Source organism: Podarcis tiliguerta (assembly GCF_965153285.1).
Source record: "Podarcis tiliguerta genome assembly, chromosome: 11".
NCBI lineage: Eukaryota > Metazoa > Chordata > Lepidosauria > Squamata > Lacertidae > Podarcis > Podarcis tiliguerta.
In genome coordinates this window covers 5,699,156-5,771,244 of record NC_139544.1, presented here as the reverse complement: position 1 = coordinate 5,771,244, position 72,089 = coordinate 5,699,156, and the positions used below count along the sequence as shown (strand labels likewise).

General features: G+C 42.6%; 1 long non-coding RNA gene across 3 annotated transcripts; it reads left to right on the top strand.

The window, feature by feature from the left end:
- The first annotated feature begins 35,136 nt into the window (after window positions 1–35,136).
- Window positions 35,137–65,005, top strand: LOC310659779. Of its 3 annotated transcripts, none has more exons than XR_014502995.1 (5): window positions 35,137–35,278; window positions 37,199–37,240; window positions 41,761–41,841; window positions 42,424–42,663; window positions 64,387–65,005. It is a non-coding gene; the product is annotated as an uncharacterized lncRNA (long non-coding RNA). The 3 variants fall into 3 exon arrangements; XR_014502997.1 differs by lacking the exon at window positions 64,387–65,005 and adding an exon at window positions 48,019–48,603; XR_014502996.1 differs by lacking the exon at window positions 35,137–35,278 and adding an exon at window positions 36,776–36,798.
- The last annotated feature ends 7,084 nt before the right edge of the window (window positions 65,006–72,089 follow it).

The following is a 72,089-nucleotide window of genomic DNA, read 5'->3' as shown; positions in this document are numbered from 1 at the left end:
ATCTATCTATCTATCTATCTATCATCTCTCTCTCTCTCTATCTATCATCTATCTCTATCTATCTATCTATCTATCTATCTATCATCTATCTATCTCTATCATCTATCATTTATCATTTATCTATCTATCATCTAATGATTTAGAGTATATAGAGCATATAGATAATGATATCGTTTCCTAGGAAAGGAAGATAAAGATGTTCTCTCTTCAGTTTTTTAACTGTCAGCCTAGTATGCTTCACAGATAAAGGTATGTCGTGCTGTGAAATGGTTAATAACATTTCAAAAATGACCATTACTCATAATAATCCCAAGTGCCATTTGTGGGCATCTGGTAGTCATTAACAGGATTAAATTGATCAGATGAGTCATTTTGCTTAATTAGGTGGCTAACTGGCAAGGCCACCATACAGAACAGTATTAAAATAATGGGCAATAGCATCAGAAATACAATTAGCAGATGCCTTATCAGTCTTTTAGCTTACAATAACTTAAGAGCCAATATATGAGGATGTCATATATTGTTCAAAATCAACTGAACAAACTAAAGATAAAGACAGTTGATGTATAAAATAAATTTCCACATTATTACTCTTTTTTGTGGAAAAAGATTTCAGTATTCTTAATTTTTGATTATGAATTTCTGTTTTTGCTCATATATTTGATGGTCTCATAAATAAATGGAAATGGCTGTAACAATCTTAGTTAACAGATTATAACTTGGAAGGGGCAGCGATTAAAATATTTACCATGAAGTGAGACTTGCCTGCCTAATGGGGTGAAGGGAGGCATATTTGCCTCCAGAGGGACCAGGGAAAGTTTAATCCCAGACCGAGCACATTGCCACATGCAGCAAATGTAGGATTCAGTAGCCATAATAAGGCTGTTTAAACACTAGTTAGGAATCATTTGCAACCAGCAACATGTACAAATGCCCACAATTGGGTGGTGACAGTGTATAGTAGTAAGTATAGTGGCAGTCTATGAACTCTAGGGGCCACGGTTCCACTCTTGAAGATCAACAAATCATGGGACATTGTTATTGTATCTTCTACACCTCAGTATCTTCTTGACTTCCAGCAATCTTCCCTTGCCAATGCCATCCTCTGTCTCTAAAGATCAACTGCTATCTAAGTTAAAAAATTAGTATATACATGCTAATAATAATAGTATTGATAACAACATGATCCTCATCATCATCTAGACCAGGGCTGGGGAACCTGTGGATGCCCAGATGTTGACTAGGACCCAGTCAGCATAGCCAATGATCAGAGATGAGGGGAGCTATAGACCAACAACATCTGGAAGGCTGTGGGTTTGCCATTACTATCTGAGACAATTTTAGTCATAACTGAATTAAAAAGGATAAGTGTCCAGATTAACATGCACAATGGAGATAGCAGAGAAGAGTGTCAGTTCTGCTGTGTGGAAGCCCCAAACTAGTGTATGAAACATTACAAATAACTTTACCTTGGGTGGTTTAATTTTGACTTAATCTTATTTGGGAATAGAAGGTAAAGTACTGGCTGAGTGTGATTTATGAAACTAGAAATGATCTTCTCTTTATTTTCCCTCTGAAGGGCCTGCAAAATTTGTTATTCATACAGTGAGTGACAGAACTATTGACCAGTGTTGAAATATTACAAGATTACAACTCACTTTGCTTTACTTTCATTGCAGTGTTTCTGTATGAACTCAAAATGACACAACAGAGCAGATGAAAGGCTTAAAAAAAATGTGGCGGGAGGTCCAAGTGTAGTTAATGGAATATCTGGGGAGGAGCACAGAGGTGGTACTTTTGGGATGGAGAATGATGGGACTTCAAGAAACTGAGATGGTATCACTGAGTGTCACCTGGGATGTGGCAGAGCAATTGTCACATCTAAAAGTGGTTGTGACCAGGGTGGAACGTGGCTCTCACCCTCTCACTTAATGCTGCTGTGGCTTTTTTTGCTGGCAGAGTTTCAGAGCCTATTGAAGGAACAAAGTGGCTTACTGTTCTGAAGATCCAGGCATCCTCTGAAATGCCCTATTTTGTGCCCCACCTCTGGTGAAATACTGGCAGTGTGACACTGCCAGCAAAGCGGTGATGGCACTAGACATTTGGTGGAAGAAGAAGAAGAAGAAGAAGAAGAAGAAGAAGAAGAAGAAGAAGAAGAAATTATTTATACCCCACCCTTCCCAGTTTAAAAACCATGCTCAGGGCGGCGGCTAACAGCAAATATAAAACATTGATTAAAATGCGACTTTAAAACAACATAAAATACAACATAAAATGCAGCATCAATATCAATAAAATTCAAAACTTCAGGGGTCATTTTTCGGGGGGGGGAGGGGAACCCCAGTCAGTAGACATCAAATGATCACCAGGGCTAACTGGCCAACTTGGTCCTGCTAGGGCCAGCAAGGAGGTGTGTGAATAAGAATTTAAATGTGGCGACCCAGAAAGGGTTTCTTCATAGAAGAGGAAAGGGGAAAAGGAATAGAGGACCAGCCTAATTCTGATTGAATTAGGTGGAATAGTTCTGTCTTAAAGCCCTGCAGAAGGAGATCAAGTCCTGCAGGGCCCTAGTCTCGTGGGACAGAGCATTCCACCAGGTCAGAGCCATCACTGAATAAGCCCTGGCCCTGGTGGAGGATAGTCTGGCTTCCGTAGGGCCCAGGACCTTTAAGCTATTACTAGGCTGCTGGTGGACCTCCCTTTCCACTGGTGGAGGAGCTCTGCTGCTGCATCCTATGACTGCCCTCCAAGAGCATAAGATTATTGTTTAAGTCTTACACTGAAAAACAACAGGCCTTCAAATGTTGGCTATGGGTTCTAGTGCAGTGGCAGAGCACATGCTCCACATAAACCAATCCCTGCCATCTCTTTCAAACCCTCTTTGAAACCCTGTTGAGCCGCTGCAAGTTTTGAATGAGATGGACCAATAGTCTGACTTGGTAGAAGAAAGCCATTCTCCCTGGGGAGAATTTCAATTCAGTCCACCTTTAAATGTTTACCTCCCTAATTTACACTTTCTGAAATGATACATGAACCGGAGTGCAATTATTCATTTAAATTTGAACGTCTCTAAATTTGGAGAAGCAGTTCTCCAGCCAAGTAACATCTACAAAAATGCATAGAGTAGGAGAAAGTGTGTCTAAAAATGCAAATATTAGGGGGAATTGCTTTGCAAAATATGTACATCAGGCAAAACTGCATACATTTGCGTGAACATAAGGAGAAATTTGCACTGCAATGCTGATGAATCTTCATGAGGACTTTTCAAAAATGGAAACGGATGTAGATATGTGGAGAACCAAACCTGAGATTGGGGAAATGAGAGACTGATAGAAACCAAAGCTGACAAATCCCTAGCTGTAGAAATGCGAGTGGCGCTGAGGTCTAAACCACTGAGCCTCTTGGGCTTGCTGATCGGAAGGTCAGTGGTTTGAATCCACATGATGGGGTGAGCTCCCATTGCTCTGTCCCAACTTCTGCCAACCTAGCAGTTTGAAAGCATATGAGTGCAAGTAGATAAATAGGTACTACTGCAGTGGGAAGGTAAACAGCATTTTTGTGCGCTCTGGCACTTGTCACGGTCCTCTGTGCGCCAGTAGTAGTTTAGTCCTGCTGGCCACGTGACCCGGAAAGCTGTCTGTGGACAAACACCAGGGCCCTTGGTCTGAAGTGAGATGAGCGCCGCAACCCCATAGTCACCTATGACTGGACTTACATTGTCCAGGGCTCCTCTTTGCAAGAAAAGGTTGCAGAATTGCTGGCAAATAGATTAAAAGAAGCCCTTGTTCCTCCAGCTATAGTGAAGCTTGAAGCATTTGCTTTGATATACCCTCAAAGTTGTTGTTTCCAAACAGAACAAAACCAAGCCCCACCTGCTCTGAACTAAATGTCAAATCTGAGCTCAGGCTCATTTGGTTTATAAGCCATTAGAAATAGGAAATGACAGTAAAAGCTCTAACTGGCCCTTAAGTACAATGCTATGGTGCTAGCAGACACTGTGGAGATAAACAGCTGACATTTTCATTGGCTTCTGTGCCTGGGTTTCACTCCAGATCATGTTTGCCCTATTTACTTCTTCAGCAACAATGCCTCGGATATCCTACACTGTAATCCTTCTCTCAGCACTTACCAATGAACTATGAAATAGTATTAAATAGAATTAATTAGAAGTTTTAATGAATCATGTCTGTTCTCATTTATTATACAATGTAATTTTCAACAAGTGATTAATTATGAGCTACAGATGAGCGAATGGTTAATGTAGTTTGTTAACCTTAGGAAAGAAACCGTGGTGCGCAGTGCAAGCAAGGTCTCCCCTATTATCAGAACACACTTATTCGCCACCACACCCCTCCGGTTCCGCCCTCCATCAGTTTCATTTTCAGTTCTAAAAGGATTGAGCGATTTTGCCATTAATTGCAGAATCAGCCAATTATTATTTCTGTGTTATTCCCTTCTCTCCTGCCCCCACTCCATGCCTATTATTAGTTTTACTCTTTCTCCAGCCAGAACAACACATTGAAAATCAGATGCCTAACACCCCAGAGGACAGGATCACACTTCAAAACGACCTTGACAGATTAGAGAACTGGGCCAAAACAAACAAGATGAATTTTAACAGGGAGAAATGTAAAGTATTGCACTTGGGCAAAAAAAAAAAAAAAAAAGAGAGGCACAAATACAAGATGGGTGACACCTGGCTTGAGAGCAGTACATGTGAAAAGGATCTAGAAGTCTTGGTTGACCACAAACTTGACATGAGCCAACAGTATGACGTGGCAGCTAAAAAAGCCAATGCAATTCTGGGCTGCATCAATAGGAGTATAGCATCTAGATCAAGGGAAGTAATAGTACCACTGTATTCTGCTCTGGTCAGACCTCACCTGGAGTACTGTGTCCAGTTCTGGGCACGACAGTTCAAGAAGGACACTGACAAACTGGAACGTGTCCAGAGGAGGGCAACCAAAATGGTCAAAGGCCTGGAAACGATGCCTTATGAGGAACGGCTAAGGGAGCTGGGCATGTTTAGCCTGGAGAAGAGGAGGTTAAGGGGTGATATGATAGCCATGTTCAAATATATAAAAGGATGTCACATAGAGGAGGGAGAAAGGTTGTTTTCTGCTGCTCCAGAGAAGTGGACACGGAGCAATGGATCCAAACTACAAGAAAGAAGATTCCACCTAAACATTAGGAAGAACTTCCTGACAGTAAGAGCTGTTCGACAGTGGAATTTGCTGCCAAGGAGTGTGGTGGAGTCTCCTTCTTTGGAGGTCTTTAAGCAGAGGCTTGACAACCATATGTCAGGAGTGCTCTGATGGTGTTTCCTGCTTGGCAGGGGGTTGGACTCGATGGTCCTTGTGGTCTCTTCCAACTCTATGATTCTATGATTTGGTGAAGCATTTGTATGATTGATGATTCCCCTGTACGTTGCCCATGTATGCTGCTGTCTGTCCTACCCATCTAAGCACTCCTCTATGTAACATTCACATGGTAAGGTGCGAAGTTGTGAACTTGCACTATGTGCATAGACACGTCCCATGGCTTAGTTCCCTCTTCAGCGGTGGGTGGGAAGAAAATGCATGTTGGTGTGGGGTTGCTGAGCTGCAATGGTCCTTATAATTGTATGGAGCAGCTTCTGTAAATCTGGGAAGTTCCGCTCAAAATAGGACAGTTGTGTAGCATGGGGGGAAAAGGAGAACATTAGGAAAAGGCAAAATCCCAGGCTCTCCCTGTGGAAACTCCTGGTGGCAAACACATCACTTTCTTATGGATACTATAATATGCTCAGGGCAAGTTCACAGTAAATCTAGTCCATCACCATCCGGTGAGATTTTTTTTTTCTTTCAGACCCTACATTGTTTTTGTTTACTATTTCAAATCCAAGAGTGGAATTTAGTGAGATCGCTGCTCCTTAATCCAGAACAAAATGGTTGAGATCCAAGACTTTTGCAAAGGCCAGCAAATGCTCTCCCTTATCTAGCCCTGAAAGAATCCCGTATAATAAACAATCTCAGTGGCAATGGGCTATTAGTAACTTGATAATCTTCCCTGATTCTATAGGCTAGAGACTAATAGCAATACAAAGCTCAGATCATTTATTTATAACCTCCCCTCCAAATATTTCAGAGGCACTTTAATGATGACGCACATTGGAAACTGAAATTTCATATACAGTACAGATCTGCATTGCTGGGCTAATGTCAGATGAAATCAAAGCCATATTCTCCAACATTCCTCAGATGAAAACAGGGATATTTCTCACTCCCTGCCAAGTGACCCTCCTCAGCTCCGACTCATCCTCCTCCCTGAGCTCAGCAGCAGCAGCAGCACTAGCAGGGATCAAATTCTGGGATCAGATCAGAAGCCTGGATGGCTTTCAAAATTCTGGGACTGCCCCTGGAAAATCAGGACACTTGGAGGGTATGCAAAGCAAGTCTTTGATGATGAAAACACATGTAGAACTTGCAATGAAATGATGCAGTGTGGAACGCAGTCATTCAGGGTTCCAGCCACTCCATTCCATGCCGCCTCCTTCCCTGGTTTTCTGCCTGTCCATGTCTTGTCAGTCAGCACTCTATGCCTGCTAAGCATATGCAACCTTTTGGGGATTTGCTCTCTCCCAAGAGCTCTTCCCTCAAGATGTTTTGTACGCCTCCCAACTTTGGGGTCCCTCCGAGTATGCTGATACTCTTGTGCCATTTTGCCATTCAGGAAACATCTAACTGTTGCCTTGCAGGGATGCTGCTGTTGAGGGTTCAAACTGCTGCATTCCTTTGCCCATCCCTGGTTTTCCTTCTCTCTGCCCCTCACCCCAACAATCCATTATTATTCCATGGCCAATGAACCCTGAGGGCTTTCCCAAATATATTTTGCACTGCCACAAATCCTGGGATCCCCCTTGAATCTGCTGCTACCTCCATTTTGTCTGTGGATGGTGCTGCCTTGGGTACCTAAGGACTGGCAGTCAGAGAATCAAGATTACTACTGTATTAGTATATATGATGAAAGTGAAAACAACTGCTTTATCTAGTCTACATCTCTGTATCCCTCCCTGCCCCAAGTCATATTTCTGGGGGAGGAATTTTTTAAAGGAATTTTACAAGGAAAGGGGCTTTGACGGAGATCCTCAATTTATACTTCACAATCCTTTCTTTTAGTTACTCTGATGCACTAGAAATAAAGCACTTAAAAGTGTTTTATTCATGCTCAGTCCACATTCCCCCCCTCTCCTCTTTGATTTCCTTGATGCTCAAGGAAAAGAAATCACTTAAAAGTCTTCTTTTGATGCTCACTCAACTCGCTCCCTTCCCCCTCGGCTCTTCTCTAAGTCTCTTTGACACTCTGTTCTTGGCTTCAATACAAACGAGAGAGATGTACACACAAATCCTATTCAGAATGAGATTATGATGCATCGATTGCATTCTGAAAGCTACATTGTACTTCCAGCTCACTTTGGCTTGCTCCAGTGCTTCAAGCAGTCGGGAGTTGTGGCCCTCTAAGCAGCATGACTTTCAATGGATTTTTTCCCCTGGGTCTTTATCAACAGTCTTTCAAGTGGACCTTTTACTCCCTCCCCCACCCCCGGTGTTAATGAACAGCAAGCCTGAGAGGTGAACTTCACACACTTGTGAGACTGGGCAGAGGGGGAGTTTTGCTTCCTGCCGTCTCTCCATTGTGCTAGCAGTCTTTCTATTATCACCACCAACCATGGAGAATTTGCTTGCTATTAACCTTCTTTTAAGTAACAGTGAAATGGAGCTTCTATTAATCTCTTTTAGCCTGTCCCCTGCTGTAGGAAGAGAACCTTGGTGGATACAGGCCTCCTGGTGATCTGGAACACAAATTGCTCAGGGTTCTAGATTGCATGGATCCCTGCGCATGAGGAGGATCCTGCCCTCCAAGGCTTTGTACATGCGGTTGCCACAGCAAGGGCACACTTCCTTCCCATATACTTTGTTTAACCAAGATTAGAATGCCTGAGTTGGAGTTGTGTATATGTGTTCATCTTGAATCAATTGGGTGGGTGGATACCTAAATGGTAACATTCTCAGAAATTTCTCTTCTGATAATTTTTAGCTCAAACACATACCCATTAAAACCAGGGGGGGGACCACATTAAAACACCCCACCTGCTCTAAAATGCTCTGGATAGTATTATTATTCACCCCAAGGTGAATGTGGTAAACAGAACTGTGGAAGCCTATATAATGGCAGCCCATCTTTCAGATCTGTAGGTCCCAAGGCATGCAAGGACTTGTAAATCAACTTCAGAACCTTGGCTTATGCCCTGAGGTCCACAAGAAGTCTGCACAGACACTGGAAGAATGCATTTGCAAACCCATCTCTTAGAAAATGTATGTGGCACAGTGCTTGTAGGACTATACTACTTCAGAATCCAAAATGCAGGCTGGGGTCACATTTTTTCCAAGCTCGTTCACATTTAATAACACATGTAAAAAACTATCATTCTAGGGAGATGGCATTGTTGTCACTCTTATCCTTGACAAAGTATTTATGTTTTTATACAGGAGAAGCTTTCATTTGCATTCTTAAGGTGCTGGGGCCCAGGAGTGCTGCATCACATCCTCTCATAGTAGATTAGTCCTAAGATACTTCCAGAAACCTACCTCCATCAGTAAGTGGGTCATCTCTTTCTACAGTAGCTAAAACCTCTAAATGGGATTCAAGGTTAGCTTCATGAAGAGTGCAAGACCTCATCCTCTGCCTTTCAAAAAGCAGCTACTACAGGGTTTAAATTATGGCATATAAATCCATTGTTGGCTTATTTAAAGCTTTTTAAACTTGTTCTTCAGCTGTAATTTTCTAGTGGAATATTAGAGTTGTGTCCCCAATGGAAGACAGCATAGCCTAAAAACAGGTTAATGGATTGTGGAACTGTTGCCCTTGAACTCCTATCAAAGTCAAAATCCTTCCTGTGTTTAAGGGGTGAATCATCAGTTCAAGTGCACAGAAAGAGTCAGCAAAATTCTTGGCAGGATAAAGGGATCTGCACTTTTTCTAAGCAAAGAAATAAATATAGTCTAAAACTACACTATTGCAATGCATTCTACATTTGAAAATGGTTTGGAAGTTGTGGCTGGTGAAGAATGCAGCAGCCAAGTTCTTGCTGGGGGCAGCTGCAAGAAGACATATGTAATACCTGTTTTGAAGCAGCTGTGCTGGTTGTCTGAAGCAGCTGCACTCCTCATGAGCCCCATTTAAGGTGTCAACAATAGTTTTTAAATCCCTAAATGACTTGCATGGCTTGATCCATCCCAAGGTAGATGCATCAGAAGCCTCTATACCAGGGACGTCCAACTCCCAATAGACTGTGATCTACTCACAGGATAAGAAAACTGGCAGTGATCTGCCCATTGTCGTTGGATGGGCCAAAGTTGTTGAGCTTTTCTTTAGGAAGTCAGAGTTGCTGAGCTTCCACAGTTGGTTGGAAGGAGATCACAGAGGGGCCAGAGATCTATCAGGATCTACCAGGAACACCCCGTGATCTACCAGTAGATCGTGATCTACCTGTTGGACACAACTGCTCTATACTAATAGATGCCCAATAAGTGTGATTTCCTTTCACCTCTAAATGAAGAGAGGTGGCACACAATAGGCTTATGAAAGATGGACCTCAATGTGAAATTTCTGCATCACATATTACCTTCCAGTAGCGGATGGCGTTGGACAGGGTGAAGTGGCAGAGAGGTCAACACAGGGCAATACTCCCCACTGCCAACCTCTCCATTGCATTATCTTTTCTCCTTTCCATCCCACTTAGCAGAAGAAATTCAGCTGCTGGGAGGTCTGGTGAGCACCGCCAATCCACCACACTGACCACTGTTGTTACCTTATGTAACTCCACCATGTGATGAGGATCTCCAACCTATTGAGTGATTAATTGTGTCTCTGGAAATAGCCCAAGAGAATTGGCAAAGTGGAATTTCTTGGTTATAGTTCATTGACTGACAGGCTACTCATGAAGAAATAAGCTGAAGTTAACCGTCTTGGACTCTTGATTGTGTAAATAGGCTGTCTGTAAAGACGTAAATCTTTCTCAGCATCGGTGCTAAGAACATAGGTCCATTGACCAAGAAAAGCAGTGGACCCATCAGTATGCCATACCTCTTCCATTCCTTGAATCTTTTACTTAATATATTTTGGGTGATATCAGTTATGCACACAGAAGTCTAGATGATAGCTGAAGAGAGAATTTTGGCCTACTAGCTCCTAGTCTTATATTTCTTCCAGTACAGCAGATCTACGTCTTTCAGTGAACAAAGTATCACTTTAAAAGGGGCATTTATATGCCTAAAGCCTCTCTGAGCACTTGAACACGGGGACTGCACATTATCTATTGGTGCTCATGTCTGAAAATTAGTCTCTCAATCACTTTTTCATTCATTACATGACTCAAGCTTGTTTTCTCCCCACAAAGGAGAGATGGATGAATGCAGGTAGAGTATCTATCGTCTCCCGAGGATGATAATTCTGGGACTGATATTACAGTATCAGCAAGTCAGCTTTAGTTTATTATCATGCAGAGACATCAGTCCCAAAAGCACAGGTTTTGAGGAGCTGCTAAGTCTTCATTGTGACATAATTCAGTTCTGGAGCACATGACCATTCGTAGAAAGAGTAGAGATTTAAAATAGTTATCCTATTCAAGAGCCTCTCCGCTTCACCAGAAATTGAAAAAAAGAAAAGAAAGAGGTAAAGCTTTGTGCTGGGTCTTCACAAAAGCTGACAATGGCAAACACCAATGCTTATGCTGAATTGTGTGTATTGGGATGGGGCTGGTGAGTTTGTGAGTGCAGCCTGCATTGCTGATCAGTACAACCCCCTGGTTCCTGAGAGCCACCATGGGCAGAAAATCAGGCAACTGGCTACAACAGCAGCAGCGGTGGTGCTGGTGATGACAACTGTGGTCTTGCCTCCTTTCCCCAACTAGTCCCAGTGATGTGCAGCTACCACTGCTGCCAAAAAACAACAACAAGCCAGTTCCTCTCTGAAACAAAAGTAGGCAGGCTAAGAGAAACCTCAGCTGCTTGCAGGTGCAGCATGCTAGATAAGGTTGAAGGCCAAATCTGGCCTACAAGCCAAGGGTTCTCCACCCATGCCTTATAGGGTGGCTTATATTGTCCTTGAATTTAAAGTGGCAATCCTACAAGATGTTTAAGGGGGATATTGAAAAAACTGTAAAAACAACAACAACCCACAGAATTTTCAATAAGAGTAAATTACTAGCTATAGGATGGTGTCTCCTGCTTTTGCTGTTGGATACATTCTTGAATTCATGTCAGATGCTATCGTTGAGCATTCCAAGTCACACTTTAAATGTCAACAGGCAACTCAGATCTAGTTTACGCAGGCCTGGAAGTAATCCATCGTAACCATTTTATAACATCAACAGCACTAGCAGGAATCAGTTGCATAAAGAATGACTAATATCAGCCTGGTATTAAAATTCCCTCTCAAATGAATGATTCCTAAATAGAATGACACTGGCTAATATTTCCTTAAAAAGCAGTGTGCATTCTGGCCTTTATGTTGTTCGTAGCCTTCTTGAAAAGCTAACACAAAAGTGTTACCAACCTGCTGTATCGCAGCAACAATGCATCTAGGCCAATATTCTAAAAACTGATGTTAAACCACAGCTTAGCATTACAAGAATAAGATGCATCAGCGCTGAACTTGTGTGCTACCCCTTCAGCATTGCTGAAAGAAATTTAGAAGCGTTCATGTTCTGTTTTTGATTCACTACATCTTGCCAGATCGTAACTAAGATTGGTCAAAGTAAGCAAACTTCAATCCATAGTTTATGGAGCTGGGTTCTTTTTACTAACTAAACTTTAAAGTCAACTGTGATCAGGGGTGGACTTTGGTCTTTCAAATTTCAGCAGTGCCCTGTGTAAGGCCAAAAGGCCTCTGAATTCACTATGTCATAGTTGCAGCGCCCCCCACCCCGAGGCTTGACACCCAGTGTAGTGGAACCAGTCACACTGCCCTAAATCTGCCTCTACTGTGATTGAGGATTTGGACAACATGCTACACTGTGGTTGATCTAAAATGGAAGTGGACACCATCTGTTTCTTGCATCCCTGACAGAGGATGAAAGGAAAGAGGGAGCATGCAAGTCCAGGGAGAGGCTAGGTTTCTTGTAATAATGCTAAACCATACTTCAGTGTTACGTTTTGACTACGGTACATGTGGCAACATACAGTCATTTCCTTTAAGCAGCCAACCAGGTGGAAACTTGCAAGTAGGTTAACACACGACCTGTGGCATCTAAATGCAGGTACCAATACTTATACTGTCTGTCATGTCTATTATGACTCAGATCCGTTGGTAGATCTATCCTTTAGACAACAGTGACAAACTTGTGGCCCTCCAAACTATTAGAAGTCAGTTCCTATCAACCTCAGCTATCCAATATGATAGTCCAACAAGCTCTAGAGGGGCACAAGTTCCTTACCTCTGCTTTAAGCCCTTTTAAAGCCATCTCAGCAGCTGGTTATCACCATAGTTTGTGCTAGCAACTTCCATAAGTTAATGATGCATTGTGTGAAGAGTTTCTTTTTGCTCGCTTGAACTTCCAGTCAATCAGACCTGCGAGGGGACCTCAAGTTCTAGAATTATTGAAGAGAAGAACATCCTACCTCCTCTATACTCCTTGAAACTCTTTGGATTTCAAGAAGGCAGCCTGTTCAATGTCATCTCCTACCTTGTGGATGTATTGATTTAGAATGGACAAAAGCTGAAATGCCATGCTTACCATATTGTTATATCAACTAATGGAACTTCTTATATTTACTGGTAAGAGATCTGGAATGCAAAATAGACAGATAAGCAACGTTATTAAAAGGAAAGGTTACACAACCCTTGTGGACAGTCCTCCCTTTGTTTTGGTTGTTCAAGGAGAGCAAAAAGAGATATTGGCTACGGGATTAAATTGTCTAAGCTTTCGATAGTTTCTTGTTGTGTTTATGAGTTACAGCTCCTTGTATTTGACAGTGGATGGTGCAGCTTAGTATGATGGCTCCACCATTAAATTCTACTTTAAAGGAAACTCTATTGTGAGAGTTTAGCACAAACTGATGACTAAGGTTGTGTACACCCCTGCAAGACAAGCATTCCATAAAAGAACAAGTCTGTCCAGAGATGAATGATGCTGCACTGACAAAAGAAAGGCACTGACCATGACAGAACTGTGATTGTGGTGATCTGCAGTGCAGATCACATAGTTAGGTGGGGGATTGGCTGTGCAACTGGTGAATCACAAACCAAAGATTTTAGGCCTCGGTTGTGCATCTAATGTGAAACTTGCCTCTGAATTTATGCAAGTGCAGTATGTGATTCCCCATACCCTTTGCAGAACAAATCTAAAGATGAGCCACATGTGCTGTATAAGTTAAATAGGGAACTCACAAGCAAGCTTCCAGAAAAATTACTACCTTTACTAAATTGTGTCATATCAATGAAAAATGGTAAATAAAAAAAAAGATGCTATATAACAAGAGTTAGGGATGGGGGAATAGCTATTGTAAATCTTAAGCCACCATTGACAGTGTAGAGATTAAACCAGATACTTTAAATCTTCAACTGCTGTTGTCAACAAAGCAAACAACAGAGTACAATTCTGAACAACATAAAAAACAAAAATTAATGGCATTACATTGGGTAGAAAAGGTATTTTTTCCTGGTAATAAGTGCCATAAGTAATGTTTATGTTACACCATGGTGGAATTGCTCTTGCATAAATAGTTTCAAAATTGGAGCATGGATTCATATATTATAATTCCCAACATACACAAAGCACTCATTAATGTTTAACAGACTCTGGAGACTATGGAGTCTACTGACTGTTTAACAAAGACTTACGCAGTGAATGATCGATGCTGCAACACTATGTAGCATCCGCCGGCCCCACAGATCGCCAGCCTGGCAATGCTCCATGCATAAGGGCCCAATGCAGTACCATTGCTTGTACCTAGTTTATTGACATATTGATTCACTAGCTCGTTTTATGTGATCTGTCATGGAAAGCAGAGTGATAAGCTGTCTACGTCTCCTTCTCTATCTTCACATTGACTGTGAGCTCCCTGCTTCCTGACTGCATTGTGTGAAAGTTAATACCATCTATGAGACATAGGACAATCTTGTCCGGCATCCTGTTTCCCACAGTGGCAAATCATATACTTCTTGGAATCCCACAAGTGGGTCCCTGTTGCAATAGCCTTCTCCTCTTGGGACTCCCCAGCAGAAGATATCCAATAAGCATCCTGTCACTGATCCTGAAGGTTCTAAATGCACCCAGGGCTCTTTTTTTCAGCTGGAACTCACTGGAACTCAGTTCCGGCAGCTCTCAGGTGGGTTCCACGGCCATTCTTAAAGTATGAGGGAGGTGTTCATTGTAAGTTCCAACACCTATTGGTAGCACCCATTGATAGGAAGAGAAGTCTGTTCAGGGAGCAGTGCAGTGATGAATCTACCACTGCTTCCAAAGCCTTGCCAACTGGCTTGGCAACAACCAGGGCAGAAGGTGCAAGGAGAGTTTTTATCTCTGTATTTTCCTCCTCCAGCTCTAGGCATGCCCCCGTCTTGGTGGTGTGGTCCCATCTTCCAGGATACGGCAGGGGCTTCTACCATAGTGAAGTTGTCTCTGCCGACAGAGGACAACAGAGCCTGGTGGAGCTCTACCTAATCCTAATTCTTAGTCTCTCCAGAGACACAGATGAGGAGTTACAATTGCACCCCCTTTAAAGTAACCAATGCACCACCCTTTGTACCACCTTTTAAAGGAACCAATGTCCACTCCTACTATACAGCATCTTAAAAGAGACATTATCTTGCCGACAAAGGTCTGTATAATTAAAGCTATAGTTTTCTCAGTAGTGATGTATGGAAGTGAGAGCTGGGCCATAAAGAAGGCTGATCGCCGAAGAATTGATGCTTTTGACCAGCCAGATGGGCGGGGTATAAATAATATATTATTATTATTATTATTATTATTATTATTATTATTATTATTCTGGAGGAGACTCTTGAGAGTCCCATGGACTGCAAGAAGATCAAACCTCTCCATTCTGAAGGAAATCAGCCCTGAGTGCTCACTGGAATGACAGATCGTGAAGCTGAGGCTCCAAAACTTTGGCCATCTCATGAGAAGAGAAGATTCCCTGGAAAAGACCCTGATGTTAGGAAAGATTGGGGGCATAAGGAGAAGGGGGCGACAGAGGATGAGATGGTTGAACAGTGTTTTTGAAGCTACGGACATGAGTTTGACCAAATTGCGGGAAGCAGTGGAAGACAGGAGTGCCTGGCATGCTCTGGTCCATGGGGTCACGAAGAGTTGGACACAACTAAAAGACTAAAGAACAACAAGAAGTGTCCACTCCTAATCCATTTTCTGTTCTGGCGTGCTTCATTGTTGTTATTATTAAACACACACACACACACACACACACACACACACACACACTTAAAACTGATGTGCAAAAACATCAATTCGTTTCATGTTGTTGTTGATCTTTCCCAACATCAGGGTCTTTTCCAGGGAGTCTTCTCTTCTCATGAGGTGGCCAAAGTACTGGAGCCTCAGCTTCACGATCTGTCCTTCCAGTGAGCACTCAGGGCTGATTTCCTTCAGAATGGAGAGGTTTGATCTTCTTGCAGTCCATGGGACTCTCAAGAGTCTCCTCCAGCACCATAATTCAAAAGTGTCAATTCTTTGGCGATCAGCCTTTTTTATGGTCCAATTTGTTTCATATATCATCTGTATTATCCAAAGCAAACACACATAAGCATTATTGGCATACATATGTACGTATGCAAGCAGCTGCAAATTCAGCTACATTTTTGGAGTGGGTGATCCCAGCTTTACAAATTGCAGAGGAGAAAGCACATAGTTCATGGGAACTCCATAATAGCACAAAGCAGAAGAACATCTATGCTGCAGTCCTAAGCTCACTTACTTGGGAATAAGTCCCATTAAAGTAAATGTTTTGTTCTGAGTAGACATATATAGGATTGCTATGGTAAATGAATTAAAACATGACACAGAGCACTGGTGCATACACAGTATTTGCGGTTAGGGACAGAGGGACAGGTGCAGCCTTCAAGACAGATAAATATGTTTTGGTTGGTTCCCCTGTTGAAAGGTTTGGAAAGGGATGTCCTGTCACACAAAATGTTTGCATCCTCAGATTTCCTTTTCTTACAGTAGCTTTAACTATGCTCAGAGTAGAAATCTAACAAGCCCTGGTTATTTTCATAACTGTGCATGGTTCATTTATTAGGTCAGGACTCTTTGATGGTTCAGTGGTATAGCAAAGGGCACATAGATTTTCAAGGACAGATCTTAAATCAGAGTTATGTTGTTAAAGCTTCAAGATAAAAAAAAAAGGCTCAACAATGCACAGCCTCTAAATTTACACCTTTCTTTGACCCAAGTAATGAATCATGCAGTGTATATCAAGATTTCCTGATGAAGTGATGCACACATGGTCTGTTCGATACTCTGCCTAGCTATTTATTTTGGATGCTGTCACCTAATGCATCCTTGAAAGCCTGACAGAATAAGCCCTTTACAGAAGATACTGAATGCAAGGTGGTATTTTGCTTTCATCAGTTTCAGCAGAATTGGAAGCTTCCTTCTTACTCTAAACTCTGCTGCGTTTTTACATTAGTCTCCTTCCTTGGAGGTTTTTAGGCAGAGGTTGGATGGCCATCTCTCATGTATGATCAAGCTGAGGTTCTTGCATTGCAAGGGGTTGAACTTGAAGATTCTGGGGGTCCTTCCAACAATTCTATTATCCAAGGCCATTAAAAAACAACAGTTATGAAACAAACCATCAGTGCTATTTCATGACTAAGCAGTTATTTCAATAATTAATAAACAGATTCCCCCCTGCAGTGATTTTAGATTATGAAGAATTAGGCTGCAGGCACTTGCTCCAGTATGAAGCCACAGATCCTGATATAAGGTATCAGAGAGGAGGAGTTTGCAAAATCATGATGGATCAGTAGGAATATTTTCTAAGTGCTGTGGGCCCCAGTCACAAAATGGCTGCCATGGAAGGTTGGGGCATGGCATAACACCAGGCCTGGCCCAGAACATTTGAGTACCTGAGGCAGACCCAAAAATGGCTCCTCACACCGTGCCAGGGAAGAAGGGGTGAAAGAGGGTGCACATCAGGAATGGAGGACAGAGGGAGAAACATTGACATTGGGGGTCTGCGGCCGCTGTGGATCCTGCCACCTAAGGCAGTTGCTTCACCTTGCCTCATAGGTGGGCTGTCCCTGCATGACACAACATGGCTGCTGGCAGGGGGAATGGAATTATATAAACAGCAGCCATTGTTGTTTCTCCCCCTCCAGTCCCAGACAATCTCACACTTACCATGTGGAGTCAAGTGTTTCTGCTGTTGGAGGAACGGCTGTTAAAGGCACAGGAGTCTGGGGTCAAATTCCATGTTGAGCTATTCTATACACCCCGAGCCAATTTGGGGGTGCATGGGAGAAGGGGAGAGGATTGAAGCCCCATTGCACAAGACAGTGATGTGCACTATCACTCTTGATACTGGCTTCCAAACTCTCACTTTCAACATCCCCACTGCACTTTATGCACACACTCACACTCGCCCCTCTGCCCCCCAAGGAGTTTATTCAGTAGAGGTTCCTTCTTGCCGCTTCAGGAGGCTTTGAACAGGAAGTATGGAGATTCTTCAGATGTCAACAAGAAAGCATTGAGCTGTGAAATCACTTAGCTGTTGCCACCTGCTGGACATCTGTGGACAATTGGAGTTGAGGGCACCAGGAACTTCAGGAGATGCTGTCATTGGATGGAGAACCTCAAGAATGGCATCTCCATCACTTCAGTGAACTTTTTAAAGGCTTTGCATCTGGCATGGTCTCCCTTGCCCAGTTCCCGAAGTTGATCTCACTGCATTGGATATTGTTGCACAAGCGCTCTTTCTGTTGCTGAGCTCCACAGGCAACACATATCTCCCCATTCCCTATGCATAGTGGACTATTGACTGCCCTCCTGCCCACCCACAGTGACAGAAGAGCAATCTGATACTCTGGGATGCAATTAGTGCCTCTGGGAATCTATCAAGTTAACTAGTCTGCGGTGATGTGGTAAATCTTCATTTGAATTATGTGCATGAAATCTCTTTGGGAAGTTTTCCAAACTCAATTTTTTCTCCTCCCTTATGTTACTGCAAAATAAAGACCAAGATCTAATCTCTGTCACAACAGACTGCAAATGGGGAAGAACCAGAGGCTTTAGAATCCAGACCTTGTTGTGCCACCACAGCAGCTGACGGAAAATGTTATATACTCAGAGGTCAGCAAGATGGTCTAATTGAAGATCTGCTGAACTCTTTACCTCATGGTTATCATTTATTTAGAGAGAGCACCAGAGTAAGTGGCTAAGGAATGAAATGGGAAACAATAAAAAAGCCAGCAGCCATCCCCACAACTATTTCCCAAACCCACTTATAAAAAAATAGAGATGAATGCAGGTGGATCTTTTCTATCTCTGCCTTGGCCCTGGCAATATATGATTACTTCTCAACAATATAAGGCACATAAGTGCCTTTTCATCGTCTGAAGAAAGCATGCCCACTGGCAAATGAATCATATTATAAAAATTGATTGCATCCCAAAAGGGAAAAATGTTATTGAAGATCCAATGGCCTGGGATGATACACCATTGATCATTGTAAGAAATACTTCCAGAAACTGTTTTTAATCTTTCCGCCAGAGCATTAGCAATTATTCTTTAGCCCATGGTGAGTAATGACTCGAGTTTCCCAGTTTCTCAATCGATAAAACATTTACCCTACCGCTACAAATGTGCTCTTCGCTTAGACAAGCAGAATTTTTCTTCCAATTATTCTTTTTTTTAGTGTGACCTCATAAAATATTTTTGAACATATTTCAAGGCTTTTTAAAGAAAGGGAACAATACTTTTTCTTTCGTGCACCTTTCCTCTGCTCTGTCTTGAGAAAGGAGTCATTAAGATTTCACAGGGCTCAGGACAGCTCATCTTGGAAGGCACAGGTTTTGCTAAGTAGGACCTTTTGGGACATGGTGCTCCATGCGCAGGCATTGCGCCGACCAAATCTAGGGGTTCTAAGGGCATATAGGAAGCTGCCTTAGATTCCTCATTGTACGTTAGGGATGGAGAACCTCAGGCCCTAGAATCTGAGGGCCTCATTTCCTCCTCTCTTCTGTGGACCACATGCCAGTGGTGGGAGGAGCCAGAGGCAAAGTGGGTGGAGCAAGAAATGCAAATTTTACTTTTGTACAGTAGGCTGATTTCCACACACACTTAGGCACAACCTTTCTGTCATCAATCCAGACAACTAACAGGTACAATTAGAGTTCAAAGACATGTTCCAGCCAAGCAGAAACACTCTAGGAGGATGTGAAGCAGGGCCAGAGATGGTTGTGGCCAGAGAGGAGGATGTGCGGCTGGGGAGCAGGTGCAATCTCAGGAGAATCCCAAGGGCCAGATAGAGAGGCATGGAGGGTTGCTTTTGTCCCTGTGGCCTGAGGTTCCCCACCCCAAAAGACACTAAGAAATATAAGTGCAGCTTCACCCATGACCATAGAAACCTTAGGCTTGGTATGTGCTGTGTGTTCACATCCAATGTCATGCCTACAAAGTTATTTGGCTCCTGAGGTTCCCCACCCCTGTTGTAAACCATCCAGAGGACTTCAGTGGTTGAGTGATTTGCAAGTGTATTAAATAGTAACAGTAATAATAAACAGGAGATGCTGGGCATTGAACTTGGAATCGTTGATATGGGAAACGTGCAATGGACCACTGAGCTGTCAGCCACCCTCACTTCAGTGCTTGAATTACAGGAGAGCCAGAGTGGCCAAAACCATCTCACTTTTGCTTGTGGCTTCCTTAGCTATTGCTTTTAGAAGTTTAAGGGCAGGGGCATGATTTGGTTAAACTGGAGGGATTTATTCAGTAGAGGAGCTTCACACCTTTTTTGTCCCATAAACTGACGATGGCCCTGCTTTCCATTTTATTTTGGTCAATGACAATAAGTTCATTTCCAGCCATTTGGGGAGTTAATTATATTTGTACAGACTTATTTTTTAAATGCTTGAATACTATACCTTTTTAAAAGAAATCTCAAATCAAAGGACAAAGAAGTGAATCAATAACTGTGCATCGGATTCAAAAATGCTGGGTTATAAAGGTTGCTGCTCAGAAATGCCCTTTGATTATTGGAAAGTTGGTATTCAGTGAATACTTCTGTTCCCTAGAGGGTATATATTATATCTTTCAAGGAAGCACACATGTCTAATATAAAATGTTTGCAACTCTCCTTCAACATTCCTCCTAGAAGGAACAAGGTACATTATAAGATTTTTATTTCACACATGAATGCAGGAGCTTGTGCTTGTGTTTTTTTCTTTTAAAGCAATGGTATTGGTGGGCTTTTGTAGATTAGCTGGGTGGAATAAAAGCGAGAGCAGAAACTTTCATCAGGAAAGCTAAAGAGAATTCAGACTCTTCAATATAAAATCCAAATGGATATTTAATATTGCTGCGCATCAAATTCAGATGGTGTCCAAACCAAATTGGGGCGATTTCAGGGGGATCGAGACATCACTGGAGTCAGACTGAGATAGCTCTTGATCAACGTGGGTCAAGTGGCCCAGAACCATCCAGGGCTGTCAGGCAAGAAGGAGAGGCTGGCAGTGGGAAGCGAAAAGGAGAAAATGGCAAAGAGGCAGAGGGACCTACCTAACCAGCTGTATCTTCCTGGGAGAAGGTAGGAGTTGGGCGGGGGATGGGTGATCTGGACGTGAGGTGTGGGTTTGCCTACCTGAATTATCCTCCTGCCTGAAGCCCCTGCCCCTGAAACAGAAGATTTCATCCTGTGAGGTTCAGGTTGCTGCTCATTCATGAAGGACTTCCCTGCAAGGAATGCCCCCCGCCGATGCTAAACCTTGTGGGAAGCCCACACAACACCCTACATTTCAGAAGCTGTTCCTCTGACTCATGGATGGCAGTGGGGCTGAAATGAATGTCCAATCTAGGCAAGGATTGCTTCAAAGGGTAGCAAGGAAGAGTGGACACTCTGTTCCACCCCAATTTCCATCCACAGTAGATTAAGGCCATATGTAGCATGACTAAACCATTGCGTATAGTCTTTACATTAGACTATATCCAGAAGCAATTTTAGGGACTGCTGCTGGTTCACCCCCAGTGGGTGCTGAGCTGAGAGGGGGCTGCAAGGGGTGCTGCATCAATGATGAACAACAGAAGGGGACAGGTTGGGGTGTGGGGGTTTGTCGAATTTTGCCGCTAAAATTTTAAAGCCCTAAGTCAGGCGTAGGCAAACTCCAGCCCTCCAGATGTTTGGGACTACAATTCCCATCATCCCTGACTACTGGTCCTGTTAGCTAGGGATGATGGGAATCATAGTCCCAAATATCTGGAGGACTGGAGTTTGCCTATGCCTCCCCTAAGTCCACCACTGCTACATCAGCTGAGAAGCAGAATGTTTCCGGTCTTGCTATTGCATAGTTTCCACAAATTCTACGTGTCTACTGTGTGAATAAATTAAAAAGTGGACTGAGTGATTGAGAAGGAGCTTCTTGTGTCTTCCTGCACAGTCGGGATCTGATGGAAAGAAGTCACTGAAAGAAGACAGTCAGGATTTCATCAGCCTTTTCACCACTGAGACAATCCAAAGGGAAGAGACAAATCTGGAGATCTCTTATGAGCCCATGTCGTTGTGAGCGAGCACGAAAGTGGGTAGCAAGTAGCACAGGCTTAATCATACAAATTAGTTTTCCGATGGAAGCACTCAAGGATTCTTGGGAGACTGGATGTGAGCACTTTGGATTAAATGCTTGTGGGGAAAGTGCTGTACCACATGACCCACCCACTTGCCGAGTGATGTGATTGCGTGGAGATTGAGGGAGACCTAAGCAACTACATCCTGCACAATGTCATTTCACATTCACTTAAAAGAATCTCAAGCTACTTTTGATTAGACACATTCCCAGGAGGCCACATGTTCACACATTAGCAAAACAGGGGTGTGTCACTGTTGGTGAACACATCCCAATCTACACACACACACACACACACACACACACACACACACACAAGCACCTCCCTTCTCAGACAGACAGGGAGTTATTGCTTCCTCTCTGCTCATCAAATCATCAATCTGTTTAAGAAAGAGGAAGCAATCTGCATCTGGGATCCGTCCACCACAGCTCTGTGTCTATTCCAAAATCAGTGGAATCAGAGGGGCAGAAAAAGTTGTTCCCTGAGACTGGGAGTTAGGACTCTGTAGTGCCATTCGTGCCTCTCCTTTTTCTATACTGATGTAAACATTTCAACAAGCTTTCGCTTCTATGTATAGTGGCTAATGTTTTTTGTGTGTGTTTTTCTGCAGAGCTTGGGACATGAATGAGACTCTTTTAGTAACTCTTTTGGTGCCCCATAAAGCCTTATCATTCTAAGGGTGTTTTTTCTTTCTTTTGGTCTTGCTGCAATTTATTCCTAGAGAGAGCTGCTAGATTCTGCTCCAGCTGCAATGCAAAATAAGACCATTTGCCCACATGGGAATTCAAGACCTTTCCAATACTGTGATTGTGAATCCTCAGATTTCTGTGAAATGTAATTGCTCACTTTTTGTTTGGGGCTATAAAAATCAATTTAATGTGCCCCACACACTTTTAAACTGCAGCTTTCCCCAGAAAATAAACAGTAGTGATGGCAGGCATAAGAACACACACTATTTCCATATATTTTGCTTCTAAAAATGGCAAAGTACATGCATGCTCAATGGAAACAATGTATTTTATACTAAAAAAAAAAAAAAAAAAGCCTATGTAAGCCCTTAGGACATTTTAGTAACCATTTCCATTTAGTGATGTATATACTATGTTTATATTTTGAAATGGTATAATAAAAACCTCATATTGGCCTACATCATCTGGGCCTATTTTGCATAAACACTTGAGGAAATGTAATGTTACAACAATTCAGGATACAAATAATAATTTCCTTCCTCTTTCTCTCTCTCCTGAGTAATTCCAGCTCACACGTAGTTAAGCTTTGGCTCATTAAGTCGCCAACCTGATGTAGATGATTTAGGAAATGCACATTGTGGAAGTGGTTAGTTTCTTGCAACCAGGCATGACTTCTGCTTTCCCTTAACTCTTCCTTCATTTTCATCCCATCCAAAAACCACATACCAAGGAAAAGGAATGGATTAAAAATAAAGAATGACAATGAGCCATCACTTATGCTTTTATTTCCAAAGGCATTTTCTCTCTTTTGATTCTTGTTCTATGATTTCCTAACATATCCTTGAATGAACCACATAGTGCTTTGTTGAAAAAAAGACATATGTGAGAAATAGAGTGGGACTTACCATTTTTAAAGCAGTGACCGCAAATGTTTGTGGTTACATTTTATGGCATTGTTGAACAGAGCAATCCCGAGCACCCCACTCCCCGGAGCTGCTGGTTGGTGCCACGACCGAGAAGGCCCTCTGCCTGGTTCCATGCAACCTCACTTCTTGCAGTGAGGGAACCACCAGAAGGCCCTCAGAGCTGGACCTCAGTGTCCGTGAACGATGGGGGTGGAGATGCTCCATCGGGTATACTCAGCCAAGGCCATTTAGGGCTTTAAAGGTCAACACCAACACTTTGAATTGTGCTCAGAGATGTACTGGGAGCCAATGTAGGTATTTCAGACTGGTGTTATGTGGTCTTGGTGGCTGCTCCCAGTCACCAGTTTAGCTGCCGCATTCTGGATTAGTTGTAGTTTCCAGGTCACCTTCAAAGGTAGCCCCACGAAAAGCGCATGGCAGGTAAGTTGAATCTGCCCCGTTGTGACCTAATTTACAAGCCTGTTATTGGGAATACTGTGATAATGTTATGTGAAGCCCTTTGGACACTCTAAGACTGGAGTAAACTCCTTCTCTCATGCTTCAAATAGCAGGATGAGAACCAACAGTTGGAATTTGCAGGAAGCAGATCAAAAAACATGGTGGATCCAGCACCAGATTTGGTGTTGTGCTGGTGGTCCCTCCCATCCCCCACAGGGCCCTGACTGAGAGGGTGCATAATTACACATCTTCTGTTTTTGTAATAATGTGAAGTTTCAGCGAGCCTATTGAAAAGATCCATTAAAAAGCAACTGTACCAAAAGGAATTATTGTGAAAATAAGAAATATTTAGGGTGGGTCACCAAATTTTGTCCTAGCTCGAGGCGCCATATTACTAAAGTGCTGGATCAGGCCAGATGGCCCATCTAGTACAAAATCCTTTTCTCACAGTGGCCAACCAGATGTCTGTGGGAAAACTGAGCATGAGAAGACTTTCCCTTCCTGTGGTTTCTAACAGCTAGTATTCATAAACATTACTGCCTCTGACCATGGAGGCAGAGTATAGCTGTCATGGCTGGCAGCAATTGATAGCCTTATCCTCCATGAATTTGTTCAATCCTTTTTTTAAAGCCATCTGAGATTCCAGATAAATATTAGGAGAAACAGTCCAGCAGTTAGCGTTCTTCAGCTGTGGGGCAGACTTCCTCTGTGGCATCTTCTTTGCAGGAGGAATTGAAGCAGAAGCTGGTTGGTCTTTGGCCAGGGGTGCTCTATGGATTCCTGGATCAAGTCGGCCTAGTTGACCTCCACATTCTTTCCTACCCTTGATGTTTGATTCTGTTATCCAACATATGCAGCACATTTTTCATATCTTGAGTCCACATGGATCTTATTTTGCTTGCTCTAGACACAGCCCTGGTTTCTAGTGTTCTTTGGAGAAACTTTGGAGGCTGGGAGCCAGCATGGTGTAGTGGTTAGGAGTGGTGGACTCTTAATCTGGTGAACCAGGTTTGCATCCCTGCTCCTCCACCTGCAGCTGCTGGGTGGCCTTGGGCTAGTCACACTTCTCTGAAGTCTCTCAGCCTCACTCAGCTCACAGAGTGTTTGTTGTGGGGGAGGAAGGGAAAGGAGAATGCTAGCCGCTTTGAGACTCCTGAAGGGGAGTGAAAGGCAGGATATCAAATCCAAACTCTTCTTCTTCTTACACTGGAATTGAGCTGTTGATAAGTCAGGCCTGTTTTAAAGCAGCTTAACATACCTGTCTAGTTGAGTACTTGATACTCAATGAATTCATTTTTGTCTAGGATGTCTCCTGCAAACCTGTCACTGAGATGAACGTGATTGTGTGGGAGTCTCCCCCACTCTCAATTTGTGCAAAGTGAGAAGGACACCTGTTTCTTTTGCAGACAGGATTAGCTATGTTTCAGATTCTAGATGGATCTTCAGCTCTGAGAGTACGAGGAGGTCCAGTGAATCTGACGAAAGCCTGGAGTCCATGTTGCTAGCAAGAACACAAATGTTGGCCTTTAGATGGCAGTGTGTACCTGTTGAATCTGACTTCATACCACCAGAGGAGAAATTTCTGGAGCAGAATAATATATTTTTTTTAAATGAAGATTATCCTATTGGGTTATCATAAGAATCTCATCATGAGATTTCCTTTGCCCAGTCCCAGGGTCTTATTGCTGATATTAGGTGATTTAAACAACAGCAACAATAAATACTGTAAACTTCTGTCACCAACTATTGAAAGTATTTTAAGGTTTGCACTGAACCTACTGAAGAGCAGAGCTAAGATGAAATCTGAAAAGCTTACCCCTCCAAATGTAGGAAACAATCAGTTTTACTTACTTACTTAATATACTGCCTTTCCTAACCTGGTGCCTTCTAAATGTTGTTCAACTACAACTTCCATTAACCCAGCCCACCATAGCTTTTGGTCAGGGATGATGGGAGTTGGTCTAAAACATCTGGGGGGCACCAGTTTGTGGAAGGCTCCTATATAGGTAGGAAACTTTATCAATGGACCCTACATTACTAATCCAGTCATGGATGTGAGAGCACTGCATACCAAAGTTTTTTTTTTTTACAAAGATAGACCACAGGACTGATGACGTCACATTGCATTTCTCTGATAAACTTTGCCCTCACCTACATTTAATTAATATAAAGGTAGCTTATATATTTAGCTCAACAGCACATGCATGGCTTCCATGACTGATTTGGAAGACCACTTCCTCAGCTCCTATCTCTATGCTTCTCTGATCCACTTGATGTATACAGATGACATCCTCACCATCTGGAATGCCAGGAAATTCCAATCAGACTTCCTGATTTCCATCTCACGAAAGGTCTAGTTCCCAGGCTCCAATCTTGTATTGCAGGGTTAGGGAACCCATAGCCTGGGGGCTAGTTGGGTCTCTCTGGTCCTCTCTCTATGTCACTCAGGATTTCCCCCAGGCCACACCATCTCCTAGGAACACAACCCTCACCAGCTATGCTCTACCTCCTCCTTGGGTGCATCTGCTTGGCTGGAATGTGTCCTTGAATTGTGGTTATGCCTCTTGGAATGCTGGGATGGAGAAAAATTCTCTCTCTCTCTCTCTCTCTGCGTGTGTAATAAATACACAATAAAAATTCATTCCTGCTGACTGGCTTATGTCTGCTGGCAAAAACCAGACCCAAACAGAAAGCCCTTACAATGCTTCTGAAAGATGCTCAAGCCCACATTTTGACAAGTCCCCGGGGGAAAGGATTTGGCTAATTCCTTCATTCCTCCTGGCGTGAGGAAGGCATTTATTGATTAGAACCTTGTCTTCCACCATTTTAAATGACATTCTTCCAGTACAAAACACTTAGTGAATGCGCCTCCACTGCCATGTCAAAGGGATCATAAACTGTTCTGTCATTAAATAAAATTGAGTTGTCTGCTGAAACAGACTCTCTGTAAAAAATGGTGAAAGAGAGGCTTTAAAATATTGTGGGAAATGGGAAAGCAAGGGGAAGGCCAAGTTTGTGTGTGTGTTTAAGGATTATCCCTATAAAAATGTGTGGGCTCCCCCCCCCCATGACACTTTTATGGTATTTACACAAGAACTATTCAGGTACATGACTTTTCAAAGAAGTTTCAATTTCCTGTCAGATATTTGTGCAAATCCTTTCAAACAGCCGTGGACAGAAAGCCCAGCTACTTCTGCCATGAATGACCTTCAGTGTTTGGAACGTGGAGAGTCAACAAACATTTACTCCACCATGAAGCCATGCGGAGCATTACAGACCCCACGACGGTTTATTAGAAACAAATCGCTTGCCTCAACAACAAGGATGAGTTCTTGAAGGCTGAAGAATTTTTTAATTATGAAATCAATCCCTCGTTGCCCTCGAAATAGAAAATGCTAAACACTAGCAGGCTAAATCAACAATGTCATTCACGTCAGGTTTCGTGTGAGGCAGACAAGGCAGGCCTCCGCCATCCCCTCCTCCCCCAGGTATGTTTGTGTTGCCTTCCCCCCCCCCTTTTTTGAAATGTTTGTTTTACCTTTCAGGTCACTAGTTTCCATACATTCCTGATGTCTTAGAGGTGCAGAGAAGATTTTCCAAACACTGCTCTTAAAAGAGAGTGTATGTTAAATATTTGTTCAGCTGATTAAAACAATTTTACATTTATTTAATGTTTGAAATGTAAGCAGCATGTTGGGAAATGACCCCCGACTCCCCCCCCCTCCTAAATAAATAGCTACTCTCAGCCCTCATTAAAAGAGCCACTATTAACGGCAGGGCTGAGGAGCCTCCATGCTGGGCATCCAATTCCCATCAGCCCCAGCCAGCAAAGCCAAGGATCAGGAATGATGGGAGCTGTAGTTCAGCAACCACTGGAGGGCCATAGGCTCCCATTCCTGGTTTAACGGTTCACCCTAAGTTTGTGTATGCAGTTTAGACAAATAATTTCTTCTAATAAAATGCATTTTCTGTGATCCAGAGTGCATGTGGTTGACCTGACCAATCCACACACCTTGTCTGCATCCTCAAACTTTACCAACTGAAACTCATCCAACATAACAGGACTAGGCTGTGCTCTGGAAACCCTTTAAGATGCCAATGGATGCCAATGATTTCTTCAAAATGCTTTGCAAACAAGTCACAGGGAGCTGCTGTCAGTTCTGCCACCTCCTGTAACAAGCCCTGAACTACCCATAAAATCTCTGCTGGATGGCACAATGAGGAATTGTATGCCTTCTTTGCTGCCTTCACTGCCACTAGGTAGGCTCAATGATGAGCCCTTGCCTGTGTTGGGTTGCATTCAGTCAGATCTTTCCTCCATCTGTGTTCTAGCCATCTCCCAGCTTGTTTGCTCACCCTAAGCTCTGGAGTATACCAGGGAGCCAAACAGTCTCCATAAATTGAGAGAGGGTGCTCAGGAGCTATCGTGTCAATGGCCCGATATTCAGTTGTTCCAGAGATCAGTCAGGGCTTTGACAGGAGTGCCAGTTATATCAGCCAGAAAATCCCCCAGAGCTGCCTGGAAGCCTACTGCATCCATCAATCTCCAAGAGTGGACCATCTTAATATAACCTCTGCCTCTGGGGAGGAGAAAAGGCGCTGAAGCCCAAATCTCAACAGGAAGTAATCTGACCAGGACGAGGGACTGATGTCAATATTCCCCACTTCTGGTTCACCCTCTTCCTGCCCAGTTGAGAATACAAGGTCCAGAGCGTGGCCTGCTAAATGTGTTGGGCCGGTGACATGTTAGAACAGCCTTTCTTGGCAGCCATGAACTCTGCATGGGTGTTGAAGCCCCTTCAGACACTTGGCACACCTTGGCAAAGGCACTCTTGACCACAGCTGATCCTGAAAACTCAGGAGCAAAGCTAGTTCCAGGAGCCCCTGGATCATAGGCGTGTAGTCCTGCCCAAAACATTGTATTCTCATTGACAGATCACCATTGCTGACTAAAAATACTTTGGTCTTGTCTAAGCTTCCTTTTACTTGACCACATCAAACCAATGATGAAACCCTGTTCATTCAATATTCTCAGTGCTTTTTTTCTGGGGGGACGCAGGGGGACACATACCCCTAAACTTAGGTTACCAGAAGCCCCTGTTTCCCAGGGACAATCCCCGGATTTACAAATCAGTCCCCATACAAAATCCATAGAAGTTGAAAAGTGTCCCTGGATTCAATGAAAAAAATCTGATAACCTTACCCTAAACATTTTGTGAATCTAAGTTTGGCCTCATTGAGGGGCAGTATTTTAAAATGAGTAGGGAAATGAGAGTACCCCTAAATATTTTTTTCGAAAAAAAGCACTGGGTGTAAGATTGTATTTCAGAACAGGGGCACCAAAGCAGTCCTTTCTGTAGAAAATAAGAAACCAACTCAGACCATAATCTGAGCCCAGCATAGTCTACTTTGGCAGCAGTTCTCCGGGATCTCAGGCTTTGCCATTAGCTGCTGCCTGACCCTTTTCAGACGGAGATGCCAGGGACTGAATCTGGAAGCTTTGCATAGAAGTGACATGCTATACCACTGACCCATAGGCTTTCTCCACCTAGTGACTCCAAGAATCATTGATGACTTCGATCCATCGTTGGACACATGCTACCTGGAACATCTTACAGGAAATGATGGCATGCAGCAACTTCTTCAGAAGCTTTCAACAATACAACAATTATGTAATGAGGAAACTTCAAAACTTCTATATAGGAAACATGACAAGCCCTGCTGGGTGCTCCTGCTAACACCCACAGAGCTCTAACAGAGTTCATTTGTTCTGTATTATGCATTAGTTAGTTAACTTAAAAACATGTTTCAAGAACAATTATTTCAAAACCTTGTGACTGGTTGCAAATGTTCCAATCATGACATTTGCCAGAAGAAAATTAAATACAGGACTGTGTGTGTGTGTGTGTGTTTTCATGCACAAAAATTCATTCCAAGTGGATGGAGGGCTTGACGGTTGCGTGTCTGAACAGGGAACTGGAAGGGCACCTGACATTGATCCATTTATTTATTGTCTTGAATCTCTCCGGTAATGTTTTTTTTTTTGGCAATTTGATTTCATTGACATGGGTGCACACAAACCTTGGGTGTATTTGGCATTCTGATGCACTCCTAATGTGCAAGCAGTTCATTGATGTAATTTAGGCTGCAATTTGGTACCCGGTTAACCTGGCTATAGGGCTTGCTTCTGAATGGGGCTTATTTCTAAACAGACATGCCCGGGACTGCATGGCACACTCTTCTGCAAACCTTTAAACGTTACCTTCTAATAATGCGTTTGTTGTGCTGCTCATAAGAACAACTCTGTTGCTGTTGAAAAGTAAAACTGATCATTCAGCTTGGCAAAAGTAGAAAGTGGAAGCAGGCTTGGTTCCTACCTTGCCAGGGCTGTGGCAGGCTTCCACCCTGCCTTTGCTCAGCCTAGGGCCCAGGATAAGCCAATGTTTGCTGCAATTTCCTATCATAATAGCGAGCAAATTTAGCAGTAATGGATAACTAGGGAGAAAATTAAGCCGTTTGCTGAGATACAGAAGTGAAGCCAGAAAATATTTGGCCTCATGTAAGGCTTCAAATTCATTGTCAATTCATTAGTATAATTTAGTCCTTGCATAAGCCTTTTGAGTGATAAATTCTTCTAAGACATTTGAAATGCCAGCTGCAAGAATAACATACTTTGAGTGGTGAGTAAAATTTAGAAGACGAGAGTAGAATAAATCCTTCCTTTTCATCTGGTAGTAGGAAGATTTATTGGAGCCTTTGCAAAGAAGAGTCCATCTGCTTACAGTAAATTGACAATATTAAGAAGGAAAATGAAAGACTAAGCCTGCTTTTGTGAAATGTGTATTATTTAGCATGAATATGAACCTGCTCCCCACTCCAAATCATGGTGAAGCTTGCTTTTACCTGACTCAGGGGGCTTTATTGGCCTATAGAGTAGTATGTCACAAGTCAGACTGGATGAATTCCGCTCCCTCCTAGGGCTAGTAGGTGGTGTAACAGTAATATTTGCGAACTAAGGATACAGTGGTCTCTCTAGTTGAGCGGTGGGGACAGCAGGAACGCCCCCTCCATCACACCCACCTGCCTGACCACGGGCGTAGCCAGGGGGATGCAGGCATTATGTTAGGGAGGGGCAGAGCTGAGTTATCTATGACACAACTGGTCAATTAGTTAAGTATTTTTATGGATTTACCTGATTTAGGGGGGCAGTTGTACACAACTTGGAAAGCTCTCTGGTTAAGTGGTTTATACATCTTTCCAAATAAATAAATTGGAGGGGTGGTGTCCTGATTTTTAGCTGAGAGTGAAACACAGTGTGCAGGTGATCCTGAGGGCAGTGGTACCTCTGTCAACTCTTGGCCCTGGTTGGGGAAGTGGCTCCCAGAACTGGACCGGTTTGTCTATGTCAGGCTACAGAACACAAAGGGATTTAAAATCTTCATTTACTTTTTTTACTTAAAAAAAATAATGAAATGGCATGTGGTTAGCTGCTTAAAATAAACATTATTGTTAGGCTCCAGACCAAGCTTTGTTCAGCTTCATGCTGTAACACTGTTAATTGCAGTTCAGTCTGCTATATGTATTCCTCAGTCTGCGGTGCAGTGTAGAGTTCAGAGTGTGAATGGAAGTGGACATATAATTGGAAACGTGCAATTATATTCAAAATTAGTAGATACAAAACAATGACTTTCATGGTTAACAGACCATAATATTTTAATACATTTTCTTTGCAAAAGCCAAGGAAATTCAATGATCAAAAAACCCATTGGTTTAAGATAAGAATTAAGGCTCTGGTACTGGAACAGTCTCACATCTCCCACTCCTTAAGCTGTTCTGCCAGCTACTGTTGTAAGCAGCAAACATGAATGGGCCAAAGCACAGGTAGATTCCTTTAGCAATACAGAAAGGCTCAGCAGCTTCATAAGGCAATACAGGCCCAAAACAATATAAGCTATGTTTGCTGGTCCCAGCTACTCCATCATCTCCATCTGTAGTTGGGCCTGAAAGGCCAAGGAAACTCTGGGAGCTTGGAGGGTAAATTGTAAGCAAGCACGCACTGTTTGTCAGCCAAGTGGTGTATACAAAAATGCAAATACTAGGGTAAAGTGTGCAGAAAAAACACATATATTTATGAAGATAACATACAAAGATTGCATTATAGGAGGGAAAATGTATTGCGAAAAACATGCCTATTGGGCTAAAATTGCATAAAAGTGTATATATTAGGAGATATTTGCACTAATGTGGAGAATTGAATTTAGGATTGAAAAACTGAGAAATGGGGAAACAGAAATGGGGAGATCCACCCATCCCTAATTGCAAGGCACATTTCCTAAAGCATCAGCCTTAGTCTCTACTCTTCCGCCTTTACGGAGCGTGAGCTGGCATAATATATCCTTGTGATCTCAAACCAGCAGGTTGTTGTTTCAAAAAACCCCATTAGATTATTATTATTATTTATTACATTTCCTAGTTGGCCTATGAAAAAGTTTCTCTGATCAATTGTGTGGAGACATGGGTGGGGAAAGTTTGACTTAAAGTGGCTTTGTGTGACCACATTCAAAAGAAGGCTGCATCTTGAGGAAATAGCAGAGAAAAATCGCAACGTGGTGTTAATTCCCTATCAAAAATTAATGTATTGCCTTCACACTTATGACTGAGATGCTGCATGTGTCTATTTTTTATTTTTTTATTTTTTTATAAATAATTTTTATTCAATTTCCAATAAACATTTTATCCAAATTTATCATTTGTTTTATATATAAACATCTTTTGGACTTCCATCAGCCTATCTGACAATTCTCCATAGTCTCACTACATCTCACATTTCTTGAATTTATATTGCACTTTATCTCTCTTAGTCTTAACCTTTCTTTCAAACAACATTTCTATCAATCTTTTTCACAACGCTTCTTGAAAGCCAACAAGCGTTAGTTGTTCCTCACAGATGCTGCATGTGTCTATGCAAACACAGCAACAGTGTCTCCCCACCCGCAACCCCCCAGAGTGTTGGCAACTAGCCATGAACATCATAAAGCACTGAAGGGCTCCTTGCCTGGCTCCCAGGTACACACCTATTCCTTCTTCTGTTTCCCTCCTGCAGCATTTGTGCTTTGCTGATTCTCCCACCCTGCCCCTGAGGCCCACCTTTTCTCTCTTCTTCCTGGCCCACCTCTTCTTCACAGTGCGAAACTGGCACACCACTCGGTCCCATCTCCTCCCTGACCCGCTGGCAGAACTACAAAACGTGTGCTATTTTAGGGTTTCTCCTGCCCGCCCGCCTGCCTCGGCTTGTTGCTCAGATGCTTTTTTACCACCTTCACCTGGCTTGCATTCCAAAACTGGTGGAAACTAAGTATAGGCTTTCGGGATTTATTGCTTGATAAAACTCTCGGCAGCCAAGAGGCAGAGAAGATAAAGGTTCACAGTAGACAAGGGTCAAAAACATTAAAGGATCACATAAGCAAGACATTCTGTGGGCTGTTTGAACATTGTCCAAAGTTTATGTCTGTAAAAACTCAGCTGGAATTTTTTCAATATCTTTCTTTTCATGGGGTTTTGAAACACCCCTTTCTAGTGCCAGATGACAAGAAATATACATATATATATATATATATATATATATATATATATATATATATTTGAGAGAGAGAGGGGGAAAGCTTACTATATCACAAAAGAGAGTCTTAATTGGACATTGTTGCTATCAGATATAGCAGAATGATTGCTTGCAAAAAAAAATTTCTTAGAATGGAGTTATTTCCAGTGTCTGCTTGCGATTTACTATTGGTGTTCTTAGACCACATTGTCCTATAAATCTGCAATGCTGTTCATGAGGAAAGTTATTTGTGTGCTTTGGATAGTTCTTCATTTCTTGCTACCTTTGCCTATTTGATTGGCTGCAAAGCAGAAAAGGGCAACTGTAGCACACCTTTTGCAGGAAGCATGGCTAAAATGCTTATTGACTGATGAAATTCTAAGAGTCTCCAAAACAGGTGTTGGGTTTTTTTTAAAAAAGATCCCTATATTTAATCTCTAATGTATATTAAAAGATTGTATTTTGAGTTTTCCTCCAAGAAAGTCATCTAAAGTGTGAAAAGAAAGCATTTGTGAAAGGACATGGTATTGCATCGGGTACCTAAAGTTTTCTATGGCCGAGCAATTCACAAAGGCACTGAAGCCAAGGCAGAGAGGACTCAGGAGGTCAAATCTACAAGTCCAAAGCTGAGCTAACACTCCTGTACAGATTTCGCTACTGGATATCTATCCAGAACTGTTGGTTTTCATTGGAAAGTTGCTGAAACCTTAAGCCATATTTGTTGTGGGCTGGAAAGCCCTGGCCACAAAAATAGAAGAAGATGAAGCAAGAGAAAATCACACCATGTCACTGGCTACCACTGGAGACAGCTGTGTGCCCAAGCTCATCTTCTTTATCTTATCCCATAATTTTATACCTATAAAGGTATAAAGGTATCTTATTTAGATAAGAGAAATCAAGAGAGGGCTAATTGAATCTCACTTCAAAACTGGTGGTGGGAAAGTAACCTCCGCCATGCCTGAGGACAGCGGCCTTACATAGATGGCACATAGCAGGCTGTGAAGCACATATAGCTCTGTTCTCCAGCACTTCACCCCCCCTCATTTTGCCTGAGAGTAGGGCTAGACTAGACAAGCTGACCCTTCACACAATGGCTAGTTGAGCAAATAGCTTTTAAAGGGTAAATGGCAGTTTTGGGGGAGCAACTCAGAACAGGAACCTAGCATGGAAGTAACACAGCTTCCATGCGCCCCATGTCACAAATGGTCATGGATGATGGGAGAAGTTAGACAACTTCTCTGTTGGCATTATATCATTGTTGACACATATAATGTGCTAGGCATTCTTTGTTCAATCTGCAAGTCACACCATTGACTCTCCTGATGTATTGTAATTCAGTAGTTTTGTAATTGGAAAAATCTGAGGGCTCCCTTGGACAAAAAAACAAGGACACCAGCCAGGAATACCAGAGCAAAACAGCAGCCAGTAGGCTTGGTCTTTATGGAAGACTGTTGTGACAGGACTCCCACCTGCCACAAGATGGAACAAGATGGAAGCCCTGAACAAAAGAAGACCCCTACTTTTATCAGCTACTAATCCCCCATGCTACACCCCTAAGACTACATCATAACTACATCATGACTACATCATTGACACATCACAAAGAGGAGGGGTTCAGGGTGGAGTTGTGGTGGTAACCCGAGTGTCTTGTCACCTGTCCGATTCCTCCTTTCCCCCTCCCCATGATTACATTCCTGAGGACAAAGAGGAGTTCACTGTTTCCTGCCCCCAGAGGGAAGGGCTGGTCACTGTTCTTTGTTTCAGTCCGTACTGAATCCACTTCTATATGCAGGTCCTTTGTGAGTGTAATGATCTTCTGTCTAGTACCATCAAGGTTGGCATGCCAACTGGGTAGGGCTTGCTGCGAATGTGTTGGTACCCTTTGGGATTATGGCTGCCTTGTGTCAAGTCTCCCCCCTTTGATAGTCCTTCCTTCATGGTCTAAAATAAAAGTTGAACGGTACAGATCCGATGTACTGCTGATTTTCTATGAATTTATAACAGAAGCGTCGCGTATGTCGTGTGTGTGTGTTGTGTTTGTACAAACTGAATGATTGCAGGAGGCGGGGTGTTCCTGCAACAGTTTCAAGTTGCATTCCTGTTGTTGCTTCTTCCCAATGAATTTTACGGGGAAAGATTCTGTTTTGGAAATGGCTGTTAGAACACCTCTAAATACTGACAATTTTGGTACTCATGCCGAAATTCAGAAGTGTGAATTCATAAATGAAATACGCCAATGTTCTCCTTCATCTGGAAGCTTATCTTCTTGATATTTACACAATGTCTGTAGGCTTGGAAATTTTTAAAACCACATCCATCTTTCTGCAACCACATCCATTTAGATAAGATCGGGTATGACCATTGTTTTAAATTCTACTTATAGAGTACATGGATGAATTTTTGGCAATTTCTAATTTCCTCCTGCAGTCAGTGTCCCCTGAAAATCTACACCGGAGGGTTAAAAGACTCCCTGGGTCAGACTTAATTGCACTGGAAAAGAATGGCTACTCTTTCCCAGGTCCTCCTTATTGGTTTCCTGTATGTTATTATTTTTCTCTCGGTTGAAATCAACCCCTTCTCCCATCCGGCTATGTTCAAAAAGCAGTTATTTTCTTTATGACTCACTTGGATCATCCATATTCTGAACCACTTGTTGCATATGATGGAAACTTAACAAGGTGATTTTATATGAGCGGGCCTTCCAATTGTTGCATCGCTTGAAATTTAAGGCCAAAGGGTGCGTACAGACTTAAAAGCAAGCAATACCAATGGCAATCCTGTCTAGGGTTGCCATATTGTGAAGAGCAAAAAAGAGGACACATTTGCCGACTTTTACTTTTAACTGTGAATCGCTACGGTGGCTCTACCCATGAAAAAGAGGACGTGTCCTGGAAAAAGAGGACATATGGCAGCCCTACTAAAGTAATATAGCATCAGGTTGACTTTATCATAGAAGGAACTATTACACGTCAACCCAGGCTCCAAGCGGTGTGCAATTATACAACCTGTGGAGAGGTTCAAAACAGGTTTCCTCTCTCTCATGGCTACAATGTTGGATCAAATATTGCCGGGCCCCATGGTGTTCTGACTCTGCTTCCCTGCAGCTTATAAACTGCTTGCAAAAACATAGCTATTTCTCTCTCGCTTGCATCAGCCCACCGCAATTTTGAAACTCCTCCCTCCCAACTCTGCATTGTCTCTGGCTAACTACCCAGAGCCCAGGGCAGAGCTCCACCCCTCTGTGTCCGGCAGAGAAACTTTGCCAGACCATCACTGTGTCTTTTGAGCTCTTTTACTGGTGCGTCTCTTCAGGTAATTACTTCACCAGGAAGCAAGCCTGGCTTTTAAAAAAAACACGGCTTATATTTTAACACGCTAAATTCAATGCCTGGCACCCCACAATTAGAAGGCAGGTCCAGGCACCCCACAATCTTTTAGCAGAACTATAGGCAGAAGCAGAAAGTGATTCACTTAAGTTTCTATCTCTTCCTGGTGTGTGTAAGTTTGCAACAGTCAATAGCTTTTCCCAGATACAACCATATGCCGTAAATGGCTCAACAACGCCGGTTGTTTTTGCAGGCTGGCCTCTGCTTGTTATGCTGGCATACAAGATAATGTATTTGTTCAGTAGGTCCAGTCATCGTGCTAAATAAAATCGTTCACTTTGGTTAGCAAATATTGACTCAAGCTGTTACGCTTTTATGTATTTCAGAGACTCACAATGTTTGAGAGCTCAGCAAGCAAACAAGAACAGGTACAGGAAGTTATTGTGATGTTTTGGACCAATGTTTGCTTTTCTGCTGCTGATGTATGTTCTCCATTGTGTGGGGCTTGTTACTAATGACCTTGTTATATACTACGCTGCAGTTGATAAGGCCAAAGGCTTCAGCAGAATACATTTTACATTCCCACTTGAAGAGTTTATGTTTATTGTCTTTTGAAGGGCGCTGTGCCCACAGGCTTCTCCTTCCCTATAACATACTTTCTTGAAATAAAATCCTTCAAAGGATGGACTCCCTTCTTGGATGAGAAGTAAAGGGGCAATTTTCTGTCTCAGCACAAGGAGCAAGTACCCATCTATCATTGTATGAGAAGATCATCAAATGGTGAATGGCAGGAACAGTGAATTACTACTATTTCTGATAATTTTTAGTTGCATTCGAAGGTTGGGATGACGTATTCCACACTGGGGGGGGGGGATCAGTGTGGAAAGAAGGTATTCTGGGTGAAAATTCAGAGGGGGAACTTGGGCTGTGCCAGGCATTTGGGCATCTGAATTGGGTTTCCTTATGCCAGAAAGCATTGTAAGCACATTCAATCAAACATGTATAGTCCTTTAGACTTCTTCACTCAACACTGGAAGGTCAGGAGCACAGGTAGCCTCCATCACTCCAAACATACAAATCAAGAATGCCTGGAGAGGGTTGTACTTTTAAGGGAGCATGCACAGAGAACGGTTACCTGTCTTTAGAAACCAGAATTCCCATAGTATTATTATTATCTACTGAATTCATATTCTGCCCTTACTCCCAAAGAAGCCCAGGGAAGTAACATTCATGCTTCCCTTGTGTATCTGTGAAACTATGCACTCAAAATCCAATAATGTTTATTAGACCATTCCTGAATAATCACATGCACTTTTGTCTTATGACTAGAGGAGTTATAAAGCTAAGTTGCTCAGTTTGCTATCATGAGCATTGCAGCGCATAATTGTTGAGAGTCGTGGTATTTGTCCTTCTGTTCAAATCTATTCCGTAATACAGGGGACTTGCTTCAGACCCTTACGTATTTCCTTTCCTTTTGAGGCTCTTCAAAATAGTCGGAAGCACGCTGCGCTGTAGGGCTGTAACAGGAAGCTGCTTATTTAGAAAAGGCATAATAGGGAGCGTTTGTTGAAACAAAATGAAATAATTCTGTGACTCTCTAAAAACAACAGCAGTCAGCATGCCAGAAAGAGCATGGATTGGAGGAACTGCTCTTGGAGAACAGCCACAAGTATATATATATTTATTTGAATGTCGTAGATAACCCATAGACATATATGTTAGACTTATCTGTGGAAATGAGCTTGTACTCAAGAGTTTTATGAATGCTGCGGAAATGTTGTGCATGTGCTTTGCATTCAGTCATATTTCAAATATGGAAGAAACGCCACTTCTGCAGCGGATGGGCTTTTCTGGGAACTGGGAAGGTGGGCTGTTTTGGATGAGGTAGCACTTCCCCAACAGAACAGGTACCGTATTTTTTGCTCTATGAGACTTACTTTTTCCCTCCTAAAAAGTAAGGGGAAATGTGTGTGCGTCTTATGGAGCGAATGCGGGCTGCGCAGCTATCCTGCTGTTCTGGCTTCTGGGATTCAGAATATTTTTTTTCTTGTTTTCCTCCTCCAAAAACTTGTGGTCTGGTGCATCTTATAGAGCGAAAAATACGGTACATACTAATTGACTCACAGTTTACACTAGAGCCCCAGGGGGCTTTGCTGTCAACAACTGCCTATTTCTAGCTACAGCTCTTCCTAGGCTTGGATAGCCTGCTATCAGTAACCCATGGTCGCTTTTGATTTTTGTAATGTGCTCCGTGTGGGACTACCCTCGATAACGGCCTAGAAGCAGCAGCTAGCATAAAATGGGGCTACCAGCAGCAGAATGGCATTGTGTAGTACTTACCTTGAATATTCTTGACAGGCTTTCTGGGCACTACCAGACTTAATTCAAGATGTTTCTTAGCAATGGCTTAAAAAGGTAAAGGTAAAGAACCCCTGACAGTTAAGTCCAGTCGCAGATGACTCTGGGATTGCTGCGCTCATCTTGCTTTACAGGTCGAGGGAGCTGGCGTTTGTCCGCAGACAGTTTTTCTGGGTTGTGGCCAGCATGACTAAGCCACTTCTGGCACAACAGAAACCAGAGCAGTGCACAGAAACGCCATTTACCTTCCTGCTGGAGTGGTACCTATTTATCTACTTGCACTTTTTTTTGCATGTTTTCGAACTGCTAGGTTGGCAGGAACAGGGAAGCTCACCCCGTCACGGGGATTTGAACTGCCAACCTTCCGATTGGCAAGCCCAAGAGGCTCAGTGGTTTAGACCACAGCGCTACCTGTGTCCCTGCTAGCAATGGCTTATAAAGCCCTAAATAGCCCAGGGCCCAGATATTTTCAGGATTTCCTCCTGTAATACCAGCGGGTTCCTTAAAATTGGTGGGAGGCAGGCTGTCCTCGTGGTCCCCACTAGGAATTGGTTGAGGGGGCACAGAATCATTGCCCCTTGGAGGTGCATGTGTCTCCTACATTCTTTGGTATCAAAAATGAAACCATTTTTCTTTACCCAGGCTCTTGTGCCTTGGCAAATAGGAGGTATACTCCTCACCAACAATGTCTGTACTTCTGTCTTAATGATTTACTGCCAAGTTTTTTTAAGCGCACATGTGCCTTTAGCTTCTGTGTACTTTATATTGTTCTTCTGTTTATTGTCCACATTCCCTAGGATCTTTCTGATGGAGTATAGTTTATTTATATATTAATAAATATAATCAGAGTGCCCAAGCTATGGTGAAAGAAGGGTTACAGATTAGGACGGGAAACTCACCACTGAATTAGGGTGGGCTAGGTTGGGTAAGAGGGGACGCAGGTGGCGCTGTGCTCTAAACCACAGAGCCTAGAGCTTGCCAATCAGAAGGTCAGCGGTTTGAATCCCTGCGACGGGGTGAGCTCCCGTTGTTCGATCCCTGCTCCTGCCCACCTAGCAGTTCGAAAGCACTTCAAGTGCAAGTAGATAAATAGGTACCGCACTGGCGGGAAGGTAAATGGCATTTCCATGCGCTGCTCTGGTTTGCCAAAAGCAGCTTAGTTATGCTTGCCATGTGACCCGGAAGCTGTCTGTGGACAAACGCCGGCTCCCTCGGTCTATAGAGCGGGATGAGCGCTGCAACCCCAGAGTTGTTCGTGACTGGACTTAACTGTCAGGGGTCCTTTACCTTTACCTTTATGAAAACATATGGCTTTCTCCAAAGAATCTTGGGAACTGCAGTTTGTTAAGGGTGCTGAGAATTGTAGCTCTGTGTGGGCTAAACTACAGTTTCCTGGAGTCTCTGGGACAAGCCATGTGCTTTATATGTATTGTGTGGACGTGATCCGTAAGTGACTGCTTTTCTTCTTCAAATTATGGTATTTTGTTTTCCTTTCCGTCCTTCCATAAAGCTTGCACTCTTTAAAATTCAGGATATCCTCCACAGACTTCATACAATGATTCATAGGTATTGCTTTAAGAATCAATGTACTATCAAAGACACTTTTTGTTTTGTGCCATTGTTTGCTATACATGAGCATATTAGCTTCCCGGCCAGCAATAACAGCCAGAATGTGCTACATTTTATGAACTCGGCACTGTTCCTGCTGGATCATTTAGCTGCTTGAGAATACTAAATCCTTGACTTTCCCCTGGCTTTCATCTCTTATGGAGAATAACTACATTCTTCTGCAGCCCAGAAAGCTTCTGGCATTGAGGCAGTGTTTTCAAATTATGTTCTAGGCAACTTTTAGAAGCTTATTAAAGGTTCCTTAAAGAGAAGATCAACAGCCGAGAACAAGCCTTTTTGAATGTCTGTCACTGGTCTTTCCTTCCAAATGTTGGATGAGTTCTAGATCCCACTTTCAGCTAACACAAGACAGCAGTGAGCTCCAAGAGGCAGATGTGTCAGGGTGGAAAGTTTTCCCTCCGGGCAGAAAACTTGGAAAACCACTTCATTAAGGAGGAACGAAGAATCGAATAGAGGCCAATATATACACACTTTTAGAAGAACGAACTATGCTGCTGATGAAATAAATGCAAAGTTTTGTTATGCAATCCTCCAAAAAAGATTTCCTGGAAAAAAATTAATAGAAAATGGCAGCCCACAATACTTCAATGAAAAACCAAATAAACATAACAATCCCTACAGTTTTCAGCACTTCCATTATAAGTCACTAAGACTTTCCCCAGTTTTCTTTGTTGTTTCTTTCCTATTGCGACTTGGAGCCAAAACATTTTTGGCTTTCAGGCTGAAGTCCAGGACTGTGCCAGTCAGCAGGATATGAGGCAGATAAGATTTGTTGAAATGCTTTTGAACTAGTCAGATTCTCTGGATGGGAAATGGAAGCGAAATTATTTACATTTGGCACGAGAAGAATAAGCTCCGTTTTTAAATTCAAAGGAAATCAGATGGGTCAGATGGTGTTGCAAGCCTGTTAAAATCCACCAAGTGCCTGATAAGAACCACTTTGCTGTAATTTGTTTGACAGCCACTCTGCAACTTACAAAGATGTGAGGCCCTTGGCCTGGAGGAGGAGTATATCAACAGGGTAACACTGCACAATAGAGCTGTAAGTACTTTTCGGAGGGTACTGAAATAAATTATGGATGAAGAAATATGCCCCATCCTTTTACAAAGCGTAGAATGGAGTGGGCATTCATATTATATTTTCGGTTATAAGTTATGATCCCTAATAGCCAACTTGGTCACCCTTTACCTTCCAGCAGGGTGGCAAAAAAGAGCTATGCAATAATTTTAATTATTGATTATTATATATACACCACTTAATCCCTAGAGGGTGACTAAGTGGTTTACAATATATATATATATTAAAACTCTCAATTGCACAACATTATTAAAATGCATACTAATTAAAAATGCACTGTAATTACAAAATGATATAAAACAACCCCATTTAAACTTTAAATTACAAGTGTTCATAATTGAACTATAACATAACAGAATCACATTAAAAGAGAAGAGCAATTAAAACAGGAGGCTCAGGTCAAGAGGATCTCTGCGTCAAGGGGTCTCTTGTTGGTCTTCTGCTTGTTGTACCAAAGGGTTGCAGAAATATGATTGTCTCCAGCGGTTGCAGAAGTGAGAGTCACCTTGCCCAAGCCAATCTTCCCCCACTCTTCTCGCTCTGCAGGACACACCCTCAGAAGCCTTTCCAGAGGGTCGTGTTGGTCCTCCATCCTGAACAATGCAGTGGGCTGCAGTGCAAGGAAGGAACCCCCTGAAATAGGACAGAAGGATCTTCTGGAAGGGCAGCAACGCTTCAGAGAGACTTTTGTGGGGGATACAGAAGGAAGCAAGAGGGTGACCAGGAAGGGAAAGGTTGGTTTTGCAAGCTGCCTTCTGCTTGCACATTCACTGGATGCAATCCCAGGTATGCAAAAAGTTTTTGTTTTTTGTTTTAAATGAGAAAAGGCCCGATAAGGGCTGAGAAGGGTCATTGCACTCCAGGAGGTAAAGATTGTTGGAGGCAGCTGGGCAGTAATTTTGGCTTGATCAACCTCTTTAACAACTAGAGGTGGAGGAGGGTTTTGTTTGGTCCATATTTTTTAAGAGAACTGACCTTAATTTTCACCTCCTTCAATACATGCATTGAAAAATGTGTATTTTGGGATAAAGTACATTAAGAAAATACAAATATGTACAATATATATACTGTATAATATATATACAGTGATAAAATATGAAATTAAGTGTGGATAAAACATCTGTTTGGATACAAATTTTCATATGGATACACACACAGAGCAAGCGAGAGATTAATGGAGAAACAGGATGGAACAGTTTTATAATATGGTTTGGAAAGAGCATGCTCTGTCCTTCCATACAGTCATCTTATTGTATCCTGGCAGTGTAATTAGGGTTAATGGAAGTATGGAACCCTTGATCATATCCCCTCCAGTTCAAGATGATATAAGCCTTTAAGGTCTCTGACACTCTGAAGTAAGGAAATCTTTTGGGAAGGAATTTACTTTTAATTGGAATAGGTGGGACAATGCTTCATCTGGTGCTAATTTAATCACCCCTCTCTGGCCTTTTGAAAGCTACAGTGGGCCAAAACTCTGGCAGCTTCAAATAACTGAAAATCAAGTATGAAATGATCGTCATTTGAAGAACCTCTCTACCCCGAGGAATACATCCTCTGACCTGTATTCCCACCTCCTTCTCCCACCGTACGAATGTACTATCTAGGTTTTAGAGTCATGTTATAAGTGCTACTTTTCAGAGTTAGCTATGCAGGAACCAACTATCTAGCCTCAAAACTCAACCATCTCATGTAACTACATTATGTAGGAAAGATTTACCGAAAGTGTGTCTCTTGCTGCGAATCCCCATGGGCTCCCAATTTGCAAATATATATTTAAGATAAACTCCAGCTCCTGACATTACCTCCCATTCAACTTTCCATCACACTCTTGCATAACTAAGATGCAGATCCTAGGATTAGGCCATGTAGCAAGAGCAGGCTTGACTATTAAGCACTGGGGATGACAGGGATAAGTTTTTCTACCCTACCTCTGTGTTCCTTTAATATGTGTGTGACTGCTATTCATTCCTGTTCAACCATAAGGTGGGGCTTGAGGGGATAAAATATTCCATGATAAGGTGAATACAGGTAGTCAGAGAATATGTATGAACATCATGATGCCAAGAAGCCAATACTACAAAGCCAGTCCAGAGGGAGGACAATGCTTTGTGACCTAATTCTGATGGATAAACACCATTAGCAGTATAGCAATTTGACTACATTATGAGGTCACAAAAGCCATTCAGAGTGAGAGCAGAAAGCATTTCCCTCATTCTGAGTTGCCTCCTTTTCTGAGGAATCATCAGAAGAAGAACATATGTCCTTATGCAGTGGATCTCCTGCTTCAGCTGTCTACCTTCTTGGCACAGAGAGATCCACTTTCCATGAACCATTCACCAACCATCAACCAATATTCTGCATATACACTGACTACATGTTTCTGTTTGTAATAATGATGGAGGTTTTGCTACCACTCAACATTTGGCTCACTTCCCTAACAATGAATACTATTCAATGTATTAAACTGTGGTGTTGCTACCTTAGTAGGAGAAAATCTCCTAATTACTTTCTGTGCATCGATAGAGAAATGCCAAGGCAATGCACAAAGGCCTGAATTTCATGATAACCATGCAGTAGTTTATCCATATCATCCAACATTTCTCCAATGAAAATAGGGATGTCCCATTCCATAATGATAATTTTACTATTTATACCCCACACATCTTACTAGGTTGCCCCAGCCACTATGGGCAGCTTCCAACATATATAAAAACATAACAAAACATTAAACACTTTAAAAAAATCTCTATACAGGATTGCCTTCAAATGGCTTGGGGGTCTGATAACTCCATACCCTCCAACATTTCTTCCATGAAAATAGGGACCTCCTAAGGAAAAGTGGGACATTCAGGGATCAGATCACAAACCAAGAAAGCTTCTCTAAATCAGGGACGTTCCTAGAAAATAGGGACACTTGGAGGGTCTGGTTTATCTCTCAAAGATTCTGAGCCCTGCTTGGATATATGAATAATAAGACTGGAAGCAAAACTCTGTTGACCTCTGCTAATAGATGTGTGCTGATTGGTTTACATGAATGAATAAAAGTGGAAAGGAAATCTCCTAGGTCATATCTCCACTTAGGAGGTCATATCTCCACTTTCTTTCCATTGCGAAGAGCTGCTTTTTTGGTATTTTTCTGTTGTTATTATTTTAATTCAACATTATGTGCAACATAGGTAACCACAGAAAGTTATTTCAGTTACAAACCTGTACGAAGCAGAGTATAGTACTGATGAGCCACGGAGGAGTGATTTGCGTCAAAACTACAGTAGGGGATGAAAGGGTTAAACTCTCCCTCTGCACCTGCTGCAGTCCTGATAACTATCAGAACCCTCCCTGCTCCCTGCATCTCTTATTTGTGTTAAAAAGAAATACTGCATGTTAATGCAAAGACACATTTAACATCACATCTAGGTTGGCCTTTGGCCATGAAACTCACTGGGTGGCTTTTGGAAAAATTCTATCTCTTAGCGTCAGCCTGCCTTCTGTAATACGGGAGAAATAACAGGAGCTTATCTTGCAGGGTTGATGACTGAATGAGAAAATTTATGAGGAGCTCAGCCATGGGATCCATGTCAAGCAAGTGTTATAGTAAATTATTTTTTTGAAAAATGTTGTGCTAAGGGCTTTCCATGTTCAGTCAAGCTCAGAAATGCCTGGAAATTGCAGCTGTTAATTGCCATGTCCTCAACAGACATGTAATTTAGGCAATACAAATATGGTATCCTATCCTGTCCTGTGGTTTCTTCCAGCTTTGCTGCTATCTCAGAGCTGGATGGTTGTCACTGGCAGAGTGGTGGAAATAGACACATACACGGAGGCTATTGTCAGCTTCAAAAATAAATCTGGATTACAGAGGTTTTCTGAAATAAGTTGCATTCCCACTACTATGTTTTTAACATTCCTATACCACCTACAAATTCAAAATTCACCCCCCTGCAGTTTGCTATATTCTTGTTATACTTTAACTGACCCAGATATTTGTTAACAGGATTCAACACTCAAAAAAATCTGCACAAACCACCATACTGGTCCTTATTCTGAATAGATGCCATGCTCCCTGGAGATACATGAGATTCCAGGAAATGAAACTTTTCAATGCTAACATCCCCACTCTTCTTAGTAGAAAGAGCACCATTGCCATTCTCCCATTTTCTACAAGTCAAGCAAGTGGCAGCAAGGGTATTGTATTGCAAGGACCAGTTTATGCCCTCCAGCAGCATGATGCAATTCAAATTATGCCATCCAGCAATATGATTTAATTAATTTAGTTTATTAAATTTATTCAACACTTCCCACAAGCAAAGGAAGACCTGAAGCAACTTACAAAAAGAGAATTAAAATACTATTGGCACATTCCTAACCACATCTGCTCGGAAATAAGTCTTATGGGTTCCATTAGAGTTTACTCCCATGTAAGTGAGGCTAGGATTGTGGCCTATAATACAATCTAAGGCAGTGTAACCAGAAAAACAATGAAAATATACTAAAAGTACTCTTATACACAATAGCTTTAAACCAAGATGTCCACCCCTGTCCTCAAACACCAAAAAGTAGCCACTGATTGCCAGAGCATTATCAATGCCCATATACCTGGAGAAAGAAATACAGTTTTGCCTGATGCTAAAAAGATGGTGGTGGCACCTGGCAAGCTTTCTTGAAGAACATTCCCCAGAAAAGGCCTGCTGTCTTGTTGCCATTATCCAAACATCTCTCAGAGAGTAGAAGAAGAGGAGGAGGAGGAGGAGGAGGAGGAGGAGGAGGAGGAGTTTGGACTTGATATCCCACCTTTCACTCCCCTTCAGAAGTCTCAAAGCGGCTAACAATCTCCTTTCCCTTCCTCCCCCACAACAAACACTCTGTGAGGTGAGCGAGGTTGAGCGACTTCAGAGAAGTGTGACTAGCCCAAGGTCACCCAGCAGCTGCATGTGGAGGAGCGGGGAAGCGAACCCGGTTCACCAGATTACGAGTCCACCGCTCTTAACCACTACACCATGCTATCAGGGTGTGGGGAAATTCATGTGGGAAAAGGTGGTCCTTGTAGAAATGGGAGGTTTGAGCTATGCAGGCTCAAAACCAGCCCTTTGAGCTTAGCTCAATTCAGTATCCGGTTATTCAGTGTCAATGATATTATCAAACTTTCTAAATTAGGATTGGCTAATGTGTGAGGCTCCAGATGTTCCCTGGTTCCAACTGCCATCATTCCTGATCACTGACCATGCTGGCTGATGGGAATTGTAGTCCAGTGAGGGCCACACATCAGCCACCCCTTCTTGGGATCACTATGAATGAGGAAAGCCAGGTTCTAATCCCTGCTGTGTGACTTTGGCCCATTCACTGTCAATCTAGCCAATCTCACTCATAGGACTGGTATGAGGGTAAAATACAAGGTGGAACGTGTCAAATGTACCACATGCATATGTGTTTTGGGGGTTAATAACAAACGTTTAGCATACTTCTAATCCTAGTTTATTACACTCAGGGAAAAAGTCTTCTTTCCAGGGTATTGAAAATATGTTTCCCCATCTCAGGTTAATTTCAATGCTACTGTAATTTTAGAGCAGAGAATCTTATGAAACTGGATTCTTTTTATCTGTGTTTCCCATCTGGCTTGCTGCTACAAGCATTTAATCTAGTGTTTGCTGCCAATGTTTCCCAGAAAGGCTTATAATTGCTTGGAATTTGTATGAACAGTTCCAGTCTGGTGCACAATTAGGGATGCGCTATAAAATTTTCATTGCATGATTTAGTTGAAATGATAAGATGGATGGGGAATGATAATAGCCACAATTGTAGCATCTAAAATGATGACTAGAAATTAGTAAAACAGGGGATAGTTAATAGCTAATGATCTCTCTCCTCCCATCTTGTATCATAAACAAAACCCTATAATTTATTATTTGTTTAAAAAAACAATATTGTGACTCTCTCTTATCTGTGAAAGCTCCTGTTTTTATATGTTGAATGTTGGTACTGGTACTCAATAGGAGAAGGATCTTGGATCCACAGATGGAAAGCTGCTGTCTCATAAATATCTTGGGAAGTTGGAGAATCCATAAAAGTTTTGAGGCAGCAACATACAGGGTGGACAGAGTCCAGGCATGTGATAGCTGTTTTTTCTTTTCTCTTTCTTTTTACCAGAACCCTGGGATTCACCGAGTGGACCTGGTGCAAAATACATGCACAGAACTAAAGAATTCTAGTAACTACCATTGGATCTAGTCTACAGCTGCCCTGTGCAGCAAATGCCACAATATACTAATATACACTGCAACTGTCAGTCTCCTGACATGTGGTCTTGCTGCAACTATGTTTAGGATCCCCACCTGCCTCTCTTCTTCCATCTTGCCAGCGCTCCTAGTCCTGATATCAATGAATACAGACCCATACCCCAGCTTCAATTCAACTGATGACTCTAATCTGTTAGAGCATTTAAGGAATGGTTCTTCCAACTTAACCTAGACATAGTGCACTCCCATTGCTCAATAAATGGCCAGACTTTTATTGTACCACAACTTTGGGGCAGAGCATGTACTCTGCACATGGGTGTCCTCAATTTAAGTGCCAGACATCTTCACTTAAAATGGTGCCATGCAACAGATCACACTCAGTTAAAGCTGATTGCTCTGCCCAAATCAGACTTTTTTACAATAAGAAAATGTGATGGGAAAATGGATGTGTGTGGTGACAATTGCTAGACATGGCATTGTATAACCTCATTGAAAACAAATCAGAATGCTCAAACCATAATAATAACAACTAGTCATTATTGTTCGCCCACCTAAAATAGTCCCTTTCTTGATATTAAAAGTATATCCACAGTTTGTCTACTGGTCCATATCCCTTTCCCTCGTTTGAATACAATCATGTGCTGTGTAATGTGTAAGCTGGGAATCTGCCCTGTGCAGCTATAGTGGCATCTACAATTATAAAGCTTCCAACATGGATCTGTCTAGTGCAGGGGTCAGCAAACTTTTGCGGCAGGGGACCAGTCCACTGTCCCTCAGACCTTGTGGGAGACCGGACTATATTTTGGGAGGTGGGGGGGATGATGCAAGAGCACCACAAGCACCAGTGGCTGCTTACCTGTGTCTTGCGAGCGGTAGGGGCTGGCGGCGGCGGCGGAGGGATGATGAGCAGCACGCGAAAGGGCTTTGGAGAGGGGCTGCTTAAAATGGCGGCCGCTTGAGTGCTGCTGCTGGCACCAACAAAGCCCAGCCTCCTTCCTCCTCTAGGCAGGGCAGGGAGAAGCCAGGAGGAGCGAGGGAGGAGGTGCCACCGCCGTGGGAGGGAGTGGGAATGAACGTGCATGCTGGCGATCCACACGGTGATTCCCGAACTGTCCGCAGGCTGGATCCAGAAGGCAATTGGGCCTGATCTGTCCCACGGACCTTAGTTAGCCTACCTATGGTCTAGTAGATGGTGGAAAGTGCTGCAGCTGCAGTGTGTGAGTTCTTGGCTCCCTTGTTAGAGGCATGTAGACAACTTGCAAAAGAAATAAATAACCAAATGTAATGTGCAAATTGGTTCTGAATTACCTTCCCAGGAGAACAAACCTGATGACTGCAAATTAAACCCTTGCCAGGATCTTACCTAGGAGCCAGCAAGAAATGAATTCACTATTTACCCTGGCCTTTGATGCTTGAGATGTATATTTTTGGGACCGGCCTTATTTTTGCAATTGTGAACTGTTGAATATTGTATTTTAATTATTGTAACCTGCCTCATTTCCTGTAACTATGTGGGTGATACAATGAGTGTCTATATGCATATTCATGGTCAGCTCATTTATCAGAGCAGGATAGCATAAAGGCAAGGGACTACCTTATATATGCCTCATTAAGATGCACAACCTTACTGATTGAGTGCATTGGTGGGATGGTAAATTTGAGCTCTTGCTGGCTGAGCTGGCCAGAAGCTCTGTTTCAAAGATGCATAACCTGTTGGTATCCAGGTGTTGGACTACAACTCTCCATCCCTGACCATACTGTCTGGCCATACTGTCTGGGGTTTATGGAGTCTAACAACATTGGGGAGGGGGGACACAGGAACAGGTAGAACGTTCCTGCTCTACATGCTCATCAGCTTTTCTGCACAAACCCTATACATGTACAAACTATATGCATGTAGATTCCATGAAGAAGACACAGCAAACTTCTTTGTATTAAGTTGCTCAGTGCTGTCTACAACGAAGCTCAGAGAGGTGATTTTCCAGACCAATATCAAGATGCCAGGAATTGTATTTGGGACATTCTGCATGGATAGCATGTGCTCTACCACTGAGCATGTTACATACTTAGGCACCTATTCCACCATTAAGCTATGGATCTTCCCAAATGTGTGTTCTTTGAGGATGGGGTGATGGGTAGACCAAGAATGGGAAGCAAAAGTGGAAAGTTGTGACATTGTGGAGAGAAATGAAGTTATCACAGCACTTGACGCTGAGGTTAAGCATGCCACAAATAATCAACATTATGTTGTTCTTGCATTGTGTGTGGTAATGGAGATAAAATAAGGGAATCGCTGGGCATTTCTAAAGGACAGGTGTTGAGTATAGCAGTGATATTTCCATACTGCGCACTCTGGTACAGTGATCTGCATTGTCTGTGTTATATATAAGTATTCGAAGCACATGGGACTTTGTTAAAGGATACAGGGCACAAGGAACTATTATGCTGAGCAACGTTCCAAGTTCTGCCAGTATTTGAAGGGAGGTTTGCCTGTTTTCAAATGCTTGCATACTTTAAAGAAATAAATGACCTCCAAGCTCTTCAGAGAACAGTTGAAGGGTGTCAGTAGGTAACAAGCAGAAAAGAATGTTTTTATGTTGTGGCATTATGGGCCAGGGTCATCTTAGGTTGTGTCAACTGGAGCGTCACTTCCAAAACTCAGTACATAATGGGTCTCAACATTGAAAAGAACTCATCAGGGGCACAGTTTTCACTTCTGGGCACTGCAGTAACATTTTTTTAGAAGATACAAAAGAGGAGGTGTAGGATGATACAGGAACTAGAAGATACTGTAAAGCAAATAAGAAGAATTTTGCATGCTACCCATTGGGAAATAAGGGGGAGGACAGAGCAATGGTTTAGCAACCAGGAAGATAGAGGAAAAGTCCTTTTTAGATGGTCAAAACAACTTTAGTGAACACACAATGAGCAGCCAATGAGATTTGAGTGGCAAGCCTTACCCCTATATATTTCATATGGAGAGATCCTTATGCAATTTCCCCTGCTCACACAATCGGGAGCCCTACAAAAAGTGTTTTGACCACATGAAAAGGACTTTAGAGTTGATCTAACATTCGGAATGGAGCCTTTCACATAGATAAGATAGTAGGTGAAATTTCTGAACTAGGAAAACTATTTTGCAATAAGGTACAGCTGCCAATTGATGGTGCATATTGATTTTTCTTTGAAATGCTCAAGAAAGTTTGGAAATGCATCACTATGTTTCTTATTACATAGGTTGGGACTAAATGATCCACCGTGTCTTTTCCAGGTGTTATGATGCTAGATTAGTCTGAATCCATGACTGAGTATTGGTTCTGTCCATTATTGCTTCTGAATACTGACTGTCAAAGTCACTTGATTTAAAGGCTTTAAATGTTTCATTTTTCTTCTATTTTTTTTCAAGGGGAGGAGCTCTCTCTCTCTCTCTCTCTCTCTCTGTGTGTGTGTCTGTGTGTGTGTGTGTGTGTATATGTGTGTGTGTTTGTAATTTTAAATACCACATACCCTTTTGAAATGTTCTGATACAACCGAAAGCAGCAAAACCCTTGGAAGAGTCTTCTAGTACAAGAGAGTCTTAATTTGTGTGATGTGCCGTTGGGTATGCTTTCCACGGATTCTCAATTATGCCATTTTCTCTTAAGTGCTGGGGAAGAAAAAGGAGGCAATGCTGCTTTTGTCCAAATGAATCTCCCCTACCGCACCCTGCTACATTTAAGGGTACTATAGTTTGTTTTTACTCAATTGCAAAAGGGAAAAAGGAGAGGATTAAAAAAAAGCAAGGCCCATTTGTAATCCTGGTTTGGAAGCTGCCTCAGCTTTGTAATTTTCATCACAAGTAGCAATCACAGCCGCGGTTTTGATTAAATGATTACCCATAGGCCTCCTCTTGAATGAAATGACAGCTAAGCTTTACAAAGACACGGCAAGCCTGATAACTTTCTTGGGTGTGAGGATGTTCCAAAACAGCTTTAAGCACCATCAGTAGGCCTTTACCGTGACACCAAGCATTATATATATTTGCTTTCTCTGAAGAGAACCTGATTTTTTTCCTCTTCCTCTCAGGAAGCTTGGTTGAATGAAGAAGAAAAAGCCTGATGAAGGTCAATCGTCTCTAAGGCTTGTGGAGTGTATGCCTGTCTGTTTCTAAACTGTGCCATGTGTCAGCAAGTGCTGCCTTTAGAAATAGCTTGAGGATGTTGAAGGTTTTCCTGCCTTTCTCTGTGGCAATTGAAAACACTTGTCCCTCTGTTTGACAATGTATCAGGACTGCACGAATCACATGGAAATGTTATTTGAAATAAGAGGCTAACATCACAGTATATGAAAATGGAGTTCTCCAGGATTGAGACATCTGCGCAGAGGCTACTTTCAGCGGACTTATGTTGTTGTTCTTATAGTATGTGATCCACACTTGTCTTCAAGTGCTTACAATGGTATGCCAGAATACAGAGAGATGTCTGTACTCCTGGAATCACTGTGCGTGTGGACAATATTTTTCCCAATACAGTCGTACCTTGGTTCTCGAACAGAATGCATTCTGGGAGTCTGTTTGACTCCCAGAACCATTCGAAAACTAAGGCACGGCTTCCAATTGGCTACAGGAGCCAATCGGACATTTGGCTTCCGAAAATCGTCCAAAAAACGGAACACTCACTTCCGGGTTTCGATTGTTTGGGAGCCAAGGTATGACTGGGAGCCAAGGCGTTTGAGATCCAAGGTGCGACTGTACATGACAGGCTGAAACATTTGGTCTATGGTTCGGCAGTGGATTGGACAGCCAAGAAAATGTTCCACAGTTCACCCAAACTTGTTTGTGGAATGTATCCATTTTGTAAAAAGGACGATATAACAATAGTTTTCCCAAAACTCCTGCAACACACAGCCCCAATGGCTTCCAGGAGCCGATCTTATTTAAGTCGCTTTTATTTGTATAACTAAAGTCAATAGAGGGGGGAAATTCCCACTTTTCTGAGAATTAGGCATGCACTCTTTTTGTAAATGCATTGATTTTCTGCATATGGATTACTTTGTCTGAGGGATGAATGTGATATTAAATGCCTCTTTAACTTGCAGGTTGTTTTTTTTTAAGAAATGCAAATTGCATCAGCTTGGGCATGTGCAATAATTATCACAATTAGTGCAGGCATGGGGGGGGGGCATTTAACTCAGTTCTCACCTGCAGAGGATATTCTAAGGAATGTGTCTGTGTATTTGTTTGGATGGAATGTTCCCCACTGTGAGCATTTGGGATTCCCCCCCAATGAAAATACTTGTTTTGGACGAGGGGCTTTAGTGGAGGAAAGAGTTAAGTTCTCCCTCTATGCCTATTCTGCTCTATTTAATTATCTGCCTCCCTCCCTAAATGATGATTTTTTGAAGAAGAAACCCGCCCCCAATCATTTAAAATGAAAGGTGCATTTAATGTCATGTATATATTGTAAGTAGAATAATAGAATTGTGGAGTTGGAACGAACCACGAAGGCAGACCCTCCAAGTGTCCCTATTTTCCAGGGACACTTGATATACGTGATATCCAGTCCTGGATATACAGAAGCTGTCCCGGTTTCTGATTTGATTCTGGCATGTCCTGCTTTTCCTTAGGACGTCCCTATTTCCATTGGATAAATGTTGGGGGATATGCAAGATCAACTAGTCCAATGCTCTGTAATGTAGGAATCTTTTTGTCCAATGTGGAGCTCGAACCTGTGTCCCTGAGATTAAGATGCACACAATCCTGCAGTTTAGTAATGTATACATGTGTATGTTTACTAAGTAAATGAAAAGAAGACCTGGGTTCCTAAGTAGGCACACTAGGCTTTGGAGAGTGCCAACCAAGCAATTTTGGACAATCCATACTCACCTTTCCTATGCCTTATGACAAACTCGGCCCTCCAGATGTTTTGGGACTCCAGATGTTTTGGGACAGGCAAACTTGGTCCTCCAGATGTTTTGGGACTCCAGATGTTTGGGTACAGGCAAACTCGGCCCTCCAGATGTTTTGAGACTACAACTCCCATCATCCCGGACCACTGGTCCTGTTAGCTAGGGATGATGGGAGTTGTAGTCCCAAAACAGCTGGAGGACCAAGTTTGCCTATGCCTGCCTTATTACATATATGAAATTAGGCATGGTGCAGGAAAGTTCAAATTGTGGCAGATGAAAAGGAAGTCCTCTAAGTGCACTCCTGATTCTTCCTTCGTACTCAAAATTTGGTTCCTGGCAGCTGGAAAAGGTTCCAAATTCAAAAAGTGCCAAAGTTTGTCTGCAGAGGAAGACAAAAAAAAGAGAGATAATAGCCTGCTGGATCAGACCAAGGTCATGTTGAGTCCAGCATCGTGTTCTGAGAGCAGTCGACCAGTTGCCTCTGGGAAAGGTGCAAGAAGGACACGAACATAAAAGCACTCTCCTGTGCTTTCCAGCAACTGATATTCAGAAGCAGGACGTGGGTGGCGCTGTGGTCTAAACCACTGAGCCTCTTGGGCTTGCTGATTGGAAAGTCAGCAGTTTGAATCCCCATGATGGGGCGAGCTCCCGTTGTTCTGTCCCATCTCCTGCCAACTTAGCAGTTCGAAAGCATGCCAGTGCAAGTAGATAAATAGGTACCGCTATGGTGGGAAGGCAAACAGCATTTCCATGCGCTCTGGTTTTCTGTCACGGTGTTCTGTTGCGTCAGAAGCTGCTTAGTCATGCTGGCTACTTGCCCTGGAATGACCGCTCCCCACATCAAATGGGGACCACTTTTGCATGGTCGCGCGCAGCCCCCCAGATCCCAGTGTGGCTCCCGGTAGTACGGGCTAGCTTCGCCCTCCCCAGGCTGGATACCTGGAGGTCTCCGCCTACCTCAGCCAGTTGCCCAATCCCGCCTGGGGAGGCGTTGCCAGGAGATTAGCCAGGTAGGGGAAGGGACCACCCTGCCATCACAGCAGAAGGTGAATCTTACCTGTGAAGCATCAGTGGACAAATGCCGGCTCCCTTGGCCTGAAAGCGAGATGAGCACCACATAGTTGCCTTCAACTATCCAGGGGTCCTTTACCTTCTTCACCTTTTATTCAGAAGCATTATTGCTTCCCAGTGTGGAGGCAGAGCATTGCCATCATAGTTGGTAGCCTTCTCCTCCAAATAATGGTTTCTTTCAGATTCTTCCCTTGCAGTTCAAGCTATTACTGCAAGGGAAGAATTGCCCTTCGCAGTTGGGGTTTGTATTCAATCCACGGCTGCAAAGGAAGAACCGGAAGCGTAAAAGTGCACTCCACTGCAGCCATAGGTTGAAAAGCAATTCCTCCAAAAACAATTCATAGTGGACCTTCCACTGTTGGAGGCAGTATGCTGTTGCATTCAGGTCTTGCTTGCAGGTTTCCCATAGTTTGGACTGTGAGAACAGTATGCTGGATTAGATTGGCTTGATCTTGTATTCTGATGACCAGCTCATCAGATAAAGCTGCTTTACAGCTTTTAAAATCATCCTCACATCAGTAAAGGTGACTTGATGGCAGGGCCGTCTTAAGTATATCCAGCACCGTGGTGCAAAGATCCCTCCAGCACCCCCCCCCCCCGTTTCTCAGAGTTGCCAACCTTTTTACAGCTGGCAGCTTGGGGGGCTGGTGGAGGTGGGCAGCGGCTGGAGGGCGGCTCCTCCGGCAGGGAAGAGGCAGAGGCTCTGGGCGCGGCGCTGCTTCAGCGAGGCGGACGAGGGCAGCGAACTGATGCCGGGAGGTGCCACGTCCAGCCTCCACCTCTTCCCTGGTGCCCTCTGGAACTTGGCACCCCAGCGCCCCGCAGCACTTGCCTCTATGGGCAAGACGCCCCTGCTTGATGGAGGGCATAATTGGCAGCAACAAGATAAAGCAACACTATTGATGTTTTGGTTTAATCACTCATCTCGGCAATCATGGTAAAAATGCCCCAAGGCAGCATAGACTGTGGTGTGTGTGTGTGTGTGTGAGAGAGAGAGAGAGAGAGAGAGAGAGAGTGTGTAACAGTAATTCTCAACCTTAGTGCTAATGCCAAAGTTTAGTTGAACATATATATATTCTGAAAACTTCAGGCATGCTATATGTGGTAACTGCTAGACAGCTTGTTTTTGATAATGTCCATTAATTGACTCTGTATCTGCTTGGCTGAGGGCCTAGTGTGTGGCCTTCAGTCTGCATCTGACTCTGAGCATCAGTTTAGGTAACATTTTCAATGATTTCCAGAATCTGTTTATTATGTAATGTTATACAATAATGATGATTTAGTGAAAAAAGACATGGCACACCATGTCTGTGGTAAAAGAGACTGAGCCAAAAGATGCCTTACTTTCTAAATAGTAGTTGGAATATAAAGCTTTGGAAATATCTCCTAAGGCACTATGCTTTTCGGATTAATTTCCTTACCCGACATTAACCACTCCTAGGTCACAAGACTGGCACATGCTGTCTATAATGCATGTTTTTAAAAGATCACACACAAAAAGCCCCCACAAACCCCAAAGTCTGGCTCCTGGATAACCAACCATTAGTGCCAGGAAATAGCCTGGATGAATCAAGGGGGGCTGAAATGCCAAAAATATTCCTAGCAAACTTGCCAGGACTGGTGTATTTGGCATGCTACGTGTATGGCATTTACTTAAGCCAACCACAGTAGCCGGTTGATCCTGTTTAAGTCCAATTACTTTGGCATCTCTGCTCAACCTGGTGGTTCATGGGGGAAATGAGGAATGATGTTCACAGTGGTTTTGTGGGATGTGGCTGAAACGATGCAAAGTCCTAGCAGCATCCGTTTCATTGCTTGGCCAACAACATCTACCTTAGTGTTCGTGGGCCTCTGTATTTCCAGTCATCTTTGGTCTTGATTTTTTACTTGGTATCTGGTCTTGCTTTTGTGTGACTGCTCTGACTGCTCTTCAGTCCTGACTCCTGGCTTGTTTTCCAGTCCTGCTTCTGGTATGATCCTGACAGCCCTTCCATTCAATTCTTGGATTTTTCTCCTGTCCTGAGCCTGGAAAGCTCAGTTGCTTGGTGTCACAATCTGGGTTACAGGCAGTCGGCGTCCTGGCTTGGTATGTCGGGACTGGGGTAGAGGTTGGGAAGCAGGAATCGGCAGTCCAGGGGTGAGGAAGCCAAGAGTCCACAAATCAGGAAACCAGGAGTCAGGAAGCCAAGAGTCTGAGGGTCAGGATACCAGGAGCCAGGAAGCCGAAGCACAGCTAGGTGGGCAGTGTGTTGCTGTGGCAAAGAGCCAGGGGAAAATGCTGGTCTTATATACACCTCCCGGCCCTTGCCACCAGGTGCTTCGAGTCTTCTGGCAAGCCTCACCTGTGTGGCCATGCCTTGTCCTTCCAGGCCAAACTCAGGAAGGCCCCAGTCCTGCAAGGCCCTACCAGTCACAGGGCCTGGCTCCTGCATGCACCCCTGACACTTGGAGTGGAGCTGATAATGACAAGGCTCCAGGTTTGGTCCCTATATGGGGCAGCTGCATATTCTTGCATTGAAAGGGACTAGATTAGGTGATCCACAGGGTCCCTTCCAACTCTGTGATTCTATGATCAGAATGATTTGACAACCTGGACTTCCGGTTCTTGGCTTCTGGCTCACTCCAGACAGTGAGTGAAACTATGGGCGTTGTTTAAAAAAGCTAACCTTGGTTAAAACCATGGAGAATATTGCAACGCTACAGTAATGAAGTCTGAAATTTCTGGTATGTGGGTTCCAATGCTCCCTGACAACTAGCCGGGAATAACTAAGCATATAGTGCATCTGTGTGAATGAGAGAAAGGGCAGAACAATCCTAGCACTGAGACTCAGAGTAGTTTGACTCAGATTAATGGACATGTATAACTCCGAAAGTCTACAAGCCTGCTAATGATAACGTTATTCATTATATCAAAATGCATTGTCTTTAACGTTGGGCTTGTTAGCTGCCCTTTAGGCCCCAAAGGCAGAATATAAATATTTTAAATAAATAAACTATGCAAAATGTGGAATAAATTTGTTCTAGGTTTTAAAATGGAAGATTTCACATTTCACATCGTTCAAAATGTGAATTTATGTAAATTGGGTACAAATCTCCGTTGAACAGACAGCAAGATGGGCATAAAGAACGAGAAAACATGGTAAAGCTATTGAAGAGTGCATCCAGTCTGATTAAAACAAAAGCGGAGAAGGGCTATCCTTCAAAGAAAACAGACATTGATTAGGGCTGGACAGATTTCTTCTATTGCATTCTGTCAGCCTTCCTCAGATTGGCTAACTACCAACCCCTTTGCACGTGGTTGAGAGCGATTTGTTTAAGACTGCAGGAAGTTGGTAGTTGACTAATACAAAACTGAGTAGGAGGCTTGTCATTGACATGATTCTTGTCTTTTTACATGCAGAAAAAGAAAAGAAGACATCAGTAAACTTAATTTATCTGGTCAGTTTCAGCAGGAACCCTACTGGGTTTTAGACATTTGCTACAGGGATAGTGTAATACATACATACATACATACATACATACATTTAACTACTTCAAAACAGACAATGTTTTCTCCTCACCATATCAGTTTAATTGTGCAATTAGCAATTATTCCTAACCAACCATTAAGGCAAAACAAAAGGGCTTTTTGTTGTTGTTTAATATGTCATAGATGTATGTACACCAACCTGGATGTACATGTAGTAATACTTTCAATTTTATAAAATCTCCACAATCAGATTTTCAAAATAAGAGCCATTATTTTGGAGAGATCAGACCGGAACCCCACCAGTTATCTTTACAATTTCTGGAAACACAGAATGACAAAAAGGAAGTATATCGGCCTTGCTCAGTATCCAGGACACAATAGACCAGAACCCCTAAATCCAGAAGAGAACTAGAATTTAGAAGCATCTCTTCTTCATAATTCAGTGCATTACCTCAACCTGACATGCAGATATAAGTGGAGTTAAAATAAATCATGGTCTTTTGCCCAAAGTGATTAATTTATTTCCAGAGCAAAACACACATAACCTTTGCTAACAATGGACCCAGGAGGTGAATTTTTCCATCACATACTGTAGTGGATCTGCTGTTGTGCACAATGACTTCCACAGAGAATGAAGGCAACTTAGAAATTCCTTAGTTTCAGCTACTCTAAAAATGGGGATTAATGAAACAATAGCAGCCATGAACATCATTGCATACCAAATTCCTAATAACTAATTACCAATACTTTGCTCCATTTTTTAACCATGTATGCCCAAAAAAGCAGCTTATGACATAGATCGAAACCCATAAACTGTCATGAAACAACCAGCAAAGAACGCCCCCAAACCCACCACAACCAATCATCATCAGAAGAAAAATCTCCTGCTTGATCCCAAAGGCCCTCTGAAATAAACCCAAATGGCTAGGACAGAGAAAAAGTGTAAGATGAGCTTTGTTGGGAAAGGGAGTTCCATAACCTCATTGTAGCTACTGAAAGAGTTGACCTGTCCTTCCCACCCACCTGCTCACCTCTGATGATCAGGGAATATGGAGAAGGAAACTGCAGATGATCTGAGCTAGGCTTACATGAAAGGAGGCAGTCCCACTATTTGTATGGCTTTAAAGATCAAAAGCATCACTTTAACTTTGAGCTGTGCCCAGAAACCAACTGGAAGCCACTGAAGTCTTTTCAAAATTGGAATTAATATATCCTGCCTGTTAGCAACTTGGCAGCCGTATCTTGGACCAGCTGCACTTTCTGGGCCCTTTTGAAAAGCAGCTCCTTGTAGAATCTGTTACAGGTAGTTGATAGACAACCATGTTTTGTATGTGTTGCTTGTGCATAAATAACATCACAATCCACCAAAAGACTTCATCACAACCATCCATTTCCTCATTGCTCAAAGAACTAATGACTATGGCAGCGAAGAGGCTACTGGGTAACATGTTTTAGCAACGTAGAGGAAATGAAATCACGCCACTGTCACACAGCACAGGATACAATAATCACTGGGCTTCTTCCAGCAAAAGAGAAAAAAACACACACCATTGTATATCTTTGTTATGTATCAAATTGACCAACCCAAAATCAAATTACAAACCACAAATGGAGGAAATGAACTTGTAATTGTGGCATGCATCTTCTCATGAAAAAGAATCTCCGCATGTAGTCATGGCTTTTGTTTCAGAGGCTAATTCAAATGAGAAGCATCAGATAGCCAGCCCTAGGGGTGTTCTGTTTTGTTTGACTGATTTTTAAAGGCTGTCATAGAATTACACTGTCATAACTTTCCCTCTAGACAAGCAGGTTGTTCTTTATGCCACTATTTCAGTCCAAGGGAGAACAAATAATACCTTTTTTATTGCAGTATTTTTAGACACTGGATACATCTGGAAAAATATCCAAGCAGATAATTAGATTGCATTAGCAATGTGTCTGTTGTGGTTTCCCTGATCCCAAAGAAGGCAGCCCTTTATGAAGTACTTGGCCACAACCCTGCAGAATCCGCTGTGTAAATTGGCCCACACTAAAGCATGTGGAAAACATTTTTTGGCTGAAACCTGAAACCATTCATGTGGCTTTGACATGGGGAAGCTCAGTCTGCCAACATCAATAGAACTTTGTACTACAAACCAAAATGGTCATTTAGACATGTGTACTTTCATGCTAGCAAATGCACTGAGGTCAAATATTTTTGAATCTTGGGAATTTTTCCTCTTTATACAGCTTCATGTTTCATGCAGGAAATGAGGCTGAGTACAACAAACACAAATCATTGAGACTGACAGAGCATATTGGGTTCAAAACCCAAGCTTTGACTCTAATTGCTCTCCAAAGGCCTTTGGCTCAAGGTAGCTGTTGATTTAGTTCAGCTGTTTCAAATCAACACTGTAAGGTCTTGCTAAGACAAACTGGTTAGGCCGCATTACATGTGTACCATTGCATCCCCTGGGTATACAAATAATACAGTTAGCCTTTTAAAAGATTGCATTTGTCTTGCAGTAATTACAATGAGATAATTTCCCCTTTGTTTTTGTTTTTGTTTCAACGGAAACACATGACCTTTCGTTTGGGGAAGGGGTGGTGATAATTCTAGCAGAAAATAAACTCATGGTTCCACGCAGGACTGAGAAACAAGCTTTTGCCTCATTTTAAAGACAAAACATTGTTTATATACCTGCTTGTGTGTATGTGTGCCTGCTTCTGAAATCCAAGAGATCTCATTGAAGTGGACTGCATGAGAGGGTGGGTGATAACCCAAATATCCATAGAATTAATGAGAGCAATGGTTGGGTAGGCATGCCTGTCCCAAGTAGACTTTTCAGGGTCTCACTTTTCATTGCTGAAGGTCTTAGAGTGCTGGAGTGGACAAGGGAGAAAGTGGATGATGGGAATGGGGAGGGTGGGAATATATCAAAGGATAGGACTTAGGAGAAACCAACCTTTTTACCTTGCTTCTTGATCCTGTCCATTTCAAGCTTGGATGGAGCCACCATACTTTTGGCTATAGGTTGCCAAGCTGGGGACGGATGGTCTCCTGTTCTCTATCTAGTGACCAGAAGTGTACTTTCTTTTTCTAAACCCTTCCTGATAATTTACGTAACTTTATGGTGCCATCTATCAGTGCTTTACAATTGTACTCTACTGTAGCTGGGGCACTGTGTGCAGAATCTAAAAAGAAATCTAACAGTGAAATATGGACTGGGAACGGGTAAATCAGTCAATTGTTGTTTCTCTGAGTTTCTCATTTTTCCATTCTTCAGTTCTCCACATTTCTTCATTGGTTTGATAATATTTTTAGGAAACAATCTTCATGAAAAATTGTCAGCGTTTTAGTGTAAATTCCTCCTAATATGCACATGTTTGTATGCAATTTCTCCTAAAACACGTTTTTGTAAAGCGATTTCCCTAATATAATGCATTTTTATAATTTGTATGCAATTATACATTTTTATACACATTTCCCCCCAATATATGCAGTTTTTTTGTTCACATTACTTGACTGGGGAACTCCACTGCAAAATTTGGAGGTGTGTGATTTTCAAAGGATGACTGTGTGTGCAACTTAGGTAGAGTCAGTACAAACTGAATTGAATTTCTCACCCATCCCTAATAAGAACACCTTTCTCTCTCTCACACACCCCTTGAGAATGTTTTCTTGTCTTATTAATGGAACTGTGGGAAATGTTTTTTTAACTTAGCTATGATTGCCTTCCAATGAATTTGATGGGTATTACTCATAGAAACACAATAATTTATCTGCTACTCCTAGCTGTTACTTATAGCTTTTTAACAGGGAAAATTACCTTGTAATTGAACAAATCTGTTTATTATTAAGTTCTAGTATTGTTCTTAGCATTTTCAGACATCAAAGTGATCTTTGCAATATAGCAGTATGCCTCCATCAATGATTTCATTGTTGAAAATATAGTTGCTACTGAAACACTGAGGAGGAGAAAACAGGCTTGTGGTTTAGATACGTATATATTGTTATGTGTGTGAGAGTGCCAGACATATTCTAACCCCTGGACCCAACAAGTGTTACAATATCTGAGCAAGAGTTAAAATAGAAACCAGGCTAGCATCCTCATAAGGTGGTTGCCTGGGGGGATGGACTATTAAGGGAAAACAAAGGAAAGGTGATGGGCCATTAAGAGAACAGAAGAAAGGGGGCTCTGTGCCTGATGGCAAATGGGTGGGTCCCCTCCTGGGTGGGTCCCCTCCCCCTCTTAGATTGTTAGTAGGACAAAGAAGGCTGATCGCCGAAGAATTGATGCTTTTGAATTATGGTGCTGGAGGAGACTCTTGAGAGTCCCATGGACTGCAAGAAGATCAAACGTATCCATTCTTAGGGAAATCAGCCCTGAGTGCTCACTAGAAGGACAGATCGTGAAGCTGAGGCTCCAATACTTTGGCCACCTCATGAGAAGAGAAGACTCCCTGGAATAGTCCCTGATGTTGGGAAAGATGGAGGGCCCAAGGAGAAGGGGGCGACAGAGGACGAGATGGTTGTATAGTGTTCTTGAAGCTACCAGCATTAGTTTGACCAAATTGCGGGAGGCAGTGGAAGACAGGAGTGCCTGGCGTGCTCTGGTCCAGGGGGTCACGAAGAGTCGGACACGACTAAACGACTAAACAACAAAGGACAAAGAGGAGTTTTAGGAAAGAGTTGTGTTATATGACCTAGAAACTGGATGGAAAAGACACAGGCTGAAAAAAGCCAGAGAAGAAGAGAATGATGTTTGCTTTCAGTTTCAATCTAAGGCTGTGGCTATGGAACAAACAAGACCCTTTTGGGGTGCAGGGGCAGATTTTGGTCAAATTTGGTGTCCCCTGCCTCTCACCTTCCATTATGTTCAATTCACTATGTTAGACCTGCACCCCCCTGCGGCACCCCCTAAGCTCGGCACCCAATACAGCAAAACGGGCCCCGATGTCCTAATTCTGCCTCTGTGGGGTGTTAATGCTGTGAACCCCTGCATTGTAGGCTCAGGTGGTATATATGTGTAAATAAACCATATATTATAGAGACACCACAATCTCCTCTGTGCCTCATTCCCAAAAGGAAGCACGAGCCCTGGAACGCCTGCAATCTCACTCCACTTGGAGATTGGGGTGCTGTGCAACAGTATTATATAAAAGGGGCAGTTTTAAATGCCTTCATTAGAAAAGCCTTAAGCTTACTTTCATCCATTTATAGCAAAGAAAACAATGGTGGGGGCCAGAGGTCTGCTGACTGACCATTTCTGCTTTAATAATCCTTTTTAATAACATACTGCCTATAATATTCCAGGCCTTGTTTTTCTCACAGAGCACTAGCTGTTCTCTCAGGGCACACACTTTGGAAAGGAATAAAGTCCCTCTTCCAAATCCTTTCCTTTCCTCCTGTACTCTTCTTTTTTCATCTCAGGCACTCGAATCCCACAGAGGTTGCATCTGTGGAACACCTGTTCTGTGTGTGCAGTAGTCAAGATTGCCAGACTGAGTCATGGGTTTGCTTATAATAAATCAGCCCTATCATGCAAACCATTCAAGTGTCTCTTCACTTCACTTTCATCCACTGCCTTTCCATTTTTAACTTAAACCCCCCCCCCAAAAAAAAACATGTGGTATCCCTTATTTCCTTCAGATACCCATCAAGGTATCTAGAGTATCCATTAAAAAAGACCAACAACAATTTGTATGAAAGCACAGCCACCTCAGAACAGAGCCAGCCAATGAATAACTCAATTATGAACATCTTCTTTAACCGCCATGTTGTTGTTGTTTGCCACTCTAGGGAGGGCATTCCACATATCTGCTGCCACATTAAAATAATACTTTGTGTTCTCACCCACTTACTTCAAATAGGAAGAGGACAATTCACAGGACTTCAGATGTTGAATGAAACATGCCTGCAGTCAGCTTCTATGGAACAAAACACTTCATGGGACAGTCCTAGATAACACAAGGTAAGGATAGAGAACGTATGGACTTCTAGATGTAGTTGGTCTCCAACTTTCAAAAGCCCCAGTAAGCATGGCCAGTGGTCAGCAATTATGGGAGTTGTAGTCCAGCAGAATCCAGAGGCCCTCAGGTCTACAACCTCCTCAAATGTAGGTTTAAACCAAGACTTTGAGTTGGGTCAGGAAACAAATTGAAAATCAATGAAACTTGAATAACAATGGAGTAATATGATCTGACAAAAGTCGGGGGTTTTATTATAATGCTAGTTGTAGCCAGTGTAAGTCATAGAGTTAATTAATGAACCTAAGTTAGTCATGCCCACCATTTTTAATGAATCTACTCTGAGTAGGACTAGCATGGAATACAACTCTCTGATTGCTGTGTTTTGAACTTACTAGGCTTTCAAAAATCTGGCCCAATGTAGAGCACAACCCCTTACCAACATTACTTCTGCCTTTTTCTGGATGCAGCAGCAGCTTGCTTGCCCACATGTCTGGGGGTATTGTTGGTGTCCACTATTTCTTGAAGTGAGAAGAGAAGAGAAGAGAAGACTCCCTGGAAAAGACCCTGATGTTGGGAAAGATTGAGGGCACAAGGAGAAGGGGATGACAGAGGACGAGATGGTTGGACAATGTTCTCGAAGCTACAAACATGAGTCTGACCAAACTGCGGGAGGCAGTGGAAGACAGAAGTGCCTGGCGTGCTCTGACCCATGGGGTCACGAAGAGTCGGACACGACTAAACAACAACAACAACAACAATTTCTTGAAGTAAATTCAATGGTTACCCTAAGTGAAATTATCCCTGTTCCCATATGTCAATGAGTGTAGGTTATGTTTTTGTTTTGCCATGATATTACTGCTTATTGCTTTCCTCCTGAAAATTTCGCTTTAATAAATGTAGAGTACAGGTTTGATCTGTATGTGTGGAATAATCTTCCTTGTAATATTGGATGGCCTATTCAGTGTTTCACTTTTCAGAAATTATTTAGAACTCATTTTTTCTCCCTTGCATTCCCTTCTTGATGTACTATTTGGCTTTGGTGCAGAGATTATTACTTATTGCCAGATTAATTATTGTAGTGTTTAACTTTTTCTCTCCTTTCCCTTTCTCTCAGATTGTACAAAGATTCCCCTCATTTAAAAATAAAGCAGTTGGGAACCTGTGGAAAGTGCCTTGTGTGTGTTTTCTCTAAAACAGGAATGAGGAGCCAGGGGCCCTCCAAATGTTCTTGGACTTCAAGATCTACCCACTCGGGAAGAATGGCAGATGAAGTTGATGGACTACATGGAACTGGCGGAAATGACTGGCAGAATCCGAGACCAGGGAGAAGAGTCGGTGGAGGAAGATTGGAAAAAGTTTAAAGACTATTTACAGAAATACTATAAAATTAATGAATGTTAGAAAAGTGTTGGAATGAAGTTATATGGCTTTAGTAGAAATGTTATAAGGAATTAAGTATAAATAGATTGTTAGGGTATTAAAGGGAAAAATAAGGTTAGAATGTGTTAAGACAATTATAGGATAGAAAACAGAGGAAGATGGAAAGGAATTGCTGAAACAAGTAACAAAGTGGAATACAAAAAGGGAGGTGTGAGGAGGTTGTGGAAATTAGTAAAAGAAAGATAAGATATTGAAATGGTTTTTGCTTTGTTTAGTTAGTTGTATGTTAGTGTTGTTAGTTTGTATGTTAGTTTCCCCCCCTTTTTTCTTTCTCTTTTTGTATTGTATTGTATTATTGTATGTTTTTTCTTTTTTCGTTTTTGGTGGTGTTATGTTTAATTTGTTGGAAAACTAATAAATATTATTATAAAAACAACAACAAATGTTCTTGGACTTCATCATCCCTGACCATTGGCCTTGTTGACTGGGACCTGTGAGAACAGGAGTCCAACAACATCTGGTGGTTCCACAGGTTCCTCATTTCTGTAGTATAGCAAGTTGCACATATTATTTATAAAGCAACTAATACATTATGATTATGAACTGAGAACATTTCATTTAATCTTCAGATGTTTCCACAGAGGAAAAATGACCCCCCCTCCCTCTTCATTGAATGAGGGAGAAGAATGAATGAATGATTGTTCTGCAATCATTGTATTTGCAAATTATCTCCCATATTCACATTCTGGGCACATTGTAAAACTAGATTTTTCAAAAAGAACAATAAAGAGAACATAAGCTCCCTGCAGCATAGGATAGAGGTATATATGTCTGTGTGATTCAGTGACTCACAATACAGATATTGTACCACAAAATGAATAAGATTACACCAAAGTATAGGCAGCAAAGGTGCCTTGGTTTCTTGATAATCTTATAGTAGCTATATTGTGCTAAACATCCTCAGTGAAGACTTTTAAATGATGTGGCCTCAATCTGAATATATAAGTTACAATGACCACATCCATTATAAAGTACTGTTCTGAAGAGCTTCTCTGAGGTTGCTATGATATTCTGTGTTTTCACTCTCCATAAACGTCACACGGGCAAACATAACCCTCCATACTGATGGAAAGGTTTTGAAAACACCTTAGCAAGACATCGGATCTAGAGAGCTTTCGTGCATAATCAAAACTTCTTCCCAGACGTAGACAACTAAGGAGAATGATAAGAAAAGCAAAATTACTGCCATTGTAGGAGGAAAAACAAAACAATGTATTTCACCAAAAGTTGATACATGGGCTACCCAACGAATAAGGGGCTTGATCCAGAGTTCCGTGTGTGGAATTCTGCTTACAGAATGAGGTACTTTCTTGGCTCCCCTTTCCCCTCATGCCTCCACGGGGTTGGCGTACATAACACGCACCTTCCGGAACAGTATTCTAGGTGGTGCAGTGGGGAATCAGGAGGAAAGGAGAAGAAACAAAAATTGTTGAAAACTTCATTAGATTCAGCAGGTAGCTGAACAGGATTCCTGCCCAAGTCATTTAATATTAATACTTTAAGACGGGGTGGGGAACCTTAGACCCGGTGTCCAAATGCAGCTCTCCAGGGCCTCTCCAGGGCCCTCGGGACTTTTCCAGGCAAATGGCTCCTCGCTGGTCCTGCTCCATGTCTGGCTGAGTGTGTCCTTGAATTGAGGCAGTTCCTCTTGCTTTCCTGGATGGAGGATGGAAAGATGCACCTCTTACTTTTGTTGGGCTGTACAAACGATAAGAGTCATATCTGTTGCCCCACTGCCTTTTTTTAATAATATTTTTTATTAGGATTTTCACATAAAAGAAGAAAAAGAAAAATACAAAGAAGTAAAAACAAATAATAACAATTCAATTATCATAATATTTCTTGCGTTTGCTTGTTTCCCAGACTTCCCCACGCCTCCCCTCTCTGTATTCCAGTTCAGTTATTTAGTCAGCAAATCCCTTCCCTCTACCTTATCCTTATCTTTATCTTAGTATATCATACCTTTAGTTTTTCCTCTTTTGACCATCCATTTTTTCATATTCCTTCACCACATTATTGCTAATAACCCTTTAACCTCAGTCCAACACCATACTAACATTCATTAATTTTATAATATTTCTGTACATAGTCTTTAAATTTCTTCCAATCTTCCTCCACCAGCTCTTCTCCCTGGTCTCGGATTCTGCCGGTCATTTCTGCCAATTCCATGTAGTCCATCACCTTCATCTGCCATTCTTCCAGAGTGGGTAGATCTTGTGTCTTCCAATACTTTGCGATAAGTATTCTTGCTGCTGTTGTGGCATACATAAAGAAAGTTCTGTCCTTCTTTGGCACCAATTGGCTGACCATGCCCAGGAGAAAGGCCTCTCGTTTCTTCGGGAAGGTATATTTAAACACCTTTTTCATTTCATTATAGATCATTTCCCAGAAGGTCTTAATCCTTGGGCACGTCCACCAAAGGTGAAAGAATGTACCTTCAGTTTCTTTACATTTCCAACATTTGTTATCGGGCAAATGATAGATTTTCGCTAGCTTGACTGCCTTTTTTTAAACCTCTGGCCCTGCCTACTGCCAGCATGCTTTCTCCAGAAGGTTGCCCATGAATAAAGGTGGTGCTCAGAATGACAGAGGTTTGCCACTTCTGATCAGGGGCGGAGGAAGCCTGTCCGGCATCCGATGCGGTGCTTGCACCCGGGGTGCCTGTACAGACGGTGTATGCGCAGCAGTCCGTATGGATGCTGCACTGGCACCCTCAGCCACTCTACAGCTTGGGGGGAGGCAGCAGGCCATCTTGTCACCCCCTCCAAGGTGGCACCCTGGGTGCACCTCCCCCGGGCCCCCCTTCCTATGCCCCTGTTTCTGATCACTTTTAAGACATCTGATCACATTGATACTGCCCTGCATTTCCCAATAAGGCTTATGCTACAAGGAGCCCTAACTGACATTTTAGTGTATTTTTCATCTTTGTTGGAAGCCGCCCAGAGTGGCTGGGGAAACCCAGCCAGATGGGCGGGGTGTTGTTGTTGTTTAGTCGTTCAGTCGTGTCCGACTCTTCGTGACCCCATGGACCAGAGCACGCCAGGCACTCCTGTCTTCCACTGCCTCCCGCAGTTTCGTCAGACTCATGTTGGTTGCTTCAAGAACACTATCCAACCATCTCGTCCTCTGTCGTCCCCTTCTCCTTGTGCCCTCCATCTTTCCCAACATCAGGGTCTTTTCCAGGGAGTCTTCTCTTCTCATGAGGTGGCCAAAGTATTGGAGCCTCAGCTTCACGATCTGTCCTTCCAGTGAGCACTCAGGGCTGATTTCCTTAAGAATGGATGCATTTGATCTTCTTGCAGTCCATGGGACTCTCAAGAGTTTCCTCCAGCACCATAATTCAAAAGCGTCAATTCTTCGGCGACCAGCCTTCTTTATGGTCCAGCTCTCACTTCCATACATCACTACTGGGAAAACCATAGCTTTTACTATACGGACCTTTGTTGGCAAGGTGATGTCTCTACTTTTTAAAATGCTGTCAAGGTTTGTCATTGCTTTCCTCCCAAGAAGCAGGCGTCTCTTAATTTCGTGGCTGCTGTCACCATCTGCAGTGATCATGGGGCCCAAGAAAGTAAAATCTCTCACTGCCTCCATTTCCTCCCCTTCTATTTGCCAGGAGGTGATGGGACCAGTGGCCATGATCTTCGTTTTTTTGATGTTGAGCTTCAGACCATATTTTGCGCTCTCCTCTTTCACCCTCAATAAAAGGTTTTTTAATTCCTCCTCACTTTCTGCCATCAAGGTTGTGTCATCTGCATATCTGAGGTTGTTGATATTTCTTCCAGCAATCTTAATTCCGGCTAGGGATTCATCCAGCCCAGCCTTTCGCATGATGAATTCTGCATATAAGTTAAATAAGCAGGGAGACAAAATACAGCCTTGTCGTACTCCTTTCCCAATTTTGAACCAATCAGTTGTTCCATATCCAGTTCTAACTGTAGCTTCTTGTCCCACATAGAGATTTCTCAGGAGACAGATGAGGTGATCAGGCACTCCCATTTCTTTAAGAACTTGCCATAGTTTGCTGTGATCGACACAGTCAAAGGCTTTTGCATAGTCAATGAAGCAGAAGTAGATGACTTTCTGGAACTCTCTAGCTTTCTCCATAATCCAGCGCATGTTTGCAATTTGGTCTCTGGTTCCCCTGCCTCTTCTAAATCCAGCTTGCACTTCTGGGAGTTCTCGGTCCACATACTGCTTGAGCCTTCCTTGAAGAATTTTAAGCATAACCTTGCTAGCGTGTGAAATGAGTGCAATTGTGCGGTAGTTGGAGCATTCTTTAGCACTGCCCTTCTTTGGGATTGGGATGTAGACTGACCTTCTCCAATCTTCTGGCCACTGCTGAGTTTTCCAAACTTGCTGGCATATTGAGTGTAGCACCTTAACAGCATCATCTTTTAAAATTTTAAATAGTTCAGCTGGAATACCATCACCTCCACTGGCCTTGTTATTTGCAATGCTTTCTAAGGCCCATTTGACTTCACTCTCCAGGATGTCTGGCTCAAGGTCAGCAACCACACTACCTGGGGTGTACGAGACATCCATATCTTTCTGGTATAGTTCCTCTGTGTATTCTTGCCACCTCTTCTTGATGTCTTCTGCTTCTGTTAGGTCCTTACCACTTTTGTCCTTTATTATGGTAATCTTTGAACGAAATGTTCCTTTCATATCTCCAATTTTCTTGAACAGATCTCTGGTTCTTCCCATTCTGTTGTTTTCCTCTATTTCTTTGCATTGCTCATTTAAGAAGGCCTTCTTGTCTCTCCTTGCTATTTTTTGGAATTCTGCATTCAATTTCCTGTATCTTTCTCTATCTCCCTCGCATTTTGCTTGCCTTCTCTCCTCCGCTATTTGTAAGGCCTCATTGGACAGCCACTTTGCTTTCTTGCATTTCCTTTTCATTGGGATGGTTTTCGTTGCTGCCTCCTGTATAATGTTTCGAGCCTCCATCCATAGTTCTTCAGGCACTCTGTCCAGCAATTCTAAATCCTTAAACCTGTTCCTCACTTCCACTGTGTATTCATAAGGGATTTGGTTTAGATTGTATCTTACCGGCCCAGTGGTTTTTCCTACTTTCTTCAGTTTAAGCTTGAATTTTGCTATAAGAAGCTGATGATCTGAGCCACAGTCAGCTCCAGGTCTTGTTTTTGCTGACTGTATAGAGCTTCTCCATCTTTGGCTGCAGAGAATATAATCAATCTGATTTCGATGCTGCCCATCTGGTGATGTCCATGTGTAGAGTCGTCTCTTGTGTTGTTGGAAAAGAGTGTTTGTGATGACCAGCTTGTTCTCTTGACAGAACTCTATTAGCCTTTGCCCTGCTTCGTTTTGAATTCCAAGACCAAATTTGCCAGTTGTTCCTTTTATCTCTTGATTCCCTACTTTAGCATTCCAATCCCCTATAATGAGAAGTACATCCTTCTTTGGTGTCACTTCTATAAGGTCTTGTAAGTCTTCATAGAATTGGTCAATTTCAGTTTCTTCAGCACCAGTAGTTGGTGCATAAACTTGGATTATTGTTATGTTAAAAGGTCTGCCTTGGATTCGTATCAAGATCATTCTATCATTTTTGAGATTGCATCCCAGTACAGCCTTCGCCACTCTTTTGTTGACTATGAGGGCCACTCCATTTCTTTTACGGGTTTCTTGCCCACAGTAGTAGATATGATAGTCATCCAAACTGAATTCGCCCATTCCCGTCCATTTTAGTTCACTGATGCCCAGGATGTCAATGTTTATTCTTGTCATCTCATTTTTGACCACATCCAACTTACCCAGGTTCATGGTTCTTACATTCCAGGTTCCTATGCAATATTTTTCTTTACAGCATTGGACTTTCCTTTCACTTCCATGCATATCCGCAACTGAGCGTCCTTTCGGCTTTGGCCCAGCCGCTTCATCAGCTCTGGATATACTTGTACTTGTCCTCCGCTCTTCCCCAGTAGCATGTTGGACGCCTTCCGACCTGAGGGTCTCATCTTCCAGCGTCATATCTTTTATATGCCTGTTGTCTTTGTCCATGGAGTTTTCTTGGCAGGGATACTGGAGTGGCTTGCCGGTTCCTGCTCCAGGTGGATCACGTTTGGTCCAAACTCTCCACTATGACCTGTTCATCTTGGGTGCCCTGCTCGGCATAGTTCATAGCTTCTCTGAGTTCTTCAAGC